The sequence below is a fragment of the Adiantum capillus-veneris genome, chromosome 8 (assembly GCF_014529385.1).
Source record: "Adiantum capillus-veneris isolate H3 chromosome 8, ASM1452938v2, whole genome shotgun sequence".
Taxonomy (NCBI): Eukaryota; Viridiplantae; Streptophyta; class Polypodiopsida; order Polypodiales; family Pteridaceae; genus Adiantum; species Adiantum capillus-veneris.
In genome coordinates, this window is record NC_140938.1 from 43,803,137 (window position 1) to 43,875,225 (window position 72,089).

General features: G+C 40.3%; 1 protein-coding gene across 1 annotated transcript; it reads left to right on the forward strand.

Moving 5' to 3' along the window:
- Positions 1 to 33,968: 33,968 nt before the first annotated feature.
- On the forward strand, positions 33,969 to 35,767 carry LOC147452049 (C-8 sterol isomerase). The gene is made up of 3 exons (XM_086518870.1): positions 33,969 to 34,726; positions 34,812 to 34,961; positions 35,275 to 35,767. The coding sequence occupies exons 1-3, from the start codon at positions 34,163 to 34,165 to the stop codon at positions 35,575 to 35,577; spliced, it is 1,017 nt and encodes a 338-aa protein (XP_086374996.1). The 5' UTR covers positions 33,969 to 34,162; the 3' UTR covers positions 35,578 to 35,767.
- The last annotated feature ends 36,322 nt before the right edge of the window (positions 35,768 to 72,089 follow it).

Sequence of the window (72,089 nt, forward strand, 5' to 3'; positions counted from 1 at the left end):
TAGTTATGGACATCAAGATCCACTGGTTGTGTTTGTCTAGTGTGCCATAGGTGATTCAATAGATGTGCTACCTAGTGTTTTGACCGTGTGGAGGATTGGATCAGAGAGAGCTATCACTCTCTTTATATCCCTCTTCCTCTCCTTCCCTCTCTCTCTCTCTCGATCATGCACGATGCTAAAGGCCACCTCCTAAGCAAGTACTCCCACTGCCCACAAGCATTGCCCCAAAAACTTGCTCCTATTGAGTTGTAGAAAAATAGAAGTAATCAAAAGGATTTGAGGCCATTGAAAAAAAAAGGGGGAAGCTTCAACAAGGGATTTCAAAGACGGCCCAAAGAAAGCCTTTTGCATCAAGCATTAATACACCTTCATAAGGCCTTCATCATCAGAGATCAAGCTTGAAACTATCGACCCTTGTCACATGGGAGTACCCATAACCAAAAAGTAGAACAAAATCAACCCTTGTCACATGGGAATACCCATAACCAGAAAGTAGAACAAAATCGACAAAAGAAAAAAGAACTTTTCAATAGGAGGAACATTTTATTATCAAAGGCAATTTTTTGTGAAGAGGAGCTTCATAAAATTCGAAGGAATTCTCTCTCTCTCTCTCTCTCTCTCTCTCTCTCTCTCTCTCTCTCTCTCTCTCTCTCTCTCACAATAAGCCCTAACACTTTGCAACCAAGCACAATAATTTGCAAATAAATTTTGTATCATCTCAGAAGGGGAACTTGTGCTCGTGTAAAGAGGTAGATATGGCTAGGAGAGTCTTCTAAGCTAAGACCCCTCTATTAGCACACTGGGAGAAAAGGGAATTGAAAAGTACAACGGGGAAGGGGTGTTTCACTCCTAGAAAAAAAAGTTAAGGGGTTACCTAATAAGAAAATAATTATGGTTTGTTATCAGCATAGCCCTAGAACAACAAGCCGAACTTGATGGACTACATACTAGGGCATCTACACTCATAGCAAGTGCATAGAATTTGGCCAAAGATGAACAAGTGTTAGCAATCATCACCTCCCTGCATGACAACTATGTGCATTTCATAGACAAATGTAAGCATGCACATGAAGCTTGGCATGTCCTAGAAAGTAATTTTGGAGCAAGGGCCAAAAGAAGTAAAGTTAGTCTCAAAAGAAAACTTTACAAGATCATTATGACTAAAGGGAGGACATTGCTAGCCTAGTAAATAGGCTTAAGAGCATTGTCACACAGATCACTTACATCCAGGTCGAAGTACCACAAAGACGACAAAGTGGTCATACTATTAAGTGCAATTCCACCTTCTTATGACCACTTAGTCACAATTCTTGAAGAAAAAGAACCGGCTCCACCTTTCCAAAATATCATCAACTCAATCTAGTCAGAAGAAAGAAAGCAGAAAGATTCATTAACATCATTAGGAGGGGCTTTTGTCATGACATCCTCAAGGGGAAGATATTCACCATCAACATCATCAGCTGGAAAACTGATCATTTAATATGGGGAAGTACCAGGGGAGAAAAGGCTAGATTATTGGTAAGGCTAGCAGACTCGTCACAGTAGGGATTCAAAGGAGGGAAAATAGGGATCCAAAGGGGGACTATATGTAGAAGAGAAATGTGCAAGCAATGGGCTTCAAAGATCTAAGGTTCAGCCCATTAAGACTGAGTCTTACCGTGTGGCGAGCGAGATTTTTCGAGCGAAAGAAAATCTGAACAAATGAATAAAGAAACCAAATGGGTTTGTTAAGAAAGATGAATGAATATCCTGCTTAAATCCCTAATTGATCGCAGCAATAACATTGTTCAAAATGAGAATCTTTTCTTTAATCCCTAAGTGATCATAGCAATAGCATTGTTCTAAATGAGACTCTAGATTCTTTTGTGCAGTTGAGGCTTGATTCCTTGCCACTAATTTTAATGCAACTTTAAATGTTTTTATGGTTAAGGTTGCAAGAATATGAAACTTGTAGTCAGTAAACAATGTGCACGATTGCTCTTTGGTTGGTTTAAAAGCTTACCAAATGGGTCTTCTTGCTTGGAGAGTGATAGCTCGGCATTGTAAGAGGATCTTAAAAATTTAGGCTAGATGCAACAAAAGGGAGCTCCCCCTATTGCAATCATTTTCTTAGTTCTCTCAAGGCATATATTGTAGTCAATTGCAATCCTCCTTCTTACTATGCGTTGAAGCCTTGCCATCAAGTACATACCAAGAGAGAGGTGATCCAAAATTTGAAAAGCGATCCTCACTCTCATAGTCCTTGATCAATAAAAAGCCATTCAACATTCAATTTTGGAGTAAACTCTTAAGGGATGGTTGGATTGAGCCAAGTGGCTCAATCCCCTAACCTCATTTCAAAACCTACATTAGGTTTACCAAGTTTTTTTTTAAAAAAAATAGCACTCTATATGTGTTTAAATCTTACCAAAAGTGGACATTTGTAATGTCTTCTTGTTACTTATTTTTTATAATTTAAAGATATAGATGCAGATGGAAGGGAGACTAAGGATCCTAATAAAATGGCTCATCTTATCCTTAACCACACTTGAGACAAATCATAGGCCAGTCCGAGGTCCGCTCCAGTGAAATGAACGATGCCAGAACTACTATTCTTGGGAGCGTCAAAAATTTGATATCTCCTTCTGAAGCCCACCTCCTAGAGAAGGCCTTCACTGAAGACGAATGCTCTATCACATTATAGGCCTTGGGCAAATAAAGGTCCCCCGTTTGGGACGGATTGCCTTCTGAGTTCTTCACATAATTTTGGGATGATCTCAAGTCTCCTACCACATGAATGGCTAACCGAGCCCTCGTTCATGGAGTCATGGAGTTAAGCATTAAAAGAGGTCTTATTAAGCCTATCTCCAAACAAGTTTGTTGCTCCAAGTTGATTCATTGGCACCCCATAACAATGATGTCAATAGCCTATAAAATTATTGTCAAAACTATCACCCTCAGGCTCTCCATCCTCCTAAATTGGATCCTGACTCCCCACCACCAACATCGATTTATCAAGGGAAGGTCAATTTATGATAAAATTCTGGCAACAATGATTGGCATTGAATATGCTACTATCACTAAGGAAGAGTGTATCTTGTAGCAACTAAACTTTGATAAAGCATGTGACAGGATTGTTAAGTATGGAGTCTGATTCACACCTTGTGAATTTTTGCCTTAAAAATGCACATTTGTAAGGCCCCTTTTATGAGGAGAAGCCATCATGCGTGAGAAAAATCACTTGCCAAAAAACCAAAAATTCACACCCAAGAATAATCCTTTTTGCTAAAATTTTATACCCGGACGACAGTCAAAAGGTGGTCGGAAAATGGCCAATCGATTGGTTCATAGTCAATGGCTGGTGATCGATGGTCGAAAGTCAATGGTCGATGTGGCTGGTGGCTGAATTCAATGGCCAGTGGCCGATTTCTAAGTGGACTAGTCTTCTCAAGGGGTGGCCACACATGGGTGCATGGGAGAGTCCAACTTGGACTTGTCTACATAAGGGCGTATTTACACACTACTGCCTCTCATGAGAGAGGGCATCCTTTTTGGTCTATAAAAGGAGGCCTTTTCTACACACAAAATGCATTGTGAAGTTGATGAAACAAGGTGTATGTGAGGTGGGGAGAGTGAAGCAAGGCAGGAGCTCCATTAAGGGTATAATGCCTTTGTAAACTACATCTAGTTTGAAGTACTAAACCCATTGAGTGGTTGATTTCCCCTGGTTGTAGCCCACAATGGTTGAACCACGTATATCGTGTGCTCTCTCTCTCTCTCTCTCTCTCTCAAATCTCTCGTGTGTGAAAATTATCTCTATCTATTAAGTAAACTACTCTAATATTTACTTAGCTATGCCCTTTTTCCTAGCAATTGGTATCAGAGCAAGGTTTGCTCATAACTAAAGTATCTCAAGGAAATGATTCCTTGAATTGAGTAGGAGTAATGGTAGACTAAGGTAAGCTCAAGATCAAGAAATTCAACGGCAAAAACTACCAACATTGGAAGGTGCAAATTGAAGACTATCTCTCCTAGAAGGACCTTTATTTACCACTAAGCGGTCTTGCAAAAAATCCCGCAAAAATGGCAGATGAAGCATGGATTATACTCGACTGAAATGCATTAGGAACAATCTAGTTAAGCTTGGCATCAACGATGGCCTTCAACGTTTTGGAGATAAAGACCACGAAGGACTCGATGAAGTCACTTGATGGCCTCCACGAGAAACCATCGGCATCCCATAAGGTATTTCTCATGAAGTGTTGTTCAATCTAAAAATGGCAGAGAGTGGTTTAGTTGTAGAACACCTAAACGATTGTGTTTATGGTAAACAAAAGAGTGTAAAATTTCAAAAAGCAAGAAATGAAAGAAAAAAAAAAAAACTTGATTGGTTCCTTTAGATGTTTGAGGTCCTGGAAGCACACCATCCCTTGGTGGCTCATCGTACTATGTAACATTCATAGACAATGAAACTAGGAAAAAATGGGTTTATGTAATGAAGAATAAATCCAATGTGTTTTCCACATTTCAAAGGTGGGAAACCTTTGTGGAGAATGAAGTAGGTACCAAGCTTAAATGCCTCATATCTGGCAATGGAGGTGTATATTGCAGCCAAGCTTTTGAAAGCTCTTGTGCTAGCAATGGCATTTGGAGGCAAAGGACAACTGTAAAGAAAGAGTATGCAAGAGAGCTACACAAGACAAGCACACACCACACAGAGATGGAAAGCTTCTTCTTCTTCGTACAGAAAAGCGAGTACAAAATGACTAAGTGCTAAAACTGAAAAGTAGCACATATGTACATGCGGTCACTAAGTGAGAACTCGCTAGAAGCGTACTAGGCTGGCACTATAAGTGTAGTCCAGCTGTAGAATCATTGGCAGAGATCCTCCGTGTCGGTCACCTAACGCGCCAGTGAGTAAATGTCGTAAGCGACCAAGACCCGTAGTGGATGCCAGCTCAAGATGTAGAGCTCGACATCTCAACACTCCCCCTCGAGCTCTGCATGTCGCAGATTCCAAGCATAGTCCGGAAACGTCGAAGCTTATCAGCTCCGAGGGCCTTGGTAAAGATATCCACTATCTGCTCCTCTGTGTTGACGTAGACCAAGTCAATGTCGCCCGCCAACACTCGCTCTTGAACGTAGTGGTAATGGACCTCTATGTGCTTGGTCCTAGCATGGAACACTGGGTTCCTAGCCAACTACATGTTGTTGAGGTTGTCACAATGGATGACAATCTGCTGGTCCACCTGCACTCCCAAGTCCTCAAGTAATGTGCGTAGCCAAGCTACCTCGCACGCAGCAACTGCTGCACCTTTGTACTCGGCCTCTGTGCTCGATAAAGCAACCGTAGGTTTCTTTTTGTTGCTCCAAGTAACTGCAGCACTCCCAAAAGAGAACATGAAGCCACTCGTAGATCTCTTATCAACAATGCTACCTACCCAATCTGCATCTGTATACCCATACAATGCTAATGGCACATCTGCTGCATAGAACAATGCGTAGTCAAGAGTCCCTTGCACATACCGAAGTGTGCTTCGTACTCCATCCAAATGTGGCTTCCTCGAAAGCTGCATGAACTGACTCTCCAAGCCTACTGTGTAGCTCAAGTCTGGCCTCGTGATAGTCAAGTAGATTAGACTACCCACAATCTTCCTGTACATCTTGACATCCTCAACAACATCACCCTTCTCTGCACTCAGCTTTGCATTCACATCCAAGGGAATAGAAATTGGCTTACAATCAGCCATACCATACTTTGACAACATGTCCAAAGCATACTGTCTCTGTGACAGCCATACACCCTCTGGAGTCCTGATCACCTCAATTCCAAGAAAGTAGTGCAACTCGCCCAAATATTTCATTTCAAACTCCTATTTGAGAAGACCCTTCACATGGTCAATCTCCATAGCATTGTCACCCACAATAATAAGGTCATCTACATATATGGTAATGACCACAATCCCCACATCACTTTCACGTACATAGAGTGAATGATCAGCATGAGCTCTCCTAAACCCAATAATGACAAGATACTTGGCAATCCTGTCATACCATGCTCTAGAGCCCTGCTTCAAACCATACAAAGCTTTGAGAAGTCTGCATATATAATCTGGGTAACCTGGATTGACATAACTAGGTGGCTGATCCATATACACTTCCTCTTGCAACTCACCATTCAAGAAGGCATTCTTTACATCCATTTGATGCATAATCCATCCTCTAGATGCAGCCACTGCTATGACAGCTCTCACAGTCGTCATCTTTGCCACCGAAGCAAAGGTCTCCTCATAGTCTATGCCATACGTCTGTGCATAGCCCTTTGCGATCAGCCTTGCCTTGTGATGCTCAATGTTACCATTAGCCTTATGCTTGGTTTTATACACCCATTTACAGCCAATAGATTTCTTGCCACTTGACAATGGCACCAACTCCCATGTGTCGTTTGCTTCCAATGCAGCCATCTCTTCATTCATTGCATCATCCCAATGCACATTTCCAACTGCATCCTCAAAACATGTGGGCTCCACATCCTGTATCACCTTAGCCATGTAGGCTTGGTGATGAGCTAGATACCCATCATAAGTCAATTTCTGAACTGGATTTCTGACTCTGTTAGATCTGCGCGGTCCTGGGTCACTCCTTTGCCCTTTAGCATCTTCTTGTACTTTCCTTACACCAGGTGTCCTGAAAGCCGGAATTCCAAATTCCTCATCAAGACTTTGTTCAGAACCATCCGAATCCATGTCTACATGTGAAAACCCTGATGATGCATCATCCATAAAGGGAGGTTCATCTACCTTTTCCTTTCCTTTTCGTGACACATTCCCTGTACCTGCTGGTGGAGTAACCTGCGTACGTAGTCTACCATTCCATGGCTTCTCAACAGAGCCACGAGAAGAGGACTCTTGTGGTCCACTCAAAACCTATGATTGTGGCCTCACATTTTGTACAACCACATCATCTTTTACATCAGCCCCAATAGTGCCATGTGCATTACTATACCAACTGCTCATCTCATCAAAGACTACATCTCTGCTCACTCATAATTCTCGTGTAGTAGGATTGTAGCACATGTACCCCTTTTGTTCAAGGGAATATCCCACAAGAATACATTTCTCTGCTTTAGGATCCAATTTCCTACGCAACTCATCTGGTACATGCATGTAAGCTATGCAGCCAAACACTTTCAAGTGTGCCAAATCAGGCTTTGTACCTGTAAACTTTTCCTCAGGTGTTACATCATGCAACGCAGCTGTAGGTTTCCTGTTCATAATGTACACAGCTATATTTACAGCTTCATCCCAGAAATGATGAGGCATGTTCTTCTCATTCATCAATGCACGTGCAACCTCTGCAATGTGCCTGTTTTTCCTTTCTGCGACCCCATTCTGCTGTGGAGTATATCTACATGTAAACTCCCTGCGTATACCATGCATTCGTAGAAAATCTAAAAAATCGTTGGAGAAGTACTCTCCCCTCCATCTGACCCCAATGTCTTGATTTGCGTATCTGTTTCCTTCTCAATCATGACTTTGAAGTCCTGAAAGTGACCAAACACTTCACTTTTGTTACGCATGAAGTAGACCCATACTTTCCTTGTATGGTCATCAATGAAAGAGACATAATACCTGCAACCATGTATACTTGCAGTATCGGTTGGACCCCAAACATCTGTGTGCACCACCTCAAGTGGCTTTTCACATACATTGCGCTCATGTGGAAATGAGCCCTTTGACTGTTTTCCAAACTGGCATGCTGCACACACTTTATGCATACCATCCACCTTGAATTTGGGCAAACCTTTTACAATCTATTTTGATTGCATGCTACGCAATCTCTGCTCATTGACATGGCCAATGCGTTTGTACCAAATGTCAACATCAGCCACAACACCTGTGCCCTGTGCAAATAATTCAGCTTTTACCTCAGGCATGTCTACATTCAGTGTAAACATTCTGCCCACACATTTTCCCTCTGTGATCAGCTTACAGCCATTCTGGAAATCTTCTACATAACAGCCATTTGGATTGAAGCGAACCTGCAAACCCTGCTCAACCATTTGTCCAACAGAAACAAGATTCTTTATAATGTTTGGGACATGGAGTACATCTGCTAAGTACTTTGATTTGCCACTCTTCGTATTTAGAGGTATGTCCCCTACATGAGCAATGGGGTGAGCTGTGTCATCTTCTGTCTGCACATAGCCTGACACATCTGGTTTGCGCATATCTCTAAACCACTCTCCACGAGACGTCATGTGATTAGAGGCACCTGAATCCACATACCAAACATCATCTTAGGTGGAATTCTCTGCAGTCATTGTATTCATTACATGCTGCATAACAAACATGCGCTCGTTTTTGCTGTCATCTGCATCTCTGGATGCATAGTTGCCCTGTTCTCTCTTTCCACTTGCTTTTCCCTTTAGACAGTCACGTGACATGTGACCTCTTTCACCACAAGTCCAACATTCTCTACTATCTGCAGTATGTTGCTGCCTGCTTGATCCTGCACCACGACCTCTTTGACTCCCCCTGCCTTGAGACTGGTTTCCCCTACCACCTGTATTGTTTTGATTTGATTGACCTTCTTGAAATTGGCCCCTGCAACCACTTGGGCCTCGACCACGACCTCTACCTCTACCTTTGTTGGAGTTAGAATAGAAGGCCTATTCAGACCTATTTCTGCCACGAGAAGAAGACGTGTCAAGACCAAGGTTCTTCTCCTCAATAATAAGCATAGAAATCAAATCTTGGAACACGGGGATGTCGTCTCTTGTATTCATGGAAGACCTAAAATGTACATACTCATCTCCTAGACCATCCAAGCATGCACGGACAATGTCATCGTCTTCCACTGAGACTTTAATAGATCCAAGAGCCTCAATGATACTCTTGATCTTCAAAGCATAATCATTGATGGAGAGGTTGTTCCGCTTAACCTGATTTAGCTCCGACTTTAGTTGAAGCTTCCTGGCCTTGGTGCTCACCTCGAACACTCTGCCTAAGTTTTTCCATGCAACGGCGGGGGTTTCAGCATCCTGTAGATAGCCCATCATGCCATTTGTGATGCTCATAGAAAGCCAATACATCACTTTGCTCTGGCCTTGTTGCCAGTCCCTCAAAGCTTTCCTTTGTTCTGCTGTAGCATTTGCCTCAGGAATCTCTGGTTCCTTTTCATTGTCTCCTTCTACATAGTCCCAATAACCTTTTCCTTTTAGGAAATTTGTTATTCTGAACTTCCATGCAGGGTAGTTATTTTTCTAAAGCTTCTCAGTGAAAATCTGACTGAAACCGTCAGACATCTTGAAGCACTCAGACAAAATAGCTGTAATCTGCAAAAACCTGCAAATCTGCTGAACCTGCTATCGTGGTACCTGTAACGCTTTCTACACTCAACGAGTGTCCACAATCAAGCGTACATACAACCACTGTACTTGTACAGTAAATCTCTGTGTATGCCTTGTGAAAATCAACTCAATTAGGCTTGTCTTAAGCCTTGTGGCTGCTCATGACTTAAATCTTGAGCAAATGGATGTAAATATAGCATTCCATCATGGTGACTTGGAGGAGGAAATTTACATGCTTCATCCAAAGGGGTGTGAAGTAAAGGGTAAGGAGAAAATGGTTTGCAGATTAAAGAATGGTCTAAAGCAAGCATCAAGACAGTGGTACTTGAAGTTTGATCAATGGATGCTGGTTCAAGAATTCAAAAGATGCAGCTCAAATAACTACGTCTACACGAAGAATTTGGGAGAGGAGAAGTTCATCATCCTATTGTTGTATGTTGATGACATGCTAATTACAAATGCTAACATGCAAGATATCAAAGACCTAAAAGAGGAGATGTATAAATCATTTTCAACTACAGATTTAGGTGCTGCAAAGTGGATACTTTGAATGAAGATATCAAGGGATAGGACAGAGAAGACATTAAAGCTATCTCAAGAGGATTACATCAAGAAGGTACTAAAAAGGTTTGCAATGCAAGATGCAAAATTGGCTTCTACACCTTTGAATAGTTACTCTAAACTAACCAAGGATGTGTGTCCAAAGACATAAGAGCAGATAGCCTATATGTCTAAAGTTCCATATACTATAGCAGTAGGTTCTCTAATGTATTCTATGGTCTGGACAAGGCCAGAAATTACACATGTAGTGGGGGTTGTGAGTAGATTCATGGACAATCCAAGTAAAGAGCACTTGCAAGCTGTGAAGTGGATACTTAGGTATCAAAAAGGGACAACAAAAAATGCTTTTTATTTTTGAGGCACTGATATTTTCTTGCAAGGATATGCTAATGCAGATATGTCAGGTGACAAAGACACTCGAAGGAGCACTACTAGCTACGTATTCACAGCTTGAGACACACCACTAAGTTGGGCTTCAAAGCTGTAGAAAGTGGTCTCACTTTCTACCACAAAAGTAGAATATGTTGTAATGATGGAGGAAAGCAAAGAGACTGTCTGGCTTCAAAGATTCTTAGAGGAGCTTGGATACAAGAAAGACATTTGTGTCTTGTACAGTGACAGTCAAAGTGCCATTCATCTTGCAAATAATTCAACCTTTCACTCAAGGACAAAGCACATTGAGGTGAGATATCACTTCATACATACTCTTTTGGAAGAGGGACATAGTAAAGCTAGGAAAGGTGCACATAAGTAAAACAAAGGTGGTTACAAAGAGAAGTTGAGCTTTTGCTCATCTTCAATTGGCATTCAAGGATAAGAAGCGAGGATGGAAAGAAGTCACAAGTTTGGTGTGGGGATCAATCTCCAAGTGGGAGATTGTTAAGTATGGAGCCTGGTTCACCCCTTGTAACTTTTAGTCTTAAAAACGCACAATTGTAAGGCCCTTGTTATGAGGAGAAGCCATTGTGTGTGAGAAAAATCACTTGCTAGAAAAAAAAAAAGTTCACACCCAAGAATATTCATTTTTGTCAAAATATTATGGCCGGACGGCGGCCGAAAAGCGATTGAAAAATGGTCGATCGGTTGGTCGATAGTCAATGACTAGTAATCGATGGTGAAAAGTCAATGGACGATGGTCAATGTACAAATTCAATGGCCGCTGGCCGATTCTAGGTGGACTTGTCTTCTCAAGGGCGGCCACACATGGGCGCATGGGAGAGTCCAACTTGGACTTGTCTTCACAAGGGTGGCTACACACAATTTCCTCTCATGAGAGAGGGCAACACTTTTGGCCTATAAAAGGAGGCCTCTTCTACACAAAAAACTAATTTTGTGAAGTTGATTAAATAAGGTGTATGTGAGGTGGTGAGAGTGAAGCAAGGTGCGAGCTCCATTAAGGGCATAATCCCTTTGTAACCTACTTGTAGTTTGAAGGACTAAAGCCATTGAGTGGCTGCTTTCTCCTGAACGTATCCCACATTGGGTGAACCACGTATGTCGTTCTCTCTCTCTCTCTCTCTCTCTCTCTCTCTCTCTCTCTCTCTCTCTCTCTCTCTCTCTCTCTCTCTATAATCTCTCATGTGCGAAAATTATCTCTATCCATTAAGTAAACTACTCTAATATCTACTTAGCTACACCCTTTTTCCTAACAAGGGTCACATGTTCATTCTTTGAAGATGTCATGAAGTCATTAGGCTTTGGGCCGTTGATGTGCCAGCTACTCAACACCCTTGGTGGTGGTATCCAATCAAAGATATTGTTCAATGAGATAATTGTGGGTGCATTCAAGGTCAAGAGATCAATTGAACAAGGATGTCCACGTGCCCCCCTAATGTTTTCCATTGGCTCCCATCCTTTGGTAACAATACTTGAAGACAATACTGCTAAAGGGGAGATTCAAGGCTTGACTCTACCTAGCAACGACCAACTTTTGGCAAAGCTGTTTGCAGATGACTCCCTTCTCTTTCTCAAAGCGAGCCCCTAGGTTATTAAGAAGGCTTTTGAAATTGTGCAAACATATGCTTCAGCGTTAGGGTCAAAATGTAGTATTGAAAAATCAAGATTGGTCTCTCTCTCTCTCTCTGAGAATGACTCGTTTGATCCATCATTATGCATCGGGGAGATAGTGTCTAAAGGGAAGATTTTTTGGCACATGGGAGCCCCTTTGGGGGTCGACGTAACTCACAAACAAGGATTTTCTTGGTTTATGGAGAAGATAAAAAACAAGATGCAAAGATGGGAGTACGTGCTCCTCCCCTTTTCGAGTAGAGTGAAGGTAATCAACTCATTTATGCTTCCTTATATAGCTTTCAATGGTCTGTTGCTTAAGCTAGCCGAAAGCAACTAGAAGGAGTTTTTGAAACCAATGAAGAAATTTTTATGGAAGAACAACACTAAAGAATTGACACCTTGGTAATGGGCTAGATGGGAGATAGTTGCGAGACCTATGGAGCAAGGCAGTTTCAGGATTCTTAACCCTATCACCCATGTAGAGGCCCAATGTGCCAAGTTTGTCGTGGCACTCACAAAGCAAGACCAGGCTTGGGCTATTATGTCTAATGCTTTGATGGATAACTCCAAGTTGTGCTCGCAATGTGGGTAGTGGAAAGGGCTCGAGGTTCACGACAAGCTACTTTCTCCTCGATGGGCCGTCCTAAAACTTGGGGGGATGATAGGTGATCCCTCTCGCAAGTGCAATAGAGCAGCTGAATCCTTGAAATGGGGAGAGATGTCAAGGTGTTTTCACAACTCTATTACTCACTGGTCCCCTTGGCTATCTAAGGCTAGAAGCATCCTTCTGACCCCTTTTTGGAGGGAAGTATCAAGAAAGATTAATAACAAAGGCATCAGGCATATAAGCCAACTTTGGGATCACAATAGTAATGGATGGAACGGAATGGGCCAACTGGCCCTCCAATTTAACATAAGTGGGACTTAAAGATTGCATAAGAAAAACTTGTATAAAATATACATAAATGTGATGTCCTTTTGTGTATTGTTTAGCTTTTTCCACCTGTACTTGCAATAATTAGATCATTTTCCATTTTCATTACATACCTCTCCCTTAAAAAGAAATTGTCCTTAGTTACGAAGATAAGAATCTGCAAAGCATACTTGTCAAAAACAATGGTTAGTATTTTGAGTTAGAAATATAACATAGTAAAAGAAAAAATCATAGAACTAAACAACATTGCTTATGCCTGCCGTCATCCATATATTGCCTATTCTAGTGTCCCATACCACAGGAATAAGTAGTATATGTCATATCTTGATGAATCGGGATATCATTGGTCATACTCATCATCAATCTCATAAACATCAAGTCCAATTCCACAAAAATTGTCACGATAGATAATCATCATATACCAAGTCTAAATCCGATTTCAAATATAAGTCCATATCCCAATCACTTTCATTATATACTCGAGTTAACAAAATCATACCTGTTACAGTGGTGGCCAGCCACTACAGCATGATTTTGTGATCGGTGTTGCCTCAATCAGAGAATCTACACTAATGAGACGTGCTGCCTAAATTGACAAATATGCACTAATGATACCTTAATCGGTGGATCTGCATTAAGTTTTGTGCTACCTAAATCAATGAGTCTGCACTTGATATTGTTTAAAATAATGAATCTGCAATTATCAGTGTGCTGTCTAAATTGGTGGATTTGCACGTATAACAAGTGTTTCCTAAATCGATGAACCGGCACCAAGATGAGTATTTACACATTGCCTAAGTCAAAAAATCTGTGTACACGTGACTAATGAACTAGACAAGGCATGAAAAGTACAAAACATTTATTTGGTACCAAATTGGAGTAGTTTGGAATGGTGAAGTGTGTACGAAATGTTGGCAATGATCCCAAATCAACTGAGCTCATGTAAGTAGCTGTAAGATAAGTTATGCCAAAGTAGATTTCAATAAATGTAAGTAAGGTGCCATAATGTTGGAGAAGATTGAATTTACAATTTATAACACAATTAAAATAAGTGAAGGGGCTCTGTTGCCTAAAAGTGTCTGCTGATACTCTTGCTTGTTGTGAAGTTGCTTGGGTATGAGAATATCTGCAAAAGGGGTCACTTAAAAGAAATTAGCCATTAGAAAAATTTATTTGTCAAACCTATATTAAACTGCAGGATTATCGCATAAGGAGATGTTGTGAAGGGTGGGGAAATTTGGAGATGCTAAGATAAGGAAAGAGGTGGAATAAGCACATGGGTGATGAATTAAATAATATTGCATTCAGTTCTAAAGATACATAGAGAGAGATTACTTAGTTGAGATAATTAAATGATCTTGCTAGGTGTATATTATAAAAATACATTGATAAATTTCATGTCTAGGGGGTTTCTGATATGATAGCATTGTACTGAGCATTATCTGCAAAGGTTTACTCAAAGAAAAAGCACTAAAGGTGATTGCTTATTAAATTCAACAACAAATCAACTGAATAGTAAGTACATTGACATTTTACAAGGCATAAAATTGATGTAAAAATTAGCATTGTTTTCAAGTAAAAGAGAATGCGAGCAGTCAACTTTGAGCGGATAACGAAGGTGTTATATATTTATAGAATGATTTGTGAGATTGGGATTATCAATGGATATTGGTTTTGTTTCAAAGCGGTACTAAGCTTAATCAATAATTGTTGGGGTAGGCTAAAAATAGGTCTCTAATGAGTCTCTAGGTAACTTAGAATGGTGTTGTAAATAATTGATATGAACTGCCATCCACTTTTTGGCAAAATCACTTATCTTTATAGTCCATAGGTCAAAAGGTACATAAATTTTGGACTTATCATTTCAAGAGCCATTAAAGATCAACTTAGGGTTAGTTACTTGCACACTTTACCTTGAAAATTTTTAGATTTTAAATATTAGGGTTGTTTGTATGAGACAATATCATGGTTTTACTTGTGAATGACAATTAACAAACGACCTAAACTTATCACCAATATACAAAGATGATTTGCCACATCTTAGTCTAAAGCAAGCAAAAATTTAGATTTATCAATTGGAGACTAACTTTTGCAAGAATAAAGACCAATAGCAAATCCATTATCCAAAAACCAATAATGAGGAGAATATCACTGCCAAGTCAAAATAGCAATAACTACCACAAAGGTATACAATTGTTTGAAACAATTCAGTATCGTGATATGTGATTTTCTACCATCGTGAAGAACAACGTAAATACATATGATGGATTACTCAAGAGAGTCAACGCCATCCTCTTTGATGTTCTTGACAAACACTCTTTCCTTTTGTGTGTGTGTGTGTGTGTGTGTGTGTGTGTGTGTGTGTGTGTGTGTGTGTGTGTGTGTGTGTGTGTGTGCGCGCGCGCATGTGCGTGCACGTATACACGTGTTCATCATTGGAGTGGAACTTGTCGTAAGAGTGGATGATCATTGCATGAGAAAAAGAGAGAAATTATTTGAGGGTCGGTAATTATACAAATCTCCAAAGGTTATAGAAGTGGAGGGGAAGAAAGTTCCACCTACAGGGGAGTCCCAAGGGGACCAAGTGTATGTCCATGTGTGTAAGAGAGAAAAATGATAGGTGCGAGAGACAAAACAAATTGGTCAAACCTGGTCGCGTGTGCTGCTGTAATTGGTTTGAAAGATCTCCACTTTAAATGTTGTCAATTATGACATAGGGTAGTCATTGTAGTTAAGCCACCCATTCCCAACTCAGTCACCTTCTCGAAAATACATTTTTCAATTTTGTCAAATATGCTTCTATGATAGCTGTTGTTGGATTTGTGGGACAATTTTTCGTATGACAATGTTGTTGGATTTGTGGGACAATGTTTGTGAAGAAATCTTTTCAGGGATATGCAAGGTTGAAGCAGCCAAAAATATTGAGAGCTATTCCAACCAATACAAAGAGACATATGTTGTTGCCATTTATGATTGAGGCCAATAAAGGCACCAAGTGACCAAACAAATGTGAGTATGGCACAATTTGTCTCTCCAAAATGTTTGAAAAGTAGTAGCGGAAGTTGCAAGATGGAGGTAAAGCCCTTGCAAAACTTCGCTTAATTGAAAGCTTGCAAGTGAGATAAGAGGACTCTACAAGTCAACCTCCTCTATATATCTCACTGAAACTTGCTTCTATCATTATAGAAGCCCAAACAGGAGTATCGGGTTTTTTTGGGCCACCTCCCGAGAAAAAGACTGCAAGCATCTTTCTCTGGAAACCCGTATCTTTAGCTTGCCCACTCTCACTATTGAAAGTGCTTACTGCAAGAGCCCACAGTTCTTCTGCCATCCTTGGAAAGACGTATGAGCTTGTAGTGCCATGCAACCAAAGAAAATCCTCAAGAATGAGGTGTGTGTTGAGTCTTGACCACACTCAGGTACTCAGGTGTGTGCAAACCGGATGACACAAGGAGATAGAGGGCAAGGTGAATCTGCAGTTTAGGATTGTTTTCTCATGGGGGGGGGGGGGGGGAGAGAGAGAGAGAGAGAGAGTCTCTTGTTAAAGTGATGCAGCCAGTGCACGTGGTTGTAGATGGTTGTGTGTGTGTGTGTGTGTGTGTGTGTGTGTGTGTGTGTGTGTGTGAGAGAGAGAGAGAGAGAGAGAGAGAGAGAGAGAAACGGGTTGTCTACTGCCATCCACAAACATTGCATGGCAACTAGTGGAGGAGAAAGTGGAAACGAAAAAAAGACAAGGTGAGTAGTTGGCATGTGGGTGGTGGTGGTTGTAGAGCACTAAAACAAAACAATGTCTACATGTGAAGGCATTAGAGAGAGAGAGAGAGAGAGAGAGAGAGAGAGAGAGAGAGAGTAGTGGGGAGTTTTTTTTCTTAGCCGGTTGGTGCCATTAGTACTGATTGGGTGCTTGTTAACGCCCTTTGCATGCTAAGGAAATGGTGGATGTTGCATTCTATTGCTTTTGGAGCAGTTGCTTACACTGTGCAGTATAGATCAGACGATAGCAAAGTGCAATCATGACAACTTCATAGCAGCATGGCAGTTAGTACCTGCATGCATCATGCTAGTAGCAACAACATGGTGATCACTGCTGCGTAGCACCACTACTGTGTCAATCTGTCTCTTTCAATTGAGTCGTATACTCAGGCCCCTGAGGTGGTTCTATGCAAAAAGAAAGGGCTATCCTTGCCATCGTCCAGGTCTATGCATGCCACATCTACAAGCTATAATCAATGGACGCCTGGGATTCATTCCCACTAAGGGCAGTTATGAAAACACCTCAAGAATAATGAGGGGTTTTGAGCACAAGATTAGGCCGATAGGTCTTTTTCAATTCCATGGCTTTTTCTAAAGACTTTTGAATATGTTCCCTTTCCCCTTGCACTATTATAAGCGCTCTTGTAGGTGTTTCTTCCGACTACGAGAGGGAGAGACGAATAAGAATTTAAACAAAATAACCGCATGAATTATTATTCTTCTTCCCCTACTAGTCTTTTGTCAAGAGTGATTTTTCCATACATATGTCATCCCTAATCCTTCTTCTCCTATTTTAAATTTTTCTTAAAAATTGTACATAATCCCACTACCTTTACATTTCTCTTTATTCTTCTCCTTTCGTCACTTTGCATGCAATTGGTTGCATGCATAACATTTGCTAAAGTGTGATTCTCTTATTAACTATAATTAGGATCCTAGTGGTTAAGGCAAGGGGCTCTAAGCGTGCCCACTATGGTTCAACCCCTACAACACGCAAGTGTGGGTGTGTGTGAGCAAAAAAAAAAGGATCCTAATTAAATTATCCTTCACAATACCTAAGTAATCCATGGATCAAGATGGTCTTGCTTAACTAAACTACATAATGATCAAACTAAGAAGAAAAAAACAACAACAATGAGTTTGACCAAAAAATTATTGTTAATAGAATTACAAAAATAAATAAGCTTAGCTTTGGGGTATGATTGTTGTCATGATTCTCTTTGTTGGTATGATGTCCATATTGCTAAGAGATTTTTGTTGGCTTTGATATCACTGCTACAAATAAGAGCATAGAAGGCCCTGTAAAATACTAAAAACAACATACTTTCCGACATATAAAGCATCACATTTGCATACCTGGTTAATCCCACAACACATAATTGAAGCTATATGGAAACAGAGAGAAACAGAGAGTGAGATAGAGCAAGAGAGCATGTGCCCATGAAACTGCACCTCCTAAAACGGAGTGCTACATCGGCATAACAAGAGAGAAGAGGGGTGAGGAGAGAAGAAGTACATAGACACTGGGTGCAATCTCCCCCCGTGCAAGAGTGAGCATTTTCCTCTTGCACATTTTTATTTATAGATTTTTTGAATGCTCAAAGTGAATACATACTAGCTGGCCAAACATAAATGGTCATAGCTCATAAAGAGCACTTGAATAATAAAATATACATAAATGTGATTTCCTTCTGTATATTTTGAACTTTTTCCACCTATCACCTGCAATAAATAAATCATTTTCCACTTTCATTACATGCTTGCCTGCTTAGGTGGCCTAAAGTTGGCCCCTTTACCCAAAGCTGATGGTGTAGGAAGAGGCTTTGTTTAGCTTTGTAAATTCAACAAGGGAGAGGTTGATGATGTCAAACTCCTTGGGTTTTCTTGGGGAGTGGGGAAGGGCCTTGGTTAAAGAGGGGGTGTGGTAGTTTCTTGAGGGTTGTTGGAAAGTTGGAGGGTTTGACATATTAGGGGAAAAAGGTGCGGGCTTGATTTTGAATAAGGTGATAAAAATATTGAAAGTCTTCTTGGGAGGATAGGGGTTTGGTGAGGTGGGCTTTTTGCCGGGGTCTAGGTCTAGGAAAATAGGCGAGTCTTCAACTCTAAGTTCGGCATGGGGGAGAAATCAAAGGACTCCTCCAAAGGATGTTCGAGTTTGTTGTTGATATTTTTGTATGGGTTGAGTGTCAGGTGGTCTAGTGAGAGGGTGTTTTTCATGAAGAGATTATTTTTTATGGGTAGGCCTTTGATCGAGGTAGAAGGGTTGCTGAGGTTAGGGGTGTCGTTAGGTGTTGAAGAATCCATATTCCTTTTCTTTCAAGGTTAAGTTAGTTGAATTTTATGGGTTAGCGAAAGACTTGATAAGTTTAGCTATTAGCTGCAGAGGATGCCAACGGCTTTAGATGTTGATGAGATAGGTTGCCGCCTTTAGTTGCTTGAGAGAAAGTTACTTAGGTTAGGTGTTCCTTAAGAGAATCACTCAATTGACGAAACGGGTGATAGGGTTGGTCGGTTGATGAATATGGGTAACAGGGTTACTACTCACAGTGTCTAGGGTTGAAATTGTCAGCTTTTAATTGTTCATAGCTACTATAAGGAGTAATTGTGGGCCATTTTTCTTCATTAGGTGTCAAGGGTTATTGAGCACGAGTGTGGGGTGGGATCAAGCTTAAAGCAAGGTCAAAGTTTTAGTAGAAAAAAATGATGCAAAGACTTTGCGTAAAATACTACTTGTGGGGGTTTCTTGATGATGCTTGGCTCGGAACGATAAGCAAGGCTTTTCATGTATATTTTTTGAATTGATCAATATGATACTACTCACTATTGTGAATTTTGTCCCAAAAAAAAGGTCGCCTCCGATGGTGCTATACGGATTTTCTTATCTTAGGACTGTCTACATTTAGAGAGAGAGAGAGAGAGAGAGAGAGAGAGAGAGAGAGAGAGAGAGAACTACATTTCTTAGCTTAGGCCTATCCTACTTTTTTTGGAGGTGATTGTGGCAATTTTGCATCCACTCTACAGGAGCTTGGGCATGTGGATGGTCAAAGGTCACAAAATTCAAATGCAAGTCTCAATGCTACATTGCTTTTTCCACCCTTGGTGTGTTCTTATGTCCCAAGTTCCACTGAGTTATGCAAGTTTAAAGATCCCATTATGCTGCTTGTGTTTAACATGAGGTGTTTAAACCTTGACTCATCTAGGTTGGTTGTTAGTTGTCACAAATTCCCTATCGGTTTGCTACCATGTTGTCTCCACTCTCAACCAATAGCATGTCCTTTTAGTTCGGACTATGAGTGCAATGTGTCTACCATTTTTGAAAATTATGGAAAAGAGACGTAGCCTATAGGGCCTCATAGGAAAAATCGCCAACAATAGGTAGAAAGAGAATATGCCACCATTGAGAGGGTGAGAAGAAAAGACTCCATGCAAAGTAAGCTGACATTGGTGGGTGGGTTGGGGGGGGGGGGGGGGGGGGGGGGGGTGGGTGGGGGGTGTTGTAAGAGGCTCAGCTATATTAGTCACAGTCATACAAATGGTTGCCCTTAGATAAGGTAGATCTTATGATCAGGTTTAAACAGAGTGTTGATGGGGGGGGGGGGGGGGAGAGAGAGAGAGAGAGAGAGAGAGAGAGAGAGAGAGGAAAATCTTCAAGAAATACAATTGAGTCACAGTAACCTCATGAAAAGAAGCGTTGTGGAAAAACTTTGGCTAGCTAGGGAGGCACCATGATCATCAAGAGGGAGACAGAGAAGAAGAGTCCTTGAAATGGTTATGGGTGGAGAGTAGAGGCAGATACGTCTCTCTCTCTTTCTCTCTCTCTCTCTCTCTCTCTCTCTCTCTCTCTCTCTCTCCCCCCCCCCCCCCCCCCCTTCCCTCGATGCAGTCGAGGCAGCACCCTAGATCATCTATGGATAGGTGCAGCAAGGAAGGGGGGCTTGGATAATGCGGAAGCAAGATCTTGAGGAGGGAGACAGGGGGATGTTGTGGCAAATCCATGCAAGGTAGAAAACACTCTCTCTCTTGTTAGTTTTAGTACCTTGCTTGAAGAATTCTAAGAGTACTCTACTTTTGTGCATGAGGGACACCCTTTGCCAGACAACATTTACCCTGATAATAAATTTGGATGATGTCCACCATATTCTAAATCTGAATATGAAAGAAGTATTCTTTTAAATATATATGCTTCTTTTCACTTATACTATGGTTGATGATACAGGGAGGGAAAGTCATTAATGGGAAGGACCAAGTAGCTACTAGGAAGGTTCATAAAGAGGAGGTAACGAAGGAGGAGCTACATGATGAGTCAAGAGAAAACCAAGGAGACAGAAGACAAGCATGCACCTAAAAAACTATCATTTAAGAAAGAAATTGATAACAAGATTCCACTTCAGTTTCTTTCAAAGAAGAGAAGATTTTTTCAAAGAGCGACATGCTTCAAAGAGCATAGAAGGCACACATTATGGCAATTCTTAAGCTTCCTTTCTAGACTTTACAGCAGGTTGTAGATAAACTCAAAATAGATATGAGGTGAAACATTTTGTAAAGAGAACACATAACATTTTGTAAGGAACTTACAATATACATTTTTGAAAACCAAACATTTTGTATAGCTATAAACCCCTTGTAAAATCAAACATTTTGATTATAAACTAAGTAAATAAAAATAAATTTAGCAAATTAAATTTATTCAAAGTCTTCCATTATTATAATTTCATTGTCCCCAAGTCAAGTGTAACTACCAGTATAGTCTTTTAGTTTTCATTGCAATTATGGCAACCCTTGGATATGTCTTTGCATGTTTAGTCCCATCTAATTTTGTTAAAATTAGCACGTCAAGCACCAAAGAAAAATCCATGCCATCTTCTAGATCCACACCTAAAGGGTGTAAAATTTGAGATAATGAAAACTGGTCAAAGTGTGCCTCTACATTCTCTTCTACTTCCTCCTCTAACTTTCCCTCCTTTATAGCCTTTTGCTCACCCCCTTTTCTCTTTTTCTTCTTCTCCTTATTCTTGCTCATAGGAAGTGAGGAAGAGGAGCATGTATCCTTACCCATATTTCTATATGTATTGCCCATTGTAAGTGTAGATGGGTGATTTTGGCAACTTGCTTGAGCTATTTACGTTGTTATGAAGAAAGGGCATGCCAAGATTATGGTACGATAGCACTTTATTGAATTTTTTTTAACATACAAAAACCATACAATATTGAGGGTATGACATTGGCACACCTTTTCTCATCCAACCACAAAAAAGCTTTACAAAATGGAAACTATAATAAGATGAAACATTTGCATCAAACAAGTAATTGTCAAAGTTAATTTTCATTGATATCAAAATATTTTGTACAAAATGCAATTGTAGAAAATTATTGATACAAATTGTCAATAGCACTAGCAATAGTGTAGGAATCTGACTAAGGAGTAGGCTTTATCCTACCAGTAGATGGGCAATTTCTTCTGGCACTTCTTGGCATAAAAATCTTGCTCTTTGACAGGCCATCTCTCATTTGGACCCCTTTAACCTTGGCCCCGTGTTGAGATAGATCCATAAGCACATGTCTATATTCTAACCCTTGTTCCCACTTATTCTCTCACATTAAATGATCAATTTAATTTGAGAAAATAGTTAGGGTTGGTTAGACATTAGATTTTATGAAATTACCTCTCTTTTGAGATCATAGTCATCCTCGATTATGAGGTAGAAGAGATAAAGCCTTAGTCATTAGTAGATATTTCTTAGCGGGTAGAGGATCCCTTTTTACCCTACAAAATCATTCCAAGATGGACGACTAATCCATTTGGGGCTTGGGAGACTTAGCTAACGTAAGCATGTCTGCTCTTGAGTCCATATCATTCTCCCAAAGTAGAGTGACAAATTCTACTTGGTTTTTGAGAGACGTCGTCATCACAAACATGATTCTAAGCATGCATACTACTTAAATGTGTGCACAATAACAAGAGAATTAGACTTATAAGACAAAAATGTTGTTCGTTTAAATGAAACATGTACATTTGCTTACTCTAATTTAGCATTGTAAGCATTGACAAGGTTTATACTATCCTTAACCTGTATTCCTTGCATCCATCTAGCATCTTCCAAAGGACAATTTTTTAACTTAATAAGATACCGTTGGATAATGTTACCATGTCATAGTACCTTGTCCTCATGCTGCCGAAGGATAGATTCAGGTTGTAGCACCTCTTCTTGGTCTTTGATTTTTGGGGGGTCTTCAATAATTGGTTCACTTGATGGCTCTCCTTTGTAGGGCTTAAGTAGGCTCACATGAGAAGCATTGTGTATGATCCAATGGTTAGGCAACTTGAGTTGATAATACATGTCATTGATTTGCTTCAAAATTTGAAAAGGACCATAGTATCTTTTTGCTAGTTTAGCATAATACTTTTGATGGCCGGTAGGATTTTTGCCTGCTATTTGCCTCAATTGAGTCTTGGGAAACTTAAGACCCAATCATTTTCTTTGAACATTAAGGCCCTTCTGTGCTTATCAGCAGCAGCCTTTTGCCTTTGTTGAGAGATGGATATAGACTCCTTAATCTTTTGGAAAGATTCTTGTAGGTCACGGCTATACTCATTAGCAACGAAGATCTTCCCATGTACTTTAAGTAGCAAGGGACTTTTAGATCTTCCCTCTATGATCTCAAAAGGTGCCTTTCCCATAGCAGTATGGACATTATTATTATACGCATAGTCTATAAGAGGTAGGTACTTCTCCCATTGTGATTTTTGATCTACTTCTGTCACATAAGTCTTTAGTAGATCAAGAATCGTAAGATTGGCTATCTCACTTTGGCCATCCGTTTGGGGTGATAGGCCAAAGAGAAATTCAATCTTGTACCTAGATTTTCAAAGAGACCTTTCCAAAATTGGTCATTCTAGGATCTCTATCTGACACAATGGATGTTGGTAATCCATGGTGTTTGAAAATCTATGATATGAAGAGAGTTGCCATTTGGTGTGCCTTAATAGTCTTTTTGATATGAGTAAAGTGTGCTTGCTTGATAAACATGTCGACTATTTTTCATATTCGCGTATTCCCATGGATAGACTTAGGTAATCCAAAGATAAAATCCATGCATATACTCTCCCATGGTGAATTAAGGATTGGCAAGGGTTGGAGTAACCCAAGTTGCTTCCCTCTATCATACTTGGTCTTTTGGCATACCACACATTTTGAAACATACTCTTGTACGTCTACTTTCATGGTAGGCCAATAGAAGTACGATTCTACTCCTCGAAGGGGGTAGGTTAAATGCCTCTATGTCCTGCGCAGGGAGGTGCATGGGATTTATACATAACTTTCTCACCAAGGGAGAAAGTTATGTATGAAGTATGATTCTACTCCTCGAAGGGTAGGTTGAATGCCTCTATGCCCTGCATAGGGAGGTGCATGGGATTCATACTTCACTTTCTCACGAAGGGAGTGAGTAACACATAGCCTGTTTCCATGGAGAAGATAACCATCCTGCAAAGTGATTGGTTATTCCTTTTTCCCCAATGCAAGGGCTAGCATTATGTCTTTAAAGTCAGGGTCAATAGCATACTCATCTATCATAGAAGATAGATCATTGTGAGTTTCTATAGACATCGCATTGACTCTTGGTTGTCGTGAAAGTGCATTGGCCACTTGATTGTGCTTACCAGTAATGTGAGCAATATGAAAATTAAATTGCGAAAGAAAATTTTTCCACCTCATTTGTTTGTTGGAAAGCTTGGTTTGCGTCCTGAAATACTTGAGACTTTGGTGGTCCGTTCGCAAAATAAAAGGAGTCCCCAATGGATAGTGCTTCCATGTGTCTAAGGCATGTAGAATAGCTAGTAGCTATTTCTCATGTATTCCCAAGACTCATTCATCTGTATTGAGCCTTCAGCTCGTATATGCTATGGCATGCCCTTCTTGAAGCAAGACTGCTCCAAGGCAATCACCACAAGCATCACATTGGACCTCAAATGTCTTTGAGAGATTTGGAAGCACAAGCACTGGTTCAGAGGTAAGCTTCTCTTTGAGCTTGTCAAAAGCACTTTGTCCTTTAGCAGTCTATGAGTACTTAACGTTCTTCTTTGTTAAGTCATGTAATGGTCCTGTTTTTTGAGAAAATTTTGCTATGAAGCGTCTATAGTATGTAAACATACCCATAAAGCTTCGTAGCTCATGTAGATTCCTTCGATTAGGTTTCAATAAAATATAATATTTAACTTTACCAAATGATTTTCTCATATTAAACTGATCATTTAATGTGGGAGAATAAACGGGAACAAGAGTTAGAATAGAGACATGTACTTCTAGACCTATCTCAACACGGGACCAAAAGGAGAGATGGTTGCATCTCATTAGGGGTCCAAAAGGAGATGGTCTATCAAAGAGCAATGTGAAATAAGTGCTTCTAAACTTACCTCAGTAGGGGACCAAGAGGAGAGATGGTTACATCTCAATAGGGGTCCAAAAGTAAGTAGTCTTTTAAAGAGCAATGTGCATCTAATGGAGCTTAAAAGACCTTAGGGTTAGCTTCATTAAAGACCTCCAATGGTTAGTGTTAAAAGTCCTTTGACCTTAGGCAAGCTAGGGCTGAGCTTGAGGTGGGAACCCATCCTAAGCTTGAGGTGCTTGTCGTGCTTGATGACTAAGGTGCATGCTTGATGACTAAAGTGCTTGAGGTGCTTGTCGTACTTGATGACTAAGGTGCGTGCTTGATGACTAAGGTTCTTGAGGTGCTTGTCATGCTTGATGACTAAGGTACTTGAGGTGCTTGTAATAGTTAATGAGGAAGGTGCTTGAGAAGCTTCCCATGCATGGGGAGTAAGGTGCTTGAGTCAAAAAGAGACCCTACAAACTTAATGAGGAAGGTGCTTGAGAAGCTTCCCAAGCATGGGGGGGTAAGGTGCTTGAGTCAAAAAGAGGCACTACAAACTTAATGAGGAAGGTGCTTGAGAAGCTTCCTATGTATGAAAGTCCTAAAGTTAGGGGAATCTTTGACTTAACCTTCCATTCACCCAAAGGGCACATGGGACACATGTCAGACTCTCCCTATGCTTAACCACATGGTGTGCTTGAATGCTATTGGTTGGGCTAAAGAGGGCTCCAATGAGCTTCTAGTTCCATCTAACAAATATCTAGATATTTTCAGGCTCTCTCTCTCTATAAGGGGTAAGGAGGACACTTGTCCAAAGACTACCCATGTACTTGAATGCATGCTGCATGTGATTGGCTAGGGGGGAGAGGGGTCCAAAGAGCTTGAAACATGTGTAAAAGCTACAACTCACCCCAAGCAAGCAAGGGGGATTTTGGAGGGATATACACCACAAACACACACTCATTTTGTGGATTCATTCTCACTTGGTGAAAGTTGAGGAACTCCACCTCCTTCTCCAAGCTTGTGAGAAGTGAGAGCCTACACCAACACTCTTGGCTATGGAATGCAAATCCAACCAAGAGCCATGCTTCAATGCTTAAGCTTGCCATCTTCCCCATGTTCATTACTATGCTATCATATATGCTAGCAAGAAGAGTGATTATAAGTGAGGAACTATTTCTTTCTCCTATTGATTGTTTCTTCTTCCTCTTCCCTATCATCATTCCCCGCTAGCTCTGTCCACCTTCAAAGGTGTTTGAGGCCTTGGGACTAAGGCTTGGGATAATTTATGGTTTCTACAAAGTTTATGTTATGTTTGTGATGCATTAAGCTTTCCATCTTCATTGCATCACCTAGGTCACAAGGAACACAAAGATTGTATTGTACCAAGTCTCTCTTGATTGGAGAAACTATCATACAAATGCCTATTGTAGGGGGTACCGGCTCCATATGCATCCGGTCCTCAACTATTGTCATGTTCTCTAAACTCTCTCTCTTGCAAAAGTATTGTTCATGCCAAGTTAACTAAGTACCATGTTTATGTTGCTACCATCAATTAAGTTCACCTAATATGCTCACAAAATAATCTCACAAAAGTGCTTTATCTAAGTTCGTAATTTCGCTACTCTCAAAGTTCATAGGCATACCCATTACATTGGTATCACAGCATTTGGTTTCTCTTTTCTTGCTTAAGAAGAGAGGTCCTTAAGTAGCCTATTAATGGTTGATTTTATTAATTATATTAGGGTAAGTGGGATTGGGATCTATTATCGGTTTTGTTGAGCCCACTATGTGGGATATGGTGTACACCTCGGGAGCTTGGGTCTTAATAATGGAGTCTTTTTAGACTTGCCTATGGCCGCCTTACCATTATTTAGCCATAAGAAGTCCGAAAGGAGCTATCCCTCGAAAACTTCGCTATGTTAGACTCACTCCACTACTCTCTATAATTAACCAGTTCGAGCCGTGGGTGTAGATACTTAATTGCCTATTTTAAATGGCTAAGAGGAGTAGCAACTAAGGTTTTGAACTACTAAAGCATACACTAAGTAAACACATAAGTTTAATTAACATGGTTGACAATAACCAAGAGAGTAGAATAAACATTGATAAAAAATTTGCTTTTGCACATGAAGGTGCTAATGATGATGCCCCCATGTTTGTTTATTCTCTTGTCACTAGGTTGCAACAAGCTATGGGCAACCCTGCTTTGCAAGCCAAAGTTACTCAACAACTTTGTGCTTATGGGATTTCCTTTCCTCTCCAAGAGGAGAGAGAGCTTAGGAGGCCTCTTGATCAGACCCCCAAAAGAAGACTCTCTCCCTTACGAGAGGAGAAATCCAAAGATCAAGAAAGTAAGGAATCCCTAAATTCCTCCAAAGATGTGACTCCACAAAGAAGGTGGACTAAACGATTGCCAACTCCTCCCAAGAGGAAACGGCTTACCCATAGTCCTTCTCATTGTCACTCCAAAAAGGAAGAGAGGAAACCAAGGAAGAACAGAGGTCACCCTCTTCTCCTTCTTCTTCACCTTCCTCCTCTACCGATGAAAGCTATGGCTATTCTCCTAGAGAATACAAGAGGGGAGGACATCGCAAATGTCATAATAACTAATATCTAATTCTCCTAAATGATTTTCTCATGTTAAACTGATCATTTAATATGGGGAAGTGACAGGGGGAAAAAAGCTAGAATATTGGTTAAGCTGACAGACCGACCACAATTGGGATCCAAAGGAGGGAAAATAGGGATCCAAAGGCGGGGCCATCTGCAAAAGAACAACGTGCAACAATGGGCTTAAAAGACCCTAAGGTTCAGCCCATTAAGACTTCCAAAATGCTAAGGTTCCAAAATTCAAAGGTTGTGTCCAATGGTCAAAAGCTTAGGAATTTGGATGCTTTGTGTGTGTCCCAAAAAGTCTTCACAAACTCCTACATAGGAGGGGGCGAGCCCAAGAAGGAGATTATGAGAGAGAAACACACACACACACACACACAAGTTTTCTTTGTACACAAGGGGAAAGAGGGACACATGTCAGCTCCCTAGGCCAGATGCCCACAAGGTGTACTCAAATCCTATTGGATGGCCTTGGAGGTGGAGAAATGAGAATTAGGCTAGAGTATATCTAGTTTAACTAATTTAAAAACACTTAATAAAAGAACCAATTATAATTAAGCTCTCTAGAAGACTATTGAATAGTCTCCCAAGGGGTCCAATGAGCATTCAGCAGCCTAATGGCTTGCCTGATTCCTATTGGCCAAGAGACAAAGGGGTCCAATGAGAGTTTAATTGAATTTATTAATTACCTAAATCTCTCACAAAATGGGAAAGGGGGACATATGTCAGAAGGCTATCACTTATTCTCCTAAAATCCTATTGGCTAAGCTGGGAGAGGTCCAATGAGATGCTAGCATGAGCAAATAGCAAGAGGGGTCGACCAAAAGAGAGAGGGGGCTGATTTTTCAAAGGCAATTATCCACACACACTCAAACAAGCTCATGTGTAGAGTAAGAAGACTCTCTCTCTCTCTTCTCAATCTTTAATGAAAAGCTTATCACCTACTCCAAGCTTGTGAGAAGGGAGGCCTACACCAACAACTCTTGACTTTGTGATGCAAATCCAACCAAGCGCTAAGCTTCAATGCATGCTCATCTCCTGCACCATGCTAATTACTAAGCTAAGCTATGCTAATATGAGTGATTATGTGAGGAGATGTACATGTTTCTCGTAAGACTACTCCTTCCTCTCAATCTACTCTCATACCCCGCTAGCTCTCACCATCTTTGAAGGTGTGTGAGGTCTTGGGTCTGAAACCGTGAGGGAATTGATGTTGTGTTTGATAAGTGTTTTGCTTAGTGCTTGAAGTTTCCAACTTCATTGCACTAGCTAGTATTGAAGGAACATAAAGAATTGTATTGTAAAATGTCTCTCTTGATGAGAGAAACCATAATACAAATCCTTTGGAGGGGGGACCGTCTCCATGCAAATCCAGTCCTCAATTGTTGTCACTTGCTTAATTTCTCTCTCTTTTGAAGTATTGTTCATGCTATCTAACTAGGTGTTATACTTTTTGTTGCTCTCTCTCCACCCAAGCACTCTTTTTATTCCCATTAGGAATCTATTCGAATGAAATGCTCACTATGTTCATGCTATTTTCCACTACACACAAGTTACTAGGCCATGAAATAATACATTGGTATCGGAGCACAAGGTTTCTCTTTTCTTGCTCAAGAAGGGAGGTACTCAAGCTAGCTATAAATGGTTGGTATTATTAATTGCATGTGAGTAAGTAGAATAGGGATTTTTCAGCCTTGCAGTGTGCCTGCCTTTGTGCAGTTAACGAGGCATCACCGTCGAGAGCTATGCTCTTAATAGTGAATTCCTACGGGGATTTCCTATGGCCTAACCACTGTTGAGCTAGTAGAAGCTTGACAAGAGCCGGTGCTGTTTTGGTGTTGAACGACCCTCTCTTCTATTCCTTGCAATTAATGGTATCCGAGCCACACGTACAATAGCTTGAGTGCTTTTTCTAAAGGGGTAAAGAGGAGTAGAAAGTAGGGCTTGAAGTGCCAAACTACACCCAAAAAATTTACACCTAAAAGTTGTTAGAATGGCTCACAATAGTAAAGAGAGTAAAATTAATGTTGATAACTTTGATTTTGCTAATGAGAAGGCTCCTAATGATGCCTCTATGCTTGTTAACTATCTTGTTTCTAGGCTTCAATAATACATGGGCAATCCATCCCTCCAAAGTGAAGTGCAACGGCAGCTTCGTGCTCATGGGATTCTCCAAGCTCCCCACCATGACGAGAGAACACCTAGGAAGCCTCCTTGTGAGACTTCCAAAAGAGGTCTCTCTCCGATTCGGGAAGAAGAAGAGGACCCATATGAAGGGCTCAAAAATTTTCTTCTTGATGACACATCTCCTTCTCAAAGGAGAACTCAAGAGCCCCCACCGAAGGAATGAGAAAGAAGTGAGTCTCTTGCCACCTCGGCGGAGATGGCTCCACAAAGACAGCGGGCTAAACGATCTCTATCACCTCCAGAACAAAGAAGACCATCGCACACTTCTCCACACTATAATTCAAAGAGGGATGACAAATAGCAAGAGAAGAAAAAGGAGAGAAACACGACACCCTCTTCTCCATCTTCTTCATCCTCTTCCTCTTATGAAAGTGATGGTGAAGACAAAGAAGATCAAGGCAACAAAAAGGCGAGAAAGAGATCACCCTCTTCTCCATCTTCCTCAAATTCTTCACCTTATGAATAAAGTGATGATGCAACCTTTGAACCATCAAAAAGAAGAGGCCATAGGAAATCCTATGCTGCGTGGAAGAGGTCATCCAAGCTCAAGAAGTTCAAAGAGGGAGGGAAGAGCATCTCTTTCCTTACCTACGATGGCACCTTTGGTGCTATGGACAAAGTTTTGGCCTTTATCCAATAGTTCGATGCAGCGTTTGGAGATGAGGGATTCACGGAGTCCTCTAAGCTATGCCATGTAGCTATGCACTTTCAAAAGCCAACGGTGAAGCTCCATGAACATGGAAAGCTTTAAGAGCTTCCATTATGAAGCAGTTTTTGGCCACCGATGCCAAAGACAAAGTACTCACAGAATGGCGAAGCTTGAAGCTCTCTCCCTATGAATCCATTCACAAATATGTAGACAAGTTTTGAGACCTACAACTCAAAGCCACTGTGTTCAAAAAGTTGGATTTTGGAGAGCAAAAGCAACAATTTTTTGCGGGCTTAACTGAAGAAATGGCGGAGTATGTCAACTTCCAAAGGCCACGCACCATATCGACGGTTATACACCATACTATGGTGGCTTCTCGAATCAATTTCCAAATGGGGGCTAAAATAAATTTTAAGCCCACAAAAAACAAGGGTTCCAATGAGCCTAAGGGGAAGGACAATGTCCAAAAGTCTCTTAAGGGCAACTCCAACAAAGCTAAAGAGAAGGGAGTTTACAAAGGCAAAAGTAAACTCTCTCCTGAAGAGCTTGAGCATTATCGCAAAGATAACCGTTGTTTCAAGTGCGGAGAGCAAGGACATGTGTACCGCCCTTGTCCCCAAAAGAACACCCACCATGAGCCTCCTAGACCTACCTTGGTTGAAATCCAAGAGAAGGAAACTCACCACAAAGGATCTCCTCTATGCCATGCTTGGGGAAAGGTAAGAGAACATGATGCTTTTATTCTCTTTGACCCTAGCTCTACTAACAATTTCATATCCAGAGAGTTGGCCACCAAGCTAGGCATACAAGCCTACGAGATGGGAGATGTCCTACCTGTAGACGGTGCTTTCAAGGGGCAAGAAGCTTCAATCATTCCCTTAATCGAGAAATTGAGGCTCCATGTTAAGAGCTATGTGGCAAAGAGGACTTATTTATCTCTCCTCTCAAGCATGAGGATGTAGTCCTAGGGGCACCATGGTTTGATCACATGGCTGCCAATATTAAATTCCATGAAAGGAGAATCTCCTTTAGGTTCAGGGAAAAAGATATGTACATAGATGCTAAGGAAATGGGTAACACCATACCCATTGTACATACACAAGATTTCACTAAGTCAATAAAGAGCCCTATTTCCTTGTACATGATTTTTGTTAAAGATATCAAAATGAACCTAATGTTTTAGCAAAAGAAAATATACACAATCAAAAGGAATTAGAGTTATCCAATTTTCTGAAGGGGTTTCAAGATGTCTTTATTGACGACATCCCTTATGAGCTACCTCCTAAACGAGGCAATGATGACCATGCAATTGAAAAAATTCTAGGAAACACAACCATTATACTTAAATTAACTTGGAATGAACAATACTTTTTTGAGAGAGAGAATTAGAGAACATGACAACAACTGAGGATCGGATTTAAGTGGAGCCGGTCCCCCCTCCAATAGGCTTTTGTATTATAGATTCTCCCATAAAGAGAGACTTGGTACGATACAATATGTGTGCTCCTTGTGACCTAGGTGATGCAATGAAGATGGAAAGCTTCATGCATCACGAGCATAACATAAACTTGTAAAAGCGTTAGCCATCCCCGGCCTCAGTCCCAAGGCCTCAAACACCTTCAAAGGTGGAGAGAGCTAGCAGGGAATGAGGATAGGGAAGAGGAAGAAGAAGTAACATACGAGAAAGAGACAGTTCCTCACTTATCATCACTCTTCTTGCATAGCATAGCATAATAGCATAATAATGATGACGAAGAAGAATGCAAGCTTAAGCATTGGAGCATGGCTCCTGGTTGGATTTGCATTCCATAGACAAGAGTGTTGGTGTAGGCTCTCAACTTTTCAACAAGCTTGGAGAAGGAGCTGGAGTTCTTGCACTTTTTCCAAGAGAGAATGAGCACATGAGATTGTGTGTGTGTGTGTGTGTGTGTGTGTGTGTGTGTGTGTGTGTGAGAGAGAGAGAGAGAGAGAGAGAGAGAGAGAGAGAGAGAGAGAGAGAGAGAGAGAGTATGCCCCCCCAAGCACACCCCTAGCTTCACTTTGTCGATCAAGCTAGAATTTGATTGGACCCCTACAAGCTCCCCCAAGCACACCCCTAGCTTCACTTTTGTCAAGAGAGAATGAGCACATGAGATTGTGTGTGTGGACTAGGCTTGCCTTGTGTGAGGGCGTGTGTGTTCTCTCTCTTGTCCCTCCTTGTAGGGATCCTTATGTGTGTGTGGACTAGGCTTGCCTTGTGTGAGGGCGTGTGTGTTCTCTCTCTTGTCCCTCCTTGTAGGGATCCTTGTTGACTTTTGGAACACCTTAAGCCCCTCATGCTTGGAAAAGGTTCCCACCTCAAGCTCAACCCTATCAAGCTTGGAGAAGGTTCCCACCTCAAGCGTAGCCTTAGCACCTCAAGCGTAGCCTTAGCACCTCAAGCACAACAAGCACATCAATCACCTTAGTCAGCAAACGCGACAAGCACCTCAAGCTTGGGCCGGGTTCCCACCTCAAGCACATCCCTAGCTTTTCTAGGTCAAAGGAATTTTAACACTAACCTTTGGAGGTCTTTAATGAAGCCAACCCTAAGGTCTTTAAGCTCCATTAGCTAGCTTTGCTCTTTGATAGACCATCTCTCATTTGGACCCCTTTAACCTTGGCCTCTTGTTGAGATAGATCCATAAGCACATGTTTATATTCTAACTCTTGTTCCCCTTTATTCTCCCACATTAAATGGGGTTCCCACTTTAAATTAGTGTTGTTATACATGAATCTCCATGGTTTTGTTTTATAAGCTGCATGTCCCAGACATATTGGTTTGTCGTAGTCACCCCAAGTAATGTAGCATAAAGGCATGCTTTGCTGCTTGTATATGTTCCCTCTTGTGGTGTTGATCTCTGCCCTCCCATCAGATCCCTTCTTGCATCTTTGCTTCAATTTAATTTCCTACTGCATCAAAAATAAAAAATAAAAAAATAAATGAGGTCTTCAACATTGAGGAGAACCCTTCTAAATATGACCTTTTTAGCACATAATTTATTAGACGAAAAAGACTTGGGATTGAAGTTCCACTCAGTTTAGAGTAGAGGGGCCAATAGAGAGATGCCTAAATTCAAGGGGAAAAATCAACCCTTCTGCATCACCATTGCTAGCTCTGAGAGGCGTATTTGAAAGCTTTTGGCCTAAGGACTCTACATCAAAAGCATTTACGCCTGTGATGAAGCGCAGAAGAAAGGCGAGCTCCTTTCGTGTTTTCAATGTAGCAAAAAGTGGCACTAAAAGGCAACCGTAACCAGGGGGTGCAATGAGACACATGCACCAGTAGGGCTCGAACGCCTTCCAGGACAAATAGGAAAGAGACACGCCAACGCTGGGCTGCTCACTACTCAAATGAAAGCTACTTGCTCTTAAGGCTTTATATGCGAAGTACAGTGAGGGTCAACCCGTCTCTGCACAGGACCCCTGCTCGTTTTACTGGCCCCTCTACCCTAGGTAGTTACTTCATGCCCAACTCCAAAGGTTTCTCTTGAGTGCAAAATGTCCGTCCAAAGAGTGTGAGAGGGGCCATTCTATGCCAAGGCTATGCACACTGCACAGGCTGATGAACGTAGTGAGCAATGTAAACGGGCGACACCAGCAAGGCTACGTATACCTATACTGATGAATTAGCATAACGGATCCTTTCGAAGGGACCGTTGTCATCACCGCAGCCTGGATTTGGCGCAAGGCTCTCTCCTGCTGTCGCTCAACCCACACACACTCACTACAGATGGGCGTCAAGGATCGAGGCTCTCCCTGCAAGAGTACTCTCTCGAGTTCGAGGTCGCTGCGCAGCGATGGTTACTACTTGGAATGCAGAAAGGACGCGCAATGTGAGTGCAGCATGTGCAAAGCCAGCATCTCCGCCACCCTTGATCTCCGACAGCCTCTCCAACCTTCCTCCAAAGAGAACCAACCATGGCCTCCTCCCTTTCCCTGCTCCTCTCCAGTTTCATCTTCATTCACAAAGAAGCGTCCTCTTCACACCCAAAACCCCTATCCTTCAAGGCCCCTTCACCACTGCCGGTTCCGTATCACAGATAGGGCTTTTTGGCTCCCCGTGCTTCTCCTCCTTCCTTTCATCGTCCTTTTGGCCATCCCCTGGGTCCTTCCGTGCTTCTCACAGATGTATTTCAGCCATGAAAGCTTTGTAGAGCTTGCTCAAAGGTCGCTTGTTCGCATAAGGCTTCTTGATCGCCTAGATTTCATTCAGCGGCGCATGTCATGGATCACAAAGGCTGCTTCTGTGTCAAACTGCACTGGCTACGGGGATGATGCTTGGAAGCTAACAGAGGTTTGTATGAGCTTGTCAATTTAGCCATGGCAGCATCATGCCTTATGTACTTACGGTCTCGATTGGGCCTGATTCATGTCTGCAGAATGGGCATTTGATACACTCCAGGTGTATCATGTATGCCTCATCTCTGGAGATGGTTTCTGTATGGGGATCGGCGTCGACAACAGCAGGAATTCTAGGGCGCTCGCTAGTAGACCGTTCATTCACAGTTCTTGCAGGTAGAGTTATGGAGGTAAGTTTCAGAACCCATTACCCACATTTCTGTGCCCATGCAAAGCGGTAGAAGCATACACATTATGGATCATTTGTTCCCTAAACATGCATATGTGTGGCATTTGCTACAGCTAATGGAGCCCATTGTGTACTCATGTATAAACGTTGGTCTTGTGTATATATGCAAATATGTATGGATGTGCTATTGCACCAAGAACATGGATACCCCTAAAGAAGATGACTATGTCTCTTGAGGACAAGCTGACTCTCTATGTATGTAGGGATGTTGGTGTTTACCCTATCTTTTAATCTCCTTACCATGTCATTTGCAGTGGGAAGAGGGCCGCATACAGAGTGTCGTACATCCAGAGGGTAGCTCCTGGACTATGAGCAGATGGGCTGCATCAGCTATTGTCTTGGATATCAATACTTGGATTCTGGAGTACAAGAAGACACCTTTTTCTACAGGATTTGGAAGCCTGCATAGCCTTAAGCACGTGGTTTTGAGTGCTGTCGCAAAGGTTGCCAATAATGTCAAGCTCTACATTGATACCGCCTTCTTTGTACGCATGCAGGGGCTTGATATGTTTTCTTATCAAGCTCTTTCAGCAGGTAATCCTATTACTCCGACGTAGCAGGGGATTAAAATTTCAACCAACCCCACCTGCTTTCCTCTTATACAAGCCCCAATCCAATTCAGATTGGCAGGTCTAAGCTGTACATTTAATTATTTTGGCCCTTCCTCATAACACTTGGTGAATATGGGTGAACAAAGCTTTTAATGGAAATGGATTCTTTCTAGAGAGCTGGAGTTTAATTTGTAAAGGTAAAGTCCTTGTTCTTTCTATCTCTAAGGAACTTGGAATCATGCTGCTTGAGCTTGTTTTTTTTGTTTTTTGGCCAAGCTCAAATGATGAGTTTTCATTAGATAGGATTTTTTGGTCTACTCAAAGGGCGGCATGCATGGGCTATAATGTTGAGTATCCTTTTTAGCCTTAACTAAAAAGACTTCATATTTCCAAGAAGAGAATGTTTGACTAGCTACGGTTTCTTCCTTGAAATGATAAATGGTCCTCAATGATGAAAAGGAGGTCCGTATCATAGGGCTTAACATCTACAATTTATTGCTCCTTGAAGCTATCACCATGCCTATCTCTCCTCTTCCCTAGCAAGAGGCTAGCGGGTGTATCCCTCCGTACTATGGTGGCAATTCAACTTGTATCAGGAGGATTGATCGAATCAAGGCACCCTCTCTTCTTTTCTTTGAATTAAAGAATCCTTGTGGTGTTAAACTTGGATGCCAGCATGCATGCACGTGGTGAAAGCAATCTTTGATAGATTTGGTAAGAATCTGTTTTTAAGTACTCTTTGTCAGCTTCACAATATCCCTAGTTTTCACGAAGACACGTTTTTTCTTTTGTTGCAGTCGATCCAATATTGGCCACGGATTTCTAGAAGTGTCTAAAAATTGCAAGAGTCTCTGTAGAGTTGGCACCATAAGTTCGTGGAATTCTATGGCATGAGGCATGTAACATTGGCATTGCACGCATTAGATGGCCTAGAGCATGAAAGAGAGTGAAGATTGAGGTAAGTAGGCTCGGCTAGAATGAAATGCTTGAGAGATCATGTAATTATGATTTCATGACTCTACATGTCTAATGCTAAAAAAAAAAGTGAGATTCATAAATGAGATAATGAATTCATAAAAAAACTTAAGTCTTCTAAAATTACAAAAAAACAAAACTCACAAAGTCCGCTCTTTTTTTATTTTGAAAGAAATAAAAGTTTTGGTTTATGCATCACAAATCCAAGAGGTATGTGATACAATTGTAGTGAGCTTAGGGGGAAATAGAGCTATCTCGAGCATTTGGTTTCAAGTTTTATAATACTACAAGCTTCACAATGTAGTAAAAGTAAAGCTTTTATTGAATGAAAAAATACAACAATTTTGAGAATATTACAATATTCAAAGAAAAATGCCCATATGAAAAAAAAATCCTTATGATGAATACGATGCTTTCAATCATCTATGGATGAACGTCAGAAAAGTTCAAATTGCTATGGTCCGATGTTATGCAATAGATTAAACTAATTGTGAAGAAAAACTTTAATTTGTAGTAGAGAAGCTTGATGAGGCTTAGAATAAAAAATGCAAAAAAAAAAAGGAAAGAATCAACATTCCATTGATGAACAGAGCCTTCGATTATAGCCGAGAGAAAAGACATATCCCAAGTCCAAAGTGCAATCAGGAATGGAGTTATGTTGGACTAAAAATGCCCAGGTACCAGTAGAAAATCATGACACATTGAAGTGGCATTTCTCTCATACAAATATTCCAAATGTTATAGCGAGCCAAAATACAATACAGAAGAACTTCTCCATGTTGATTATATTGGTGTCTTCACACGATTGAAAGGAATGTGAGTGCTAACTTGAAAGCCTTGCAATGAATGTTTGATATACATAGAAGTGCCAATACAAAATACGTTTGTCTCTAATGTATGGAAAGCATGTGAACAAGAAAAATGGATTGTTGTAAGTAACGTTGGGAACCCACCCTGTAAATAGACAGACGGCTATTTTATCTCATTACCTTCTTCTCTAATGCTTTGGGATCCATTTCTTTTAGTATAGCTCCAAAATGTGTATATATGTACATTGCATGCAGAGACCCAAAAGTTTAAACAAACTAATTTGCTTACATTTAGATTATGCATACTAAATAAAACTAACCAAACTTGCATATGAATGCATGGAAAAATGTGAAGCCTTGCTATCACGGATGGCTACCATAGTAGACATGTACATTTAAAAAAGGATCCAAACCTTTTCAAAAGGAACAAGAGATGTTATCTAGGATGTTTCGATGGGAGGAGCAAAAGCTAGAAGATTTCTAAGCAACCATGACAGTAAACAAGTAAATGCAATGCGAACATGGTGGAAGGATCTCTGTCTTAGGACAAATGTAAAGAGTAGACAAGATGTATCCAACAAAAGATTGGGATGTATGAAAGAGGCTTGCTCAATTCTTGAATATTTATAAGACAACAAGTAGGTACAACCATATATGCAAAAGACTTCAAGAAGGCAATGAAGCTTTTTCCATCATCTATTAGACATGCATGCGTTATTACTTATTACTTGGTAAGCTTGGAAAGTAAGTAATTGATGTAATACTACAAGTTTTGAACTCTTCGGTATTGAACTCTCCAATTACCTTTTTAAAAACTTTGTATAATGTTCTCTACTTGCATGGTCCCTATTTTGTAAAATAAGGGTCACTTGAAACTTGGAACACTCAAGGAATGGAAAAATCACATTACGAAGAAGCACACACTTCATTTTTCAAATGTACAAGAAAAGGAGGTAGAAAAACAAGCATCAATGCTTGTTAAATAATTACCCAATTGGTTCTCATAGAAGGAAACTTCAAAGGATGAAGAGAGAAAGAGATCCACAAACATGTGCTTCAAATATCTAAACACCTTCTAAAAGGAATCCCGGAATCAACTAACATTGGTCGTAACATAAGCTGAAATTCTACAAGAAATGAAAGACATTGTAGAATTTTTTTAGTTGCAATGTAACATGATTTTTTGAGTCTCTTTACATTATTGTCTTCTAGCATGTCTCCTCTGTACTAAGTAATTTTCTTCTATTGTACAGACCAAGAAGCTTAACATTCTTCTCTATGGATACAATTGCATAGCTAGTATAACAAAGGAGGTATCCTACTCTAGAGGTTTCAAAAGAAGGCGCATAACCAAACATTCTAAGGGCAGCTACTCTTTCTTCTAAGTACTATTGTACCGACCAAGAAGCTTAACATTCTTGTCTTTGGATACAATTACATAGCAAGTATAACAAAGGAAGTATCCTACTCTAGAGGTTTCAAAACTAGGAGCATAACCAAACATTCTAAGGGCAGCTACTCTTTCTGTAAGTAAAAAGCCTTGTTGGAAGTGTCCTACTCTAGAGGTTTCAAAACTAGGAGCATAACCAAACATCCTAAGGGCAACTACACTTTCTGTTGTAAGTAATTAAAAGTGGATACCTCAACATCTAACAAATCAACACATTGATATGTGTGAGGACTGGAGAGCTTGTAAGACCATTGTGCTTGCATCTCAAAAGGCACTTTCAATTCAAAAGTGGTGGAGACAACATCTATCTACAGAGAGCATCACAAGAGTGAGCAGATGGTTTAAATGGTGGGAGCAACGAATTTCACACTAGGGAGGAATTGGAACAAATGTAAGTACAATCTATATTTTTAGAAAAATTTCTTTTCATACATGAAATTTATAAATTTTAATTCATGTTTTTTTGCATTTCATAGGGTGGTCTAAGTCCGTGGGAGTGGGCACAAATTCCCAATGTTAATTTATCAGAAAGTGTACATGCCAGTTGGTTAGCAGGTGAAGGTGGAAAGGGAAAAATATCCTTGTATGATGCATGTGTAACAGATGTTATAAACTCATATATTCAATGTGAAAAGCGTTTGGGATATACTACTGGGCGTTATATAGGAACGGGTCCCACAATGGAAACCTTGCTTTCTCGAGTTGAATCTCAGCAAACTCCAACTCCAACCAACGTGGCCCATCTATTACACGAGGCTGTTGCAATGACTCCCATGTATGCGCAGCCAATTTTGCATGGAGACAAAGAAACAGTACAACGCAAAAAGAGGGACAGAACAGGAACAAGTAGCTCCCATCGGCCGGAATATGTCATGGAATCTAAGCAACGAAACCATCGCGGTCGACCAAAAAAAATCAAGTTTGATACCCAAGGACCAGGTATTTCTAACATTCCGCTGCAAATTAGTGACAGTGATGATGATATTGGATCTCAAAAAGAAACATGTGTGTGTGTGTGTGTGTGTGTGTGTGTGTGTGTGTGTGTGTGTGCATGGAATACTCATTTTTGAGGAGCATGCAAAGGCTTATGCAGTCGGTTTGCGGCATCACGACTTCCAACCCCTCAACAGTGGTATTAGAGCCAGTGGATATGTTCCGATTGATTCCGCACCATGGAAACTACGCATGCAAAGCTAAGTGAATTTTGTAGCTTAATTAGTATAAACATGATTAGTTCTTACTTAATTATCATTAACAATATAATGATTGATTCATTAGTTTTTCTAAATTGTGAGTCTTGCAGAAGACAAGAGAATCACGACTTTCAATGGGAATCGAACCCATATCTTCCCCTCCATAAAGAAAGGGAGCACGACCATTTGTGCTATAGAGACGCAGGCGTACGGCCAACGAGAACACGTGCTGACGTGGAGGCACGGACGGCCCATTTGTACTCGTGCGATATCGTTTGGAAGGACTAGAGGATGGAGGATATGGCAGTGAAGAGGTCGTGGGAGCACGTGTAAATCGACTCCACGATAAGTTACTACATAGTAGACACTTTTAATTTTTAAATTTTATTTTTTTAATAGCGGTGGGCCTGCAGCACCGATTCTCCTCCTCCTACTTGCACCTGCAGCAATAATCAACGCCTAACCAACCGCTACTTCCCCACCTCCATCGCCAACAACTCCACCAGGTGCAACGCTCCCATCCCCTCTCAAGTTCCTAACCCCCTCATGAGGTGTCTCTATCTCATGAGTCGTGGGTTGAACTCCAATTGACGGTGCCACAGGTGGTCCACTCTCAGCCGTCATTTGGCCCTAAATGCTTAGATGGGCTGCGGGCTTCTCTATGACTCCATGGCAGTGGCATGCATATTCCCACCCCTCTCAGAATCTCCCGCCTTCCCCTACATGCTCACTTGGCATGCTGGTTACTGATTCGTATGCACCCTTTTCTCCTGACCAAGCGGCCACTTTACCAAAAGAAAAAAAAACAAAAAGGTGGCGCACGTGTCAACAACCACAGTGGGTTTTGGCTCCTACTTTGCATAGCCCACCCATCGTCTACCCTCTCTTCTTTGCATGGCTTCGGTGACACGACTCCAATTTCAGCATTGAAAAATCGACTTTCTTTTTCTCTTGTCCTTCTCTCCCAGAGCACATCACCTGCGTTATTGTTCCCCTCTTGCCACCTTGGCACGTCCCCCCCCCCCCCCCCCCCCCACACACACACACACACACTTTCACACTGCAGCCCGCTTCGGTCTCCCTCTCCTCCTACGCATTGCCGACTCTCCTGACTCCCGCCACAGTCCTTGGTTGGTTCTACTCCCTACTGGCAGGCTGATGGGTGACGTTCATGCCCCTTCCTGGCGTACTCTACCGACCTCAGCCCGTAGGGTGTGCTCCCTGCTCTCAATTTAATTTCCTCTGTTCATATTCTTAGATATTATGGGACTCTTCTTGTGCGGTTGAGTACCAGTTCTACCAATCTAACGGTTCCCTTTTTCCACTTCACCACTATGGTCTCCTTATCCCTCTCCTCCTCGGTATCTGCAACAATCTTCACACTCGGGCATCTCCCTCAGGGAGTTCACCATTAGTACCCCCCATATAAAGTGCGTTTGCCGGGTATTAAAAAAACCCTCCTTCAACATGTCAAAATGAATAAAAAGACCCCTTATTTTAGGATTTTTGTTCAAAATTGAATATAAAAACCCCTTATTTTAATGTATCTCTGTTAAATTGCCTAAATTTTTTGTATTTTAAAACCCCTCCTTTTGAACTCACATTATACACTAACATGATTACATAGTGCACCCCCCGAGGCATCTCCTTCACAAACTGATGGCTTCTCCCGATTTCATTGCAGCTCATTGTTGATGTAAGTTGAAGACGCCGCGTGCTCCATCGAACACTACTCCTCGTAGATTCCAATACATGCAAGTTGCTTTGCAGCTACTCATCAAAGCGACTGATTCGTCTTGCCTCGCTTACGACTACGATATCGTGAATACTATCACGCAATTTTCACGTGTTGCATCATGCCGATCGATAATTCTCTACTACTTGACGCACTCTCTATCGATTAGCAGATCAAGCTTCTCCAACAGGATGTCTAAGAGCTCTAACATCAACTTGCTGAACATGAAAAACGCGACCATGATGCCGAGCTCAGTGACGAGTGCCTCGCCTAAATTCTCAAGGTGACCTTTGACAACCAAGCTGACCATAAAGAACAAAAAATCAATCGTTGCGCTTTCAATTTTTTCCGCTATGATGGCCGCAAAATTTGTAACGTCGTTCTTTCTTGGGTTAGTCAATTTGATTGATTATTTTGTTGATGAATCCTTCTTCGAGAAGAACAAAATTAAGTGTGCTATGAACCACATGACCAGTAAGGCTTCGCTTTGGTGGAACGTCACCCGCCACAACACACACCGCCCAACCACTTGGCTCTAATTTCAAAGACAAATCAAGCACAACTTTCTCCTACCCCAATTCCACTTGTAGGCTCGACGTGCCTAGTCTACTTTCTCTTGGATAGAAGGCAAAACACTGAGACGGTACACTGACAGTTTTTGGCAATGCCTTCTGCTCGTGCGGATGATGGAGGCTGTTCTCGAAGATACACTTCAAATCAAGTATGAAGATGGACTTCAACATGGTATTTGAGCCAAGCTCCATTCTTTGAAGCCAACCACTCTCTACAAGGCGATTTCTTATGCACATGATTCTTAAAAGGAGATCAATTCAATCACACATATGCTGCAAGTTAATCTACCATGGAACCAACCACCTCCTTTCAACAATTTCTTGCGCTTCAATAATAATCGCAGGTAAGACCCCAATAAATATAAGACACCACGCACTCTCCATTTTGCACCTGCACGTGCTTTGACTGCTCCATGTAATACACCACCTCCACGAACTGTCTTGAACTATGGTACACGATGCCCTACATTTGGGCAAACACCTCATCATTTTGCATCTCCATCGGCTGTACCCACCACTGCACCTCCCACAAACAATCGTCCTTGCATAGTGTGTCATCGCTGGCACAAAATTGGCCATGTCATGGACAATTTCCCTCTCAACCGCCAACATCCCAATCAAGTGGCTCAGCTACATACTCTTGACATGAATACGAAAATCTACGATGATTGGACTATTGATCCCTCCCCTGCTACTCTCAATGTAGTCGATGCAACATGTACTCCTTTTACTGTACACTCTTTGTTGCGAATGATTGCTTCTATACACGATACAACAATATCTCTTTTGCACGGCGGCGACAGTATACATGATTTTATTTCTGAACGTTTTGCACACAAATTACATTTAACTAAAATAAAGTCACACTTTAAAGTGAAGAGTGCATTCCAAGGTACATGATTTAATGGTATTTACATGGTTAATGATGTTGAAATTACTATAAGTGCATACATCCAAAAGCGTAATTTTCTTATTGCACCACTGCAATCAACCGACATAATTTTAGGTATGCCTTTTCGTCATGAGCATAACCCTAACATTGACTACACGATGCACACGATGTATTTTACTTTTCAAGGTCAAGTTTCAACACATCACTCTCACAGGCAACCCCAAGCTTGAGACACACGCACTCCTTTCCCACATTCAAGTTAAACGTGCACTTAGGAAAGAAAACAAAGCGTATATGGTATATGTTACACAGGTTGAGGAAGAGCAGTAACCCGCTCTCTCTCCTCAACAACAACAATTTCTACATGAATATGATGATTTTTTTGCTCACCATTATCCATCTCACTTACCTCCCTCTTGAGGCGACATAGATCACACAATAGAAATAATCCCTGGCAGCCAACCACCGCACCGTGCACCATATTGTCACAGTCCCATGCACCAACATGAAATCCAACACAAAGTCTCTGACCTCCTAGAAAAAGGCCTTATTAGACCTAGCTCTTCCCCTTTTGGTGCTCCCCTTCTACTTGTTCAGAAAAAAGATACAACATTTAGGATGTGCATAGAATATAGGGCTCTCAATAAGGTCACTGTGAAGAATCGCTACCATATTCCCCGCATCAATGATCTCCTTGATAAGTTAAAAGGCGCCTCTATGTTAGCAAGATAAACCGACTATCATCAAATTTGTATGCACCCCATCAAATTTGTAAGGTGACTCTTACACGTTTGCTCACATTCAAGCGGTGTATCTTAATCATCTTTCTGTTGCTGAAATTCAATCTTTTGACGCTATGATTCTTGCTTATGAAACAGATATGGATTTTTCACATGCCTGGTCTGATTTGGTTGCCAATAATTACTTGCCTGTTGGTGACTATTATTTTGCAAATGGTTTTGTCTTCTACCGTCAAAAGCTTTGTGTCACTGCACACTTTAAAGAACTTGCAATTTACAAAATGCATGCACCAAAGTATATGGGTCACCGTGGTAGCTGCACAATTTCTCACACTGTATTGTTTGTCAACGTATCAAGCGACACCATGGTAAAACTCATGGCCTTCTCATGCCACTACCTATTCCAAAGGGCCCTTGGGAAGAGATTTCCATGGATTTTTTCACAGGCTTTCCACCCACCTCTTCGCACAATGATATGATATGGACTGTTGTAGATAGGTTTAGTAAACAAGCATATTTTATTCCCCATAAAAAGACTCTCACTGCACCTCAAGGTGCAAAATTGTTTTTGAATCTCATTTTTCCTCACCATGTTTTTCCTGAAGTACTGATTTTTGATCGTGAGGGTCGATTTTCCAATCATTTTTTGTCTGCATTTTGCACTAATCTCGGCTCCAAAATGGACTCCACATCTGCCTTCCACCCTGAAAGTAATGGTGGCCAGACCGAAGCAGACAATAGTACTATCCTTGACCTCCTTAGGGCCTACACAATAGACATGTAGCAAATTGGGACCAACATCTTCCTCTCCTACAATTTTCTTACAACAACACTCCCCACTCTGCCACTAACAAATCTCCTTCGAGATTGTCTATGGTAAGAAGTTGCCTATTCTTATGACCACCCTCACTAGTAATGTTCCTATGGCTAATACCCCTGCACAAATCACATTCGCATTTTGCAAGAAGTCACCACCACTATCCAAAAAGCTTAAGCACGCTATACAACACAAGCCAACAAAAAGCGTAAGTTCATTGAGTTCAATTTAAATGATTATGTTTGGTTGCGTATTGAAAAGCGTCATTTGAAGAACATTGAAAAGCACCTCCAAGGTCAAGTTAGCCCCTAGATTTTATGGTCCCTTCAAGATCACCAAAATCATTAACCTCAATGCATACAAGCTTGACATTCCACATCACTGGCACATCCACAACTCTTTTCATGTAAGTTTGTTGCACAAATTTAAAGGTACACCTATTGCACCTGTTTTTGACGACCCACCCTTACTCAAAGATGATGAAGAATTATTACTTCCATAATCAATTGTTGATCATGATTTCACTACTACACACACCGGTACACAATATCATAGATATCTTGTTAAATATAAGAATCACTCTGTCAAAGAATGTCAATGGCTTCCTCAAGGTGACTCTTCATGGCTCCCATAGACCTTAGTGTAAAGCCTAGGGAGTGGTGCACTTTATTGTTCAACACCTGGCACAATCCAGTGGTAAAAAGTTTTTTCAAAGACAAAAACTTTTGACTCGATACCTACAAAATCCCTTGTTCCAAAAACTCAGTGCTTATAGAATACCATGATGCAAAGTGCAGTGCCTGGAGTCTACTCCAAGGTACACATATACACCACAATAGTCCATGAAACACCGCCCTTTTCCCCCCCAAGCATTTAGAAAATGCAAAGCATAGTGCCTGGAACTCAATCCAAGATGCACAAATACACTTCCTAAAGCTATATATTGCATTACAATCATTAGACCATGTATAGTGTGTCCTCTCACCAAAAAATGTGAATACAAGTGCACCATTTATTGGCAACATGCCAGGGCTGGGAACCCATCAAGTAAATCAACATCCATGAGAGCTCATACAAAACAAACTTGTAGAACCATAAAGTAATGAGAAAAGCTCCACTCCATTGAGTGGATTCCATCTTTGAGCCAATCACTTCAAAATAAGCTTCATTGTTTTGTAAACAAGGATAAAAAAATTTCAACAAAAAATCCTTTGCTTTGACAAACACTTCTTCAAAAAGATTGTGAGCTTTGGCTGCAATTTGTAAAGCTATGCTTTCAACAAGCACATTGAAATCCAAAAACATTAGCTCCATCTCATTTGTGCAAAGAGAAACTCCATTCCTTGGTGAAATTTGGACTTCAAGACACCAAACATGATCTCCTTCTAGGCTTACAATGAGAAAAAGCCATAAGATCTTTGCATCATCATGCACAAAAATAAGCATTAGTTTGCTTAAAATCACATCATCATCACATTTCCTAGCATGGATAAGCATACATGCCCCATCATGCTTTATATAGGCACTAATTTGTGGATAAATACACATATCCCATCACACAACATTGCCTCAAGCAAACAATCATTTAGCATACCAATAGATTACTTCACACACACCAAACAATCATTTAGCATACCAATAGGTTGCTTCAGACACACCAAACTTTGTTCTTCATGTTTGAAAATCTCATCAACAAAAACATCATTTTGGTTAGTCACCATTTCAGCATCATGTAAGCCACCAAAATCTTCTTCCAATGTGAGAGAATTCACAAAAGCATCGATGCCATCATTTTTGTCATCAACAAGAAAAGAGAGTTGATTTTCATCTTGATTTTTCTTCAATGTTTCTTCACAAATCTCAACAAAGCATTCATTTTTATAGTTGCAATCATTAATTTCTTGAATCATCTCATGATGTTCAAAAAACAAATCTATGTCATCATCATCATCTTTTAAGACTTCAAAATCATGTAATTCTCCATCAAAAACCGATGGAATTTGACCCACAATTCTTTGGTTATTGGTGCAAGATGTGAGTATGGAGCTACTCGGGGACTCTCCTTGGCTTTCTTGACTCATAGGGTCCTCTCTCTTCACTCCAATGTCCATCATTTTCCCACCAATCCCATGTTCATCATGGTCGTCATGATCACTTGAGTAATTATCTACTCCCTCTTCGGCTACAATATGCCATACTCTCAACACTTTTTTAAGAAATATTCTCTCCTTAAGGCACTCATGCAAATTTTGAGTGTTCTCTTGCAACTGTTTGATGAGATTTAAATGCAGATATGTATTGCGTCTATTTCCTCCATGCTTGCAAAACCATGTTTATGGTTTTTATGCTACATTGACAAAATCTGCTACCCACGCCTTGAATTTATGCAAATTGTTTTGTGCAATGTCATGTTTTAAAATGCAAAAATGCTCTAATAACATCAATGAGCAATGGTGGGCTTTATGGTCCTCATGACCGCATTGTAACGATGGTTTATTGAGACATTGTGTCCATTTGTGGTCACTGTCGCCACAAAAAATGCAAGGTGGCTTGGATTTTTTCCCCATGCCATCATCTTCCATCAATCATGTATTTCAAATATGTGATATGCTCATTGAAATTTCTAAAACTTGTGTCAAAACAAGCTTTGCAGCATAATTTTACTCGAGCCTAAGTTTTTTCGTGCTCTACTAACGACATTTTTGTCAAATGCAAAAAAATGTCGTACCTTTGTATCCGAGTGTGAATACACTCTAAGTAAGCATTCGATTTTCACCAAGAAAAACTCGCAAAGCTTTGATTCTTGGTACGCAGGTAATGTAGCAAAGAGAATGACCTTAAAGGTTGTTCTCTTGGCCGATCAGCTACCGGATGCTCCAATTTTCCTTGGTGTGACTTTAAGAAATGCTGTAGTATTTCGGCAAAATTCTCAGCATAACAGGTTGAACACAAGTTGTTGGCAACAACGCTAGTCAATCAAATTTGCGGGCTTGATCTCCGCCGTCATAGACATGCATTATCTTTGCAACTTCATACCGGTTGCACCTCTTTAGCCTCATACACTGCCTTGTTGTGTGCAATTGATACGCTATAGTGAGTTTCTTCCTTGTAACCGGATGGCCTTATGCAATGATCACGTTGCACCTGTTCAGTCTCTGCTTGTCACAAGTTGAAGCAAATGGAATTGGCTTGCACCATTTCTTTAGTTCAATGCTTATTCATTGTATTGTTGCCTTGGTCGAGTGGACGAATAGCGATTGCCTCCCTCAAGCAAAACCAATATGACTACCTTGAATATCCATGCCAGCGGGCGGCAACGCTCACAAAAAACACACAAATCATTTTATTTTTTGTGTGGAAATTAGGAGCACAATGGTGTTACCCCTTTGGTTGCACCTCAAAGTTATGCTATAGCCGATTGCTTCCTTGCAAACTGTTTTATGCGGCATTCACAGAAAAAATAGAGTATACAATATGCTGAATGCCACTTCGATCACTGAAGATAATTACCCGAGCAGTTTTGATTCTTGTTGTCTTGGATTTCACGCGAGTTCAATCCCCTTTTGGCACTAGAGTGGAACATTCTTTGTTTTGACTATGCAGCTCATCAAAAACATCATGCAAGCAAGGGGACTTGAACACACCTCATGTGCGGTTCAACCTTCAACCCCGCGGCATAACCGCCTTGCCCATTCCCCTACATTGTCTAGAATTTTCTCCCATCCCCATAAGGAGATACACAGCAGGGATCGCCAAGTGTAGAAGGGGGAGATGGTGGTTAGCGGTTAGAGAGAGAGCATGAGAGAGAGAGAGAGAGATGGCGCAAGACAAGAATAGACTTCAACTTCCTTGTTCCATTCACATGATCGATTGATTGATTCATTTACAACAAGGCTCCACATTTATAACTTGCTCATGCCTCTTGGCACTTCCCTCAAGGTGACTCTTCATGGATCCCATAGACCTTAGTGTAAAGCCTAGGGAGTGGCGCACTTTATGATTCAACAATCCTCTGACATAGGATTCACATGGAGCAACAAGCAAATAGGCAACTGCTACATACATGAGTTTTGGACACCTTCAAGATTGTTGGCAAGTAAGTTGCTCCAACGATTCCACTCTGCTTATGTTTGATCATTCTCTTATTCTTTGTGACTTCCAAAAGGAACTTTAGGGCTAGGGTGTGGCCTCTTATTCTCTTATTCTTTGTGACTTCCAAAAGGAACTTTAGGGCTAGGGTGTGGCCTCATATAGACTAAACTCTCTTTGGAATCATTGTTGTTAAAGAAGGTATCAAATATTTTTTTTTTAAATCTTTCTAAGGATACCACTCAGCCTTCAAAGCATGGGATATAGCTGTCAAAGGGACCCAAAAAACTTGGTAGGCTAAAAAACCAAAGCTAGAGACCTAAGATCTAAAAGAAGGATGATGATAAGGGCCCAGATAGAGGACTTAGAATCCTCTATCCCTCCCAATAGCCCCCCCTCTCCTCCCATCTTAGAGCTTAAAGAGAAGTTAAAGAATTTGGATATTTTGGCTGCTAGAGCTTCCATCATATGGACCAGAGATCATTGGGTAGGCAAGATGGATAGGCCTAACAAACATATGTTTTCTCTCCTCAAAAGGAAAAAAAATTAAAGATTTCATTCCCTTGTTGAAGGACCAAAATGGTAGTCTTCCTAAGTCTCATCTTGAAAATATTGATATTGCTAAAAGATTCTTCACTGGCATCTTTTCAAATCCTACCTTGAGAGGGGTTGACCAAACTAAGGCCACGACTCTAATAGCTAGGATAAGAAAATATGTTTGTCTCTCAAATGGCCTAGATTTTGGATCAACCTCTTAACAAGGGGGAGATAAAGATGCCATTTTTGCACTTAAACTTGGAAAGTCTCCAGGGTTGGATGGTCTTCCCAATGAATTTTACCATCAAACACGAATTTATCATTCCCCATCTCATGGCCATATAGATGGATGCTCTCGTTGTTGGTGCTCATCCTACTTCTATAAACACATGGGTTATAAAGCTCATACACAAGAGGAGAGAGAAAGAGGCTCTAGGCAATTGGAGTCCCATAACATGTCTGGCTTCTGTTTATAAGATCTTCTCTCTAGCTTTAGCCAAGAGAATTAGTCCTATCATGCATCAGAAAATCCTTCCTGAACAAAAACGTTCTATTGAAGGAAGATTCATCTTGGACTCCATCATTACTTTGTGGGAAGCAATTGAATATGCCCAATAGAGTGAGTAGGAATATTTATTTTTAAATAGACTTTGACAAAGCATATGACAGGATTCATTCTCTTTTTGGCATGGGCTTTGGCAAAAAAGTCATCAAATTTGTACAGGTGTTGTTTGGTAATGCATTTGCAAAGATTGCAATTAATGGGAACTTGTCTAAAGCATCCCCCTTACTAACTCAATCACACAGGGTTACCTTGGGATGGCTAGTCCAAGGTGCTATGGAAAAGGGAAACATAAAAGGCATAAAGATCCCTAATGCAGAGAAATACTTATGTCTCCAACAATTTGTTGATGACACCAATGGCATACTGTCAAAGGATGATCAGACTATTGCTAGTTTTGGAAATTTCCTTGAAGTGTTTTGCAAGGCTAGAGGCTCAATCATAAATCACTTAAGAACTGGTTATAAAATGTCATCAATTTATGCTCCTCAAATTATTGTTGATGGAGTTTTAGGGTAAAAACAATTTTGTGCATTTTCAGGTGTTTATAGGTTCTTGAAAGTTTCTGTGCAGTTTTAGTGCATGCAAATTCTGTGCAATCAATTGAAATTCAGTTCAAGCAATTGTTGTTTGTTGTTGCAGATAGTTTTAGTTTCCCAAAACTATGCAAGTTATGCAGTACACAACTTTATGCAATTTTTTGAAGATTATTTTAGTATGAAGTCATTGTTGTTTGCTATCGCTTTGATATTTACTTTAAGACGGTAAAGAAAAAAAGAAGAAGAAGAAGAAGAAGTGCTCTATTTGTCAAAAACATGGGCACTATGCAAAGGGATGTTCTTACATGTGTATGCCTTGTCCAAAGGAGGAGGTTTGTGTCAAGTATTGCATGCTAAAGTTGTCCAAGGAGTTGTATCGGATTATGCAAAGTTTCTAGGATGCATCATGTCATCAGGACATGTGTGATTCTCAAAAGGATTTGGATTGGTTTTCTGATCTTCTTGACGATGCACACAAGTGGCATAGTAGTCGTGTCGGTAAGAAGAGGAAGTCATGCTCTATGGCTCGGGGGATATCAAGGTTGCAAGAAGCGTGTGAATGTATTCTAGAGCAGTATGAAGATGAGTTTGATGATTATATCAGTGATGATGATTCTCAATGGTGTTTTCAATAACGTGTTACTATTTACAACCTTAAACAACCTCAAGTTGTGAGTTTTTAGCTACCAATATTTTTTCAAGCACTTGTAGTTTCAAAACCTGAATTTGATTTTTCATCACTTGAATGTTTCAAACTTGATTTTGATGTTCTTGAAAATCCCTAGCAGCATTGCAAATCCCTAGCAGCTCAAGTTGGAAAAATGACTCAACTTCAAGCCTAAAATATGGGCCTTGCGAATGCACCAAGTTCTTTTCTCATAACATGGACTCGCAAAAGTGGTGCCCTCTTCAACAACAACCCTAAATATATAATGTCCCTCCAAGGTTAGTGTACCTGCCCAAGTCTGGCATGTCATCCTTGATATCTTTCCTATCGGATGTATGCATGCTATGGTAGTGCTACCACCTATCTCCGACATCCTGCAGCACAAAGACAAGGATGTTGAAGAACACACATGGGATGTGCTTCCTAGTAAACCTAGACTAGAGGCTTGGGTTCCTTGCCATCTCAATCGTTGCTCTCAGATTTTGAACCTTCTCCACAACCATCCATTGTTTTGGCTTGCTATAGCCTCTCCAATCATTCATGACATAGCCCTCACACCCTTCTACTATTAGCTTGCTTCCTTCTACCAATCCAAGAGAGGATTCACTAAACTACTTGAAACCCTATACCCCCTCCTTTTAAGCTTTGTTTGGGTCTTTTTCTTACCTGACAAAGTATTTGTTGCCCTTACTGTTTGCATTCTTGGCCAACCTAGCCTTCATCACCCACAAATCTATTAGGCTATTTCACTTCATAACCCTTCTCAAAATCACCTTTTCCTCTTGAAGAACCAATTTCAACAATAGTTACACTCATGTCCCTTTTTCTTTTGGGGCCATAGCTCGAAGATTGAAGGTGGAGTACAAGAAACTATGAAAGCGCTTGAACAAACCATAAAACTACACCCTCCAAAGAAGACACCCAATCAATGCTTTCTAGTGAAGCTACTTTAATTCGTCACCTCAAAAACGGTCTAATTTTCCAGGTTGCTTAATAGCCTTTACTACTTCTAAATCTTCTCATTATGATAACTCTTTGTATAGACTTGATGCCATAGCTTGTTTTGCATAGAACCTTGCCAAAAGAACTTTATGCTTCCCCTAGCCCTTACCACTATTGATGCCACCACCCCCCAACGGCCGCCCCTCCTCTCTCCTTTGTCGCCCTTAATGGCCTAAGATCTTGGATCCTCGCACTTTTGCTTACTAATGTCTCTTTCCCTTCCTTTAATCTCCAAACCATACCTCTTGAAAATCAAGTTGTAAATACCTAAATCCCTTTGACAAGCTCTTTATCCTTGCTCAAGTATTACCTAACTCTAGCTACCTTCCTTAAAGTCTTGTCTAGCCTTTCAAACTTTGACCTTAACCTTCTTATACAAACTATTGCCTAAAATATACTTGCTCTCTTACCCTCCATTCTTATATTTGGACTTCATACTTGGCCGTCATTCTTTGCCCCGCCTAAAACCAACCTCTCATAGCCCTATGAAAAATACCACCTGCAAGCTTCTTTTTCTAACCCTTTCTTGCCCTTACAAAAGTTTGGAAACATACTTAAATGACCACTATAAGTGGGTAGAGATCACATCTAGCCTTGAAGATCGCATTTCAAACTTTAATGTTCAAACATTGAATTTTGAAAGGTGATTCTAAAGTCTCTTCATCATAAACCAATGAAAGAAACCCTCAGTACCTAGCCTCCTTACATAGTTATTCAAAATCTACCTACCCCTTGAAAGCAACCCTCAGTACCTTTTACTCCTTACATAGATGTTTGAACTCTACCTACTCTACCTAACCTACTTCACTCCAAACCACTTATACATCTCTATATAAACCCAGAAGCTAGATTGTATTTCCTTGCCCTGATGAGACCTTGACACGGTCGAAACGCGTTGGCACTTAGCTTAATACAATCTACTCTATTCCAATTTCCATATTATTTTTCCTCCACACTTACTCTTCTTAAGTTCATTTGAAACTTTCGCACGTCGTGAGTTTATGTTTTATAAACTATTGAAGAGAAGGAGTTGGTTGAGAAGGAGATATTGTTCAAAGCAAGAGAGATGAAGTCCAAAAGACGATGGAGGAAGGAGGAAGGAGGAAGTCAAGAATAACTCAAGAGCCAAGAAGATTGTCAACTAGCCCCAAACCTCACATAAAAACACTCACCTCTTTGTAGGAAGAGAAGGCAAGTTACCCAAAAGAAGAATTGGTGATTGAGAAGAAGGGAATCCAAATGGGGGTGATCTAGAGAAGCCAGCAACTCCCATACAAATCCATATACTAGCCTTGGACATCAATCTTGAAGAGGTTGAAATTCATGGAGACATCAGATTAGAGTGTATTGAAGTGGAAGAGATGAAGATAGATGAACACATAATGTGTGTTGATGATGAGATGATGTGATGAATCAGTTTTTGATGTATCTTAATGAGGAGTATCCCACAAGTGACAGTCTGGAAGGTGTTTGTGTTGATGAGGAGCATTTTTTGGAGTCTTGAATACTGGAAGCCAATTTCCAAGACTGGATATGAGTTATTCAAGTTGTGAAGACAAGGATCTTGAATTTCAAGTCCTTGAATTGCAAGTTTTGATGTCGAAGGTTCCTGATTTACAAAGTTCTATAATGTAGGTCCTTGAATAGAAAATTGGTAATTTGCAAAGAATTATGTGCCTGAATTTGCTGAATTTCAAAGTCTTGTTATTTCTCAAGCGGAGATGATAAAAAATCTTTCATTAGAGTTGGAGAATGAGAGGTATTCAAATATGGTTGCGGCAAATGAAGCGGTTTCCTATACTTCAATAAGAGAAGGCATCAATGATGGTGGAGTTTTCTCAGGTTCAAGTTGAAGACAATTTGCATATATCTTATTGTTGTGAACTTAATGATGCTCTTAAGCAAGTTGTTTTGGACAAAATAATCAAATTAAGGATTTGAATCTTCAGCTTATTCGAATTGTGAATGTGGATTGCTGAATTTAAGACCGATTTGAATGCTACTTTCAAGATGAAAGATTTGGGGCGGTTGCATCATTACTTGGGTATACAATTTAAGCTGTGTGATGGTGGCATTGCCTTGTGTCAGAAAAGTTACATAGAGACACTGCTATGTAAGTTTGGACTTGAGGATTGCAAACCTATTGCCACTCCCATGGAAACAGGTTTGAAATTGAGTCTTCATGATTCTAATGATCCTGCAAATGTCACTCTTTACCAAACTGTTGTTGGTGGATGCCTCATTTATGTATGCAACATGAGGTCGGATATTCAATTTGTAGTCTCACAGGTCATCAGATTTATGCATAGCCCAGGGTCTAAGAATTGGCAAGATGTCAAGAAGATTTTTCGCTACTTGAGTGGCACTTTACATCTTGGCTTGTTTTATCCCAAGGGGGGGTCATTGCCACCAGACTTACAAGCTTTTTCGAACTCAGACTGGGCTGGTTGTTTTGATAGGCAAGTGTCCACAACTGGTCTTTGTTTCATGCTTGGCAATTCATGTATATCATGGTTGAGAAAGAAGCAACCTACTGTGGCCACTTCTAGTTGTGAGGCTGAGTACAAGGCAGTCTTCACAGCTATGGTTGAGTGTGTATGGCTTAGACGCCTTATGGATGATTTGGATGTTGGACAGGACACTGTCAACACTATCTACACTGACAGTCAGAGCGCATTGGCAGTTGCGAGGAACCCAGTTTTTCATGCTCACATAATGCACATTGAGGTGCATTACCACTATGTCAGGGAGAGGCTCTTAGTAGGAGAGATCAGCTTGGCCTATGTACCAACATAGGAAAACTATAACATTTAATGGCCTAGTAACTTGTGTGTAGCAGAAAATAGCATGAACCTAGTGAGCATTTCATTAGAATACATTCCTAATGATAATAACAAGAGTGATTGGGTGGTGGAGAGAGCAACAAAAGTATAACACCTAGTTAGATAGCATGAACAATACTTCAAAAGAGAGAGAAATTAAGCTATTGACAACAATTGAGGCCGGATTTACATGGAGCCGGTCCCCCCTCCCCGGTACCCCCTCCAAAAAGCTTTGTAAGAGAGACATTTTACAATACAATTATTTTTGTGTTCCTTCAATACTAGCTAGTGCAATGAAGATGAAAAATTCAAGCACTAAGCAAAACACTTATTAAACACAACATCAATTCCCTCACGGTCTCAGACCCAAGACCTCACACACCTTCGAAGATGGTGAGAGCTAGCGTGGTATGAGAGTAGATTGAGAGAAAAAAGGAGTAGTCTTACGAGAAATATGTACATCTCCTCACATAATCACTCATATCAACATAGCTTAGCTTAGTAATTAGCATGGTAGAGGAGATGAGTATGCATTGAATCTTGGCTCTTGGTTGGATTTGCATCCTAAAGTGAAGAGTTGTTGGTGCAGGCCTCCCTTCTCACAAGCTTGGAGTAGGTGATAAGCTTTCCATTAAAGCTTGAGAAGGAGAGAGAGAGAGAGAGAGTTTTCTTACTCCAGACAGTGTGTATGCAATAATGCCCTTGAAAAATCAGCCCTCTCTCTCTCTCTCTCTCTCTCTCTCTCTCTCTCTCTCTCTCTCTCTCTCTCTCTCGGTTGACCCCTCTTGCTATTTTCTCATGCTCACACCCTATTGGCCCATGCCAGGCTTAGCCAATGAAATTTAAGCAGCATAAGTGATAGCCTTCTGACATGTGTCCCCCTTTCCCCTTTTGTGAGAGATTTAGGTAATTAATTAATGCAACTAAACTCTCATTGGACCCCTTTGTCTCCTGGCCAATAGGAATCAGGCAAGCCATTGGGCTATTGAATGCTCATTGGACCCCTTGGGAGACTGTCCAATAGTCTTCTAGAGAGCTTAGTTCTTATTGGTTCTTTTATTAAGTGTTTTGAATTAATTAAACTAGATTTACTCTAGCCTAATTCTCATTGGTACACCTCCATGGCCATCCAATAGGATTTGAGTACACCTTGTGGGCATTTGGGCTAGGGAATTGACATGTGTCCCTCTTTCCCTTTGTGTAAAGGAGTTTGTGAGTGTGTGTGTGTGTGTGTGTGTGTGTGTGTGTGTGTGTGTGTGTGTGTGTGTGTGTGTGTGTGTGTGTGTGTGTGTGTGTGTGTGTGTGTGTGTGTTTCTTTCTCATCTCCTACCTCTAGGACTCGCCCCCTCCTATGTAGGGATGCATAAAGACTATTTGAGCACACACAAAGCATCCAATCTTCCTAGGCTTTTGACCTTTGGACACAACCTTTGAATTTTGGAACCTTAGCATTTTGGAAGTCTTAATGGGCTGAACCTTAGGGTCTTTTAAGCCCATTGTTGCACCTTGCTCTTTTGTAGATGGCCCCCCCTTTGGATCCCTTTTCTCCCTCCTTTGGATCCCTACTGTGGCCGGTCTGCCAGCTTAACCAATATTCTAGCCTTTTCTCCTCTAGCACTTCCCCATATTAAATGATTAGTTTAACATGAGAAGATCAGTTAGGAGAATTAGATATTAGTTATTATGATATTACCTCTCTCTTGAAATCATAGTCGTCCTCGACTTTGGGGTAGAGAAGATACAACATATTCATTAGTCCTTTTTCTAGTGGGTAGAGGATCCCTATGTTACTCTATGACATCGTTCCAGAATGGATGACTAGTCCATTTGGCGCTTGAGAGCCTAAGCTACCACAAACATGTCTACATATTAGTCCTATCAATCTTCCATAGTAGAGTGACAAGCTCTACTTGGTGTTTGGGAGATTTCGTCTCCGCAAACTTGATCTAAGCATGCATACTACTTCATTTTTGTGCACAATAAATAAAAAGAGAGTCTTATAAGACAAAAACGTTGTTCATTTTTAACGTTTGTACATTTGGTTACTCTAGGGAAGCATTCTAAGCATTGAAAAGGTTTAGGTTCTCCTTTAGTTGTATGCCTTGCATCCATCTAGCATATTCAAAAGGATAATTCTTAAACTTAATAAGCTATTGTTGGATAGTCTTACCGCCTCTTAGTACCTTGTCTTCATGTTAGAGAATGGACTTGGGATGCAACACCTCTTCTTGGTCCTCGATCCCCAGTAGGTCTTCAATAGTTGGTTCTTGAGGTGGCTCTCCTTTGTAAGGCTTTAGTAGGCTCACATGGAAAGCATTGTGTATGATCCAATGGTTGGGCAACTTGAATTGATAGGCCATCTCATTGATTGGCCTAAGAATTTGGAAGGGACCATAGTACCTTTTTGCTAACTTAGCATAGTACTTTTGGTTTCCCGTAGGATTCTTGCCCATCATGTGCCTTAATTGAGCCTTGGGAAATTTGAGTAAGACCCAATCATTTTCTTTAAAGGCCTGGTTCTTTTGTGCTTATCAGCAGCAGCTTTTTGCCTTGGCTGTGAGATAGAGATAACATCCTTAATCTTTTGGAAAGATTCTTATAGGTCTCGACTATACTCATCTGCAACAAAGATCCTCCCGTGTACCTTAAGTAGCAGGGGACTTTTTGATCTTACTTCGATTACCTCGAAAGGTGCTTTTCCCATGGAAGTATGTACAGTGTTGTTGTAAGCATACTCCACTAAGGGTAAGTACTTCACCCATTGGGATCTTTTATCTACTTCCGTTACATAGGCTTTTAGTTGATCAAGAATTGTTAGGTTAGCTATTTCACTTTGGCCATCCGTTTGCGGGTGATAGGCCGAAGAGAAGTTTAGCCTTGTCCCTAAATTCTCAAAGAGACCCTTCCAAAAATTATTGGTCATTCTAGGATCTCTATCCGACACTATGGACATTGGCAAGCCATGGTACTTGAAGATTCGTGAAATGAAGAGGGTTGCCATTTGATGGGCTTTGGTAGTCTTTTTAACAGGTATAAAATGAGCTTGTTTATTAAACCTGTCTACTATCGTCCATATACCCGTATTTCCATGGATATACTTAGGCAATCCAAAGATATAATCCATGGATATGCTCTCCCATGGTGAATTAGGGATTGTCAAAGGTTGAAGCAATCCAGGTTGTTTCCCTCTATCAAACTTCTCTTTTGGCATACCACACATTTAGAAACATACTCCTGTATGTTTTCTTTCATGGTAGGCCAATAGAAATATGTTTCAATCCGTTTTAGGGTAGACTGAATCACTCTATGCCCTGCACAAGGAGGAGCATGAGATTCATACATTACTTTCTCACGGAGTGGTTAGTAACGCATAGTCTATTGCCATAGATAAGATAACCATATTGTAAAGTAAATGGTTCCTCTTTCTTCCCTAGTGCAAGGGCTGAAATTGAGATCATTGTGAGTTGCTATGGAAACCGCATTCACTCTCGATCATCTCGAGAGTGCATTAGCTACTTGATTATGCTTGCCAGCAATGTGAGCAATATGAATATGGAATTGCGAAAGGAAATTTTCCCACCTCATTTGTTCATCAGAGAGCTTGGTCTGTGTCATGAAGTACTTAAGACTTTGGTGATCCGTTCGTAGAATGAAAGGAGTCCCCAATAAATAGTGCTTCCATGAGTCTAAGGCATGTAGAACTGCGAGGAGTTCCTTTTCATATATGCCTAGAGCTTGCTCAACAGGGTCAAGCCTTCGACTTTCATAGGCTATGGCATGCCCTTCTTGGAGCAAAACAGCTCCAAGGAAATTACCACAAGCATCACATTGGACCTCAAATGGCTTTGAGAGATCAGGTAGTGTAAGCACAGGTTGAGAGATAAGCTTTTATTTAAGCTTTTGAAAAGCATTGTTCTCCTTGGCAAACCATGTATACCTAACGTTTTTCTTTGTTAGGTCATGTAATGGTCCTGCAATTTGTAAGAACTTTTCTATGAAGCATCTATCATATGTACACATACCTATAAAGCTTCTTAGTTCATGAAGATTCCTTGGTTTAGGCCATTCTTTTATTAACTCTAATTTTGATGGATCCATTTGGATGCCATCTTGAGAGATAATGTGACCTAAAATACTGAATCTCTTGGAAGAAAAATTCACTTTTCTTTCGATTAACATAAATTTTATTCTCTCTTAGAGCTTGAAATATTACCTGGAGGTGTTGCTTGTGTTCAACTAATGAATTAGGGTAGATGATAATATCATCAAAGAACACTCCAATAAAGGTTCGGTGAGGCCTGAATAGCTTCTCCATCAAGCAGTTGAATGTGGCTGGTGCATTGGTCAAGCCAAAAGGCATGACAATATATTCGTAAAGACCAAACGTAGTGCGAAATGCGGTCTTTACAATGTTTGATCAACTATCCTTATTTGATGATATCTACTTTTTAGGTCCATCCTACTGAAGTAGTGGGACCCTTGTAGCTTATCAAATAGGTCTTCTACCTGTGGAACGGGAAACCTATTCTTGACAGTGATCCTATTTAGAGCTCTATAGTCAACATACATACGATGTGTGCAAAATGGAGATGAGCTAGGCCTAACCATGCCCTTCTCAACTAACTCATCACTTGCCACATAATCTCCTCTTGTTGATCTTGAGAGACTCTATAAGAAGGTTTATTAGACGGTGAACTTCCTAGAAGAAGTTCAATTGCATGGTCATCATTGCCTCATTTAGGAGGTAGCTCACAATGGATGTCGTCAATAAAGACATCTTGAAACTCCTTGGATAACTCTAATTCTTTGTAAGTGTGTATATTTTCATTTGCTAAAACATTAGGTTCATGTTGAGAATCTTTAACAAAAATCATGTACACGGAAATAGAGCTCTTTATTGACTTATTGAAAGCTTGCGTATGTACAATGGGTATGGTGTTACCCAACTCCTTAGCATCTATGTACATATCTTTTTCCCTGAACCTAAATTAGATTCTCCTTTCAAGGAATTTAACATTGGCACCCATGCGATCAAACCATGGTGCCCCTAGGATTACATTCTTGTGCTTGAGAGGAGAGATAAAGAAGTCCTCATTGTCCACATAGCTTTGGACATGGAGCATCAATTTCCCGATTAAGGGAGTGACTGAAGCTTCTTGCCCCTTGAAAGCACCATCTACGGGTAGGACATCTCCCATCTCATAAGCTTGTATGCCTAGCTTGGTGGCCAACTCTATGGATATAAAACTGTAAGTAGAACTAGGGTCAAAGAGAATAAAAGCATCATGTTCTCTTACCTTTCCCCAAGCATGGCATAGAGGAGATCCTTTGTGTTGAGTTTCCTCCTGGATTTTGACCAAGGTAGCTCTAGGAGGTTCATGGCAAGTGTTCTTTTGGGGACAACCGCGGTACGCATGCCCTTGCTCGCCGCACTTCAAGCAGCGGTTATCCTTGCGATAATGGTCAAGCTCTTCAGAAGAGAGTTTGTTTTTGACTTTGTAGACTCCCTTCTCCTTAGCTTTGTTGGAATTTCCCTTAGGAGAGTTTTGGACATTGTCCTTCCCTTTAGGCTCATTGGAACCCTTGTTTTTCATGGGCTTAGAATTTCTCTTAGCCCCTGTTTCGAAATTGATTCCCGAAGCCGCCATAGTATGGTGTATAACCGCCGATATGGTGCATGGGCTTTGGGAGTTGACATACTCCACCATTTCGTCAATTAAGCCCACACAAAATTGTTGCTTTTGCTCTCCAAAATCCAACTTTTTGAAGACAATGGCTTTGAGTTGTCAGTCCCAAAACTTGTCTACATATTTGTGAATCAATTCATAGGGAGAGAGCTTCAAGCTTCGCCATTCGGTGAGTACTTTGTCTTTGGCATTGGTGGCCAAAAACTGCTTCATAATGGAAGCTCTTAAAGCTCTCCATGTTTGTGGAGCTTCACCGATGGCCTGTAGGCTAGACCACCATTGCCTGGCAGAATTTTGAAAGTTCATAGCTACATGGTGTAGCTTAGAGGACTCTGTGAAGCCCTCATCTCCAAACGCCCCATCAAATTGTTGGATAAAGGCCAAGACTTTTTCCGTAGCACCAAAGGTGCTATCGTAGGTAAGAAAAGAGATGCTCTCCCCTCCTTCTTTGAACTTCTTGAGCTTGGACGACCTCTTTCACACGACATAGGATTTCCTTTGGCCTCTTCCTTTTGATGGTTCAAAAGTTTCACCATCACTTTCTTCAGAAGATAAGGAATTTGAGGAAGATGGAGAAGAGGGTGACCTCTTTCTTGCCTTTTTCTTGCCTTGATCTTCTTTGTCTGTACCATCACTTTCATAAGAGGAAGAGGATGAAGAAGATGGAGAAGAGGGTTTTCTCTTTCTCGCCTTTTTCTTCTCTTGCTTTTTGTCATCCCTCTTTGAAGTATGGAGGTGATGGAGAGCGTTTGGACCGCCATCTTCGTGGAGCCATCTCCACCGAGGTGGTAGGAGACTCACTTATTTCTCGTTCCTTCGGTGGGGGCTCTTGAGTTCTCCTTTGAGAAGGAGATCCGTCATCAAGAAGCAAATTTCTGAGCCCTTCGTATGGATCCTCTTCTTCTTCCCGAGTCAGAGAGATGGCTCTTTTGGAAGTATTTCAAGGAGGCTTCCTAGGTGCTCTCTCATGATGGTTGGGAGCTTGGAGAATCCAATGAGCACGAAGCTTCCCTTGCACTTCACTTTGGAGGGATGGATTGCCCGTGGCTTGTTACAGCCTAGAAACAAGATAGTTAACAAGCATAGGGACATCATTAGTAGCATGCTCATTAGCAAAATCAAAGTTATCAACATTAATTTCACTCTCTATACTATTGTCAGCCATTCTAACAACTTTTAAGTGTAAACTTTTAGGTGTACTTTGGCACTTCAAGCCCTAGTTTCTATTCCTCTTTACCCCTTTAGAAAAAGCACTCAAGCTATTGTACCCATGGCTCGAATACCACCCATACCAATTATAGGGGATATGCATCCCTTGCTGTGGGAAATAGTTTACTCAAAGCCCTCAAACAAGTAGGCCAATCCTATCATTCAAGTTTGCTATAAATTGGTTTAATAGGCTTCTTGTCTTCATTGATTCACAGAGAGAGAGAGAGAGAGAGAGAGAGAGAAAGAGAGAGAGAAGAAGAAGAAGAAGATACATACATACATACACACATACATACATACATACATACATATATATATATATATATATATATATATATATATATAGAGAGAGAGAGAGAGAGAGAGAGAGAGAGAGAGAGAAGGGGAGAGAATGACTCCTTCTCTCAGCCCTCCTTCACTTGGAATGGCTAGAAAGATGTGAACCCCGTGACACCTGAAAAATGCCCCATCTTGAAGCGACCTTAGTCTCATTCCCAGGTTGTTAATCAATGTCAAAGCCTAGCTCTGTCTCCTCCAAAATCGGACTGACTCACTCTGAATTTTCCTTGAATCAAGTGGTTGACCGTCGATCTTGTGTTCTCCTTCCGGGTGCCATCGCTGATATGTAGTAGCTCTAATACCAGCTGAGAGGTAGTTCGTCTGCCTTAGAGCACTAGCTCAATCCACCATGATTGCCAAAATGGAATGAGCTAGATATGTTCAGAGAGCTATCCAGGTTGGTACTTAGAGTTAGTGATGTCACACTTAGAAGGTCAGATCAAACTTCTGGAAACTGAAAGAGAGAGCTGGAAATGAAATGACAAGAGACACAAAGACTGGAAGTGGAATTTTATTTAGAATAATAATCAGAGTACAATTTGTAATGACACCAGAAAGTACAAAGTATGCCAGTGAATGCCTCCAGATACAATAACATGAATTTGGGAGTACAAAAGATTTAAAGATCAGAGTGCTCAAGAAGAGAGACAGAGAGAGAGAGAGAGAGAGAGAGAGAGAGAGAGAGAGAGAGCGCAAGATTACAAGGTGTGAGAACGTCTCCCAAAAATGAATCGTGAGTCATATTTAGAGGTCCTCGGACTGATGTCTGACTGACTGTGCATTGTCAGTTATCATGGTAACTCTTTGGTTACTGCTTTTGGGAGCTTCTAGTATCCATCAACCACCTGTTAGAGGTTGTTACCGCCTTCTACAATGGTATAGCCTATAACCTTTGCTTTCAAAAATGTCACCAACAAAAATGCATTTGGCATCCTTATCATTCAATTTTTTGCATTGTGTTTGTGGAACCAATGCATAAGCTTAACAAGAAAAAATACACGTGATAAATAGATGGCTTGTTATCATGCCATGGTTCCTAAGGAGTCATATACTGCAAGTTTTTTTGTTAAGCACATAAGTAGCACACATGAAAGCCTCAAGCCAAATGTAGTAAAGCTTGACTCTTGACCATACATTGTGTCATCTCCGTAAGCAAAATAATGCATCAAACTTGACAACTTAAGGGTTCCTTGGGTAGTACATCTCCAAGTACTAGCAAAGGTCTAGTAAGATTCTAGCAATGCATCAAGAACAATCTGCACAAGTGAATTGTCACAAATAACTTCACATATAGAAATGAGTTGATCATTAATATCCTTCATACCAAAAAGGAAAGTTTCCATGTCATCTTTCTTTTGCATAATCTTCAACTCCGGCTCTTTACGTAGCAATGCAATTTTAGCCTTATTACGGACTTACATAAAGACCAGCCAAAGTATCCCAAGATTGTTTTGGTTATTTTTCTAAGTGCATGTGAGGAGTGATAGTGTGCTTCACAGATAATGCAATCAATACATGAGCCGCGCATCTCTAACATCCGAACAAGATTGCTCAGCTATAGGAAAATAAACTCTAGCAGCAATTGACTTGCTCAAATGTGTAACATCCTGAATAGGTTTTGTATCCACTTAAGGCGGACGTACATCAATGCCCTACAAAATATTTCAAACTATTTTTGGCATAAGAGCATGCGTCATCATGTAAGTCCACATTGGGTAGTTATTCCCATCCAATTTATCCTCAGTAGCAAACATATTGAAAACATTTGTGTTATTGTCAGCCATGGCAAGTGACTGTACCTAATGTGAAATTTTATTTGAGAGAGGAAAAACAAAGTAGGACTAACACATGCTATGTAGCACAACCCAAAGAGGAACCTGATCTGCAAAAAAATTTATCGGTAAAAATTCTACACAAAAAAAAAAATTGCATACAGTGTATCGTTTGTAGTGGAAACGGAGGCAAAATGAGTTTGAATTAAATGTTGAGCACACCATGGTCTACTAGCTCTCCTAAAGTATTTATCGACTTGTTGAAACTCACCAAAGCTCACCCAAGTTAGAGAAAGTGAGCATGAGGATGCTAGCAATGCTGGCAACTATGCCCAGAGAGGACGGAGCCTGGTTTGATACCGATTCTTGGAATTAGGGCTACAAGAATGCACACACACCTTGAAGAAGATGAAGAAGCTCAAGACATAGTGTATTGTTTAGTGAACAAAAGGCAAGATAAGTTAGCCCTCAATTGATGGGCACCTATACAATGCATGGGGGAAAATCTCTCCTAGTGACTTAAAAAGTGCCGCGGTGGTCTTAAGTGTGCTCATACACATTAGTACCATATATATGGTAACAAAAATTAGAGAGGACCATTGTCTTGCAAATCATTGCACATATTTGAGACACTTGATTTATAGACATCTATTGATACTTTTGTTGAGGACTTTGATACTCTTGTTGTATGTTTGATAAGAGTTGAAGAGGAGCAACCTGCCCTAAAGGATGATGCTTTTGAAGCAAAGCTGGAAGAGCTTGGAAATATACAATGTAGAAGGGCTGTTGAAGATGATGAATTGCAAAAGGTAAACTCTCTCTAGTTGACCAAACATTGTTGCTAAACCATTAGTTCATTGGATACATCTTCATTTTTTAGTTTTTCTCATATTTAGATTTTTGATAAGCCTTAAATTCCTTGCAAGAGGAAGAGGGTCAAGGGGGAAGTCATCTAAAGGCACATCTAAAAAGGAAATCCATGCCCTCATATAGTGCTTGTCAAATCTTGACAAGGGTGTATTCTGTGCTATTCATGCTAATATTTGTGGAGACTCTTCTCCCAATGAAATAGGCATGATCGTTCACATCCCTCCATGATATTATCTGGCCCGCCATTGAAGACTGTTCAAATAGCATTCCAATTTGCACTAGCTTCATCAGACATAAAATCTATACACACAAACACATACAATCATTTTTTTAAATATATGGTTGTGTGTGTGTGTGTGTGTAAAAAACATAGTATTTTTTTAGTAAAACTATATATATGAATCCATTTTGTGTATATCTTTGTGTGTGTATATACATATATATATATAAATGAATGTGTGTGTGTGAGTGTTTATACCATTTTTGTAATATATGTTGTGTGTGAAAAAAGTAATAGTTGAGATGAAAGTGGAGTGAAGCTTAAATGGAGTTTTAATTGAGATTGAAGTGGAGTGAAGTGAAAGTGAAGTTTTTCTGTGAAGAAGGAGATGAAAGTGGAGTGAAGAGAAAGTGGAGTTTTGTTGTGAAGAAGAAGGAGTAAGAGAAGACAAGGTACTCTGTGTGTGTGTGTGTGTGTGTGTGTAGATTTTCTACTCACGTGTGTGTGTGTGTGTGTGTGTGTGTGTGTGTGTGTGTGTGCTTACCTGCGCACGCTCGCCCGATCCACCGGAGGAGGTCCAATGGAGCTCCTATTGGAGCTCCTCCATGCCTTGAAAGGCATGGTGAGAGGACAGCGCGCGCGCTGCTTTCTCACCATGCCTTTCAAGGCATGGAGGAGCTCCAATGGAGCTTCCATTGGACCTCCTCCGGTGGATCGGGCGAGCGTGTCCAGGTAAGCACACACACACACACACACACACACTCACACACACTCACAGTGATACACACACATCAAAACACTTGCACACATAGCACAAACACACACACAGTCATGTATACGCACACACATTACACTTGCATACACACACATACATACATACATACACCCAAATATATAAACACTTGCATTCACAACATCAACATACTTGCATACATACACACATACACATATAAACACTTGCATTCACAACATCAGCACACTTGCATACATAGCACAAACACACACACAATCATGCATACAGACACACACATATTACACTTACATTCACACACACACACAATCATGCATACATCCACACACACACACATATAAACACTTACATTCACACACATCAACACACTTGCATACACACATATTAAACACACTTAGAGTAACAAGTACAATGATGTAAGAACAGGTCGTTGTAGAGAAGAGGTATACAAATGTCAAAGTGGATTTGATTTTTCCTTGCCATGAGCAAGTTGAGAATGGTTTTTTTTGTAATTTGCATTTTACGCCATTATGCTGCCGAAATTTAGAATTTTATATTTGTATTGTCAAGCATATACACACATACACATATATAAACACTTTTATTCACAACATCAACACACTTGCATACACACACATACATACATACATACACCCACATATATAAACACTTGCATTCACAACATCAACACACTTGCATACATACACACATACACATATATAAACACTTGCATTCACAACATCAACACACTTGCATACATAGCACAAACACATACACAATCATGCATAAAGACACACACATATTACACTTACATTCACACACACAATCATGCATACATCCACACACACACACATATAAACACTTGCATTCACACACTTGCATACACACTTACAGTAACAATTACAATGATGTAAGAACAGGTCGTTTTAGAGAAGAGGTATACAAATGTCAAAGTGGATTTGCATTTTTCCTTGCCATGAGCAAGTTGAGAATGGTTTTTTTTTTTAGTTTGCATTTTACGCCATTATGCTGCCAAAATTTAGAATTTTATATTTGTATTATCATTGCTAAGAAGATTTTTGTTGTTTGTGGTTAATAGATTATGGCTCGTACACCATCTAAACGTGGCAGGACAGGTATCTCTCAAAGTAAGTTCAAATACATTAAGCTATTTGTTTTCTTTTCTTTTGTCTCATCATACTCACTAAACTATTTGTGTTCTTATTGTTTTTTGCTTGTAGGAGTAGGATACACATTAAGGTCTCGCACTACAGGGCATAGGGCCAATGCACGATCTTCCATTGCTTCTTCCAATGTCCATCGAAAGGAGGATATTTTGAGTGATGTGCATGAAGAAGAGAATATATTGCGTAATGTGCATGAAGAAGAGGTGTTCATAGATATTCATGCTACACAAGGTGAATTGGTGGCTCACAGCGTGTCTGAAGCAACAACAATTGTTGCTAAACCTCCCGATCATCCAACAGTATTTGGAAAGGATGTTCATGGTCAAATATTAGAGGAGATTGTAGAGGGTTTTATTGTAAAGAGAGGTGGGGAACCTCCTCGAATTCCTCTTTGTAGATTGATGGAAAATGAAGCCATTAGAACGGTGGTTCCAGGCACTGAGGGCTTGGTGAAAAGGTTTGAGATGTCTGGATACAGTGTGCTTGGAGCTCCATTTCTTGTGTCATTTAAGAAGCCAGGCCATGATCAACATTATGTTTCCGACTTAGACAAAGATGAATGGGGGCCTATTTGGCGAGAAATAAGCGATGATTTTGATAATTCCCTTCCCCTTGAGTGGGAAGACTTAAGGGGAAAAAAATTTATCGTTTGGGATGGTAATCACCGTTTGAAAACTTGGATGCGCTTAATAAAAACACGTAAGTGATTTCTTTTTTGTTTAATGTAAAGTTGACTTGTATTACTCTATGCTTTCTAATTTTCTTTTTTGTTGTTGTAGAATTTTCAATGATAAAGTGGAGACATTGTTCTGTGAAATGTCAATTTGTCTTTGTTGATAGAAGTGCAGAGGGGGAGCTTATGCTAGCTTTGCGCTCTCAAAATGAGTAAGCACATTTGTTGTTTTGAACGTTATTGCTATTACTTTATCGATGTCATTCTACTGCCATTTAATTTAAGATATTGTGGTTTAGGATTGGTAGAACCACTGTGAGCACAAATTTTGGGCAGGAGATTTTCTTGTTCCAAAAACTGGTTGTGGCAAGCAAAGATTCTTTAATGAAAGACTTTCCCCAAGATTGGATTCGATGGATAGAGGTAGAGCTTGCTTGTGAGAAGAAGGCATCTAAAGGGAGTTGGTACAACGCTCCTGCTCTTTTATTAGCAATGCTCATATGGAAGGTATATTTTTTTGCCTTAAAGTACACTTTTTATGTAACTTCTAAAGCTTGACATTATTTTGTAAAATCTTACTTTTTTTTTTCATTTGCTCTACAAAAGGAAGACTTTGACTTGTCTCTTATCAAAGAGATGCAAGAGATCAATGATCCCTCGATTTCACTGCCAGAAAAGGAAATGGTTGCTCGAGGAAGAGTAGAAAAAATATTCAAAGAAAGAGCTTATAAGGTAAACACTTTCTCTTCTCCCCGTTTATGTTTGAATTTCTACAAAATTGTAAGTTGACATGTCATTTGAATTTGATATATTTGATTGAAAAATTGATTTGATTTGATCTCGTGCTAATGTAACATAGATGTTGGCCATTGCCAACCCCGCCAATGGCCAAGGGTTCTTCTCTTTATTATTTAACTTCAATTGGATAAGAGAAAAGGATCAAGTGGGCCTTACAAGAGACAAAGTCCACTCTTTGGCAACTTCTAAAATATCACCAGAGAGGTAATAATTTTTGGATAAAAAATACACATGAAATCATCAAATGAATCAATGCATTTATGGTTTGTTTATTGTTTGCTCTATAGGAAAAAGGAAATATTGCACTCTTTGATGCATTGCCGTGTAGATGATGTTACTTCTGAGCGTTATATTAGTGCAATGAAATTTAGAATGTACTTGCGCAAAGAGTGGTATTGGGGAAGTATCTTGAAGCAATGCTTGAAGATCAAAGGGAAAATGATTGAAGAAATGCCGGAGGGCTTTGAAGCATGGTTTCATCACCAATTGAGGGACCACATTGATAAAGCTTTTGTGAAGCTTTGGAGTAAGCTCAACACAAAAGAGTCGGATGAAAAAATTCCAGAGCTTATGGAATCTTCAAGGAGAGTATTATTCAGGTAATACAATAGATATCTTTATGGTTGTTATTCTATTTTTTACTTAGAGTTTGTATAATAAATAAGTCACTTAGGAAAGGAGCTCAAATAAAGTTAACTGCATTTTATGTAGATGGCTAATTCAGCTTTACAATCAAACTTTGTTGGAGAAGTTGCCAATTGTTGTTGAAAGTTGGAGGGACCTCTCTTGTGAGGAGTGTATGTATCCACTATGGATGAGAGATTATGGTTTGATTGCTTGGGAAATTGAGTATTGCCCTTGGTGGCTAGATTACACTCGAGGCACCTACCCATGTGATGAAGGGAACTTATATAAAGGTTATTTTTGGCATTTATAAAAACTACAAAATTGTTAAAGTGCTCATACTATTTAGATTATGTTTGTGAGAAATATATTTTTGTTTGCTTTAGAGCACGTTCTTTAAAGAAATGAAAATGGTATTGAGGAGATTATTCAGGTAATACAATAGATATCTTTATGGTTGTTATTCTATTTTTTACTTAGAGTTTGTATAATAAATAAGTCACTTAGGAAAGGAGCTCAAATAAACTTAACTGCATTTTATGTAGATGGCTAATTCAGCTTTACGATCAAACTTTGTTGGAGAAGTTGCCAATTGCTGTTGAAAGTTGGAGGGACCTCTCTTGTGAGGAGTGTATGTATCCACTATGGATGAGAGATTATGGTTTGATTGCTTGGGAAATTGAGTATTGCCCTTGGTGGCTAGATTACACTCGAGGCACCTACCCATGTGATGAAGGGAACTTATATAAAAGTTATTTTTGGCATTTATAAAAACTACAAAATTGTTAAAGTGCTCATACTATTTAGATTATGTTTGTGAGAAATATATTTTTGTTTGCTTTAGAGCACGTTCTTTAAAGAAATGAAAATGGTATTGAGGAGATTGGCTCAGCTTCCAAGAAAGCCACCTCTTCGAAAAGAGTAAACAATAGTACAATCTCCTCTATAAAGAAACGATTGGATTTTGTTAGATCCAAGAAGCCCAAGAAGTCTCCCAAAAAGAACCAAAAAGGTGCTCAAGGCTCCACAGGTAAACTTGCTTGTATAGATATCTAGCTGTCACTTTCTTTCTACTCAACAATTCTTGATGAAATATTTTATTTTCTGATTATGCAGTGCCTTCCATAGATTGTGATGTGAACGTTATTGGGAACATGCTAGATGTTTACAAAATTTCTCTCGATGATGAGAAATGGTAAACACATGTGAAAAGAAAGACTAACTATGTGTGGTGTGTGTTTGAATGTTTGAAATACATTTATTTGATCGTATGCAGGATTTTGGATTTTCTTCATTCAGCCCATGTTGATGGGGAAAAGAGCAATGAAGTGGCCTCTCTTTTGTTTGCGGATTTTCCAACAAACTTTAAAGTTGAAAATTTTTCAGAGAACGAGGTATGCATCCTTCAAAACCACAATGGACAGTCTATGATACTTTTGGAACTTTAATTAAATTAACAATGCGTATTATGCAGGTCCCTCCATGGAATCAATTCTCTCGAAAATTAAGTAAGAAAGTGGCCGTAATAGCTTCAAAGTATGTGGCAGACAATGGGTGGTACATCACCCTAAGCTCCACTGATCACTTTGGCATGTGTCTAGCCATGCCATCGAGATGGGATTCAAAATGATGCACACCATCCTTATTTTGATCCCGGATGGTTATGTGCGAAAGACCATTGAGATTGAGAGAGTAAGTAAATTTATTTGTTGATTGAAAAGCATGCTTGTAGTTTTCTTCAATTAGATCACATTCTAGTTGTAATTTGTAGGTGGAAACATTATTACTAGGATTGTTTTATCGTAAGGGTCAACGTCCTATCTACGATCGACGAGATGGAGAGAGCGTGGACAACAACTCTTTCGATGCCAAGTCCGGAATACTGGTGGAGCGCGTCGATGGAGAGTACATTGGAGGACACGCTCTTAGAGGTGCCGCCGAGTGTATCCTTGACTTCTTTCGATAAGAATATATGCTTCCTACTATGCGTTATTGGACTATGTTACATAAAGTAAAAATACGCATATTTTTTGCTTTTTTTAGTTGGCTTGTGCGGACATTTATTGCGGAGCACACCTACATTGTTGATATGTTTTCTGGATGTGGTGGCTTGGGCAATGTTTGCGTTGAGTTGTCTAGACACTGTCTCTGCATAGATAGTGATCCAGAGGTCTTCCATCAACATCTTTCACGCTTCAAGGCTCCATGTGTACGTGCTATTTCAGCAGTTGATGCAGATAGCGATGAGGAGACTGATTGGCAACAATATGAGCCCGGATCACATTGCCCTTGATTGACATCAACATTGGTATTATCTATCATTTTTTCTAGTTTGTGATTTTTATGGAACGACGTGTGACCATGGTATTTGGGTGCCACTTTTTTGGTATTACTGAAGACATGTTGTTGGTGTTGATCGTCCTTATCAATTCAGCCATGATTTCATATTTATTATACTAGATAGAAGTTTGTTGAGAGCTTTGGATTTACCAAAGTAATATACCAACATATGCTTTTTTGCTTATGTAATTTCTTCTTCCCGTGAGCATTCGCTCCTACACGAAAGCAAGTATTGAATGGGAATTTTTTTAGTTTGAATTTTCATACCGTTATGCTACCGAAATTTTGATTGCTTATCAATATCATCATGCTTTTTGTTCATGTTTGAAAACATAATCATGATTTCATGTATACAGAAAAGTTAGTCAAGCTTCACGGAAGCAAGTATGGAATGGAAAAAAAATTTGTTTGTATTTTCGCACCGTTATGCTGTCAAAATTTTGATTGCTTGTGAATATAATCATGCTTTTTGTTCATGTTTAGAGACATAATCATGGTTTCATGTATACACAAAAGTTAGGCAAGCTTCACGGAAGCAAGTATAGAATAGGAAAGCTTAACAAAAGTTAAGCAAGCTTTCACAGAAGCAAGTATGGAATGGTTTTATTTTTATTTTTCACGTTGTTATGCTGTCAAAATTTCATTTG

Coding starts and splice junctions, on each gene's coding strand:
- LOC147452049 (XM_086518870.1), top strand. CDS start 34,163: ATGGGCGTCAAGGATCGAGGCTCTCCCTGCAAGAGTACTCTCTCGAGT. Junction 34,727..34,811: donor ATGCTTGGAAGCTAACAGAG/GTTTGTATGAGC, acceptor TCATGTCTGCAG/AATGGGCATTTGATACACTC. Junction 34,962..35,274: donor TTGCAGGTAGAGTTATGGAG/GTAAGTTTCAGA, acceptor TGTCATTTGCAG/TGGGAAGAGGGCCGCATACA.